The 60,948-nt window shown below is 36.6% G+C and overlaps 2 protein-coding genes across 4 annotated transcripts; one reads left to right on the top strand and one right to left on the bottom strand.

Annotated features, from left to right (window-relative positions):
• Positions 1-1,066: 1,066 nt before the first annotated feature.
• csf3a (colony stimulating factor 3 (granulocyte) a) lies at positions 1,067-14,272 on the top strand. 3 transcript variants are annotated; one of them, XM_055176570.2, is made up of 5 exons: positions 1,067-1,301; positions 10,779-10,936; positions 11,357-11,458; positions 11,571-11,717; positions 13,615-14,272. In XM_055176570.2, exons 2-5 carry the CDS (start codon positions 10,844-10,846, stop codon positions 13,798-13,800), a joined length of 528 nt encoding a protein of 175 aa, XP_055032545.1. In that variant the 5' UTR covers positions 1,067-1,301; positions 10,779-10,843; the 3' UTR covers positions 13,801-14,272. The 3 variants fall into 3 exon arrangements, with proteins under 3 accessions (XP_055032545.1, XP_055032544.1, XP_073722755.1); XM_055176569.2 differs by lacking the exon at positions 1,067-1,301 and adding an exon at positions 8,999-10,422; XM_073866654.1 differs by lacking the exon at positions 1,067-1,301 and having other exon boundaries at positions 9,004-10,936.
• An 8,197-nt stretch (positions 14,273-22,469) lies between these two features.
• Positions 22,470-56,871, bottom strand: med24 (mediator complex subunit 24). Its single transcript, XM_055176311.2, has 26 exons — positions 56,723-56,871; positions 56,421-56,567; positions 55,347-55,429; positions 54,655-54,693; positions 54,489-54,562; positions 54,170-54,393; positions 53,441-53,552; positions 51,745-51,895; positions 51,554-51,667; positions 50,468-50,521; positions 50,077-50,159; positions 49,822-49,908; positions 49,589-49,700; positions 49,076-49,218; positions 46,673-46,710; positions 46,394-46,476; positions 44,968-45,146; positions 41,128-41,227; positions 34,588-34,763; positions 34,049-34,313; positions 33,769-33,950; positions 31,047-31,140; positions 28,768-28,867; positions 27,785-27,865; positions 27,376-27,524; positions 22,470-23,023 (listed from the first exon to the last, which is right to left on the bottom strand). The coding sequence occupies exons 2-26, from the start codon at positions 56,548-56,550 to the stop codon at positions 22,907-22,909; spliced, it is 2,970 nt and encodes a 989-aa protein (XP_055032286.2). The 5' UTR covers positions 56,551-56,567; positions 56,723-56,871; the 3' UTR covers positions 22,470-22,906.
• Positions 56,872-60,948: the final 4,077 nt, after the last annotated feature.

Genomic DNA, 60,948 nt, shown 5'->3' with positions numbered 1-60,948 from the left:
GATTTCTGATAACTGAAAAAAGACAGTAGACTTACCATGGGCTTCTCTTCATAGATCTCCAGGAAATTGAAAGAAGGAAGTCAAGTGATGTCCACAGTGTGATTTTTTATTTAAAAATAAGAGCTTTTTTGTTAAACGGTAACACCAGTGACACAACTCCAGGGGACCACTACTTTCATTATATATTTTATCATATTTATTTAGCATTTTGTTTTTTTAATGTAATTTACATCATATATTTGATAGTTATTGCCACATTATTGTATTTTAAATAGAAGAAACCACTGTTTTTGATCTCAAAATAAAGCATTATCCCTCGGTACATGACTGTGGGGACGAGCACTTCTGTGGTGCTTGGAATTCTAATGAATTAATAAAAATCAAATATTGCTACATTGATGTTTCAAGAAGGTGTAATTGTTCAAATAACATATTGTTTTATTTTAAAATATAAAAAATTGTAACCCTAAAGTGTTTTTCAAGTGTAATGTTTCTGTAAAGGCTAGGGACAAAAAATTGACATTTACGTAGAATGGCCCAGTTACATCAGTTCTCGTTGCATAAGACACAACTGTGCAATATCTTATATTGGGCAAATGTGAAAACATTTTTCATTGATTATTGAGTGATCATCTCACAAAAGCAGGGTATAAAAAATAACACTGGGGCAATTGTAATATATACAGTATTAAAATGGAAATGTAAAACTAAACATGTGCCCTTACTAAATTAGGACATAAACCGATGAGCTATTTTTAATCCAATTATGATGGCAATTACAGCACCATTGTGAAAACAACAGTCCGTTAGATGCATGAGACTGAAGAATTAATATGGCAACAATTTATCAAAAATAAAAAAAACTTGCAGATACGCTACTGATGTTCGGTCTGTGATATTGATTTTTGTCCATGTTACCAAGAGGACTAGACCAGTTTTAACCCATATATATAAAAAGCTGCCTGCCTATCCCAGTGTGTGTATAAGGCTGGAATTTAGCACTAATTGGTGGGTCCACAAGGTGGCAACATTACCGCTGTTTCAGGCAGAGACGGTCGATAGAAGGCAGTGCCAGGCACAGGGGGGTGGCCCGGTGCCTAGAGCCTCTGCGCCTCTGCCCTAATCGGCTGAGTTGCCCCTCTCACCAACCGCGGACCCCGGTCTGTTATTGCTTGCTAAACATCCACTGTTTCCGGTAATACACGTCGTGATTTCCCGCCCGCTCCGCAGCATCTCTCACAATCTGTGTCACCTCTTTGAAGGACGGAGACGACAGTTTCCGAAGTTTGTTGCATTAACAGGTAGATTCATTGCATAACCTCAGTTGTTGAGCTGCTCAATTAGTAATTTGGTAGTTTGTTTTTGTATTTCTGTCGGTAATGATTTGCTCTCAGTCCTTTAAAAGTGCTAATAGTAACAACAAAATATCCACATTCTAGAATTACAGTGATTGTCTAATCAAAGTAATGTACCCGATGAGATCTAAAATAAATAACACCAAATTTGCTGTTGTTGGCACACTTTGTAGACAAAAATAAAAAAAACAATGTTTTCACAAAATAGAAAACAGAGTGGAAAGAGAAGCTGCAAAGGCAGTTCAACATTGCAAATAATGAATTTAAAGCTCCAGCATGAAAATCATTTCGGGGTGGTTTCCCGGACAGGGATTAGCCTACCTTAAACCAGGACTTGGCCGTAGTTTAATTAGGAAATATATCTAGTTTTAACAAACATTCCTTACTAAAAACATTACTTCAGGCAAAACAAAGGGCACTTATGTATTTTAAGATATGCAAGATGTTTTCAGTTTTGACACCTCTTACATTTATTTTAGTCTAATCCCTGTCTAGGAAACCGCCCCATAGAATATTAAGCAGTTTTGTCACACTTTAATTCACACTTTAGTATATTTTCCATTAAATTACTCAAATTCATCTCTTAGTTGATACTAATAACACATCATATAACACACGTACATTAATAAGTGCTTGTGTGTGGTTAGGAGATACCCACAAAATGTAGTTTGAAAGAATACAAAGATTCTCATTGTACTGCTGATGCATCAGCCACTTGTGTTTGTGCACACTGGCAAACAAAGCACGCTTTTTAAAAGCTTTGTGTACAGCCAAGTCCCTCTTAGTCTACTCGGTGGTCATATTGGAAAGGCCTACCCGCAGCTAGTATTTTGTCCAATTGAAAGAGAAAATACCATCTCCAAATTGCAAACACACCAAACTCACACACATTTTACTGTAAATAATTGCAAATTAAATTCAGTGAAGTGAAACATGTTCAGGTGTGCAATTAAAATCTTTAAAGGTCTTCAGAGGTTAATCTCAACACTTATCATCATAAGACAAGTCTTGACCACCACAAATTGATTTTTTGCACATCATGTTTTTCACTACCTGTCTCTCAGTCCGTCTACAATGCTCATTTAAGCACTTATAGTCACATTTTTGTAACTTTGCCAGAGGCTCCGCATCTAGTAAGTGTCATGGTTTAAATGAGCGTTGTGGATGCAGCACGGTGACTGACGTCATGGGTGTTTTTACTAAACCTTTAATGATGTCACGGCAGTAAAGGCGGCACAACTGTAACGATAAGTCTATAATCCCACCCACTCTGAAGCGATGCTAAACTGTAGTGAAAAAGCAAACGAAGCGACCCAAGCCAAGTTGTACCCCGCAATGGAAAAGCATGCCGTATATCATTGAAAAGATTCTAGATTACATATTTTAACAGTATAAAAAATATATTGTGGATGCAGCACGGTGACTGACGTCATGGGTGTTTTTACAGAACCTGTAATGATGTCACGGCAGTAAAGGCGGCACAACTGTAACGATAAGTCTATAATCCCACCCACTCTAAAGCAATGCTAAACTGTAGTGAAAAAGCAAACGAAGCGACCCAAGCCAAGTTGTACCCCGCAATGGAAAAGCATGCCGTATATCATTGAAAAGATTCTAGATTACATATTTTAACAGTATAAAAAATATATTGTGGATGCAGCACGGTGACTGACGTCATGGGTGTTTTTACAGAACCTGTAATGATGTCACGGCAGTAAAGGCGGCACAACTGTAACGATAAGTCTATAATCCCACCCACTCTAAAGCAATGCTAAACTGTAGTGAAAAAGCAAACGAAGCGACCCAAGCCAAGTTGTACCCCGCAATGGAAAAGCATGCCGTATATCATTGAAAAGATTCTAGATTACATATTTTAACAGTATAAAAAATATATTGTGGATGCAGCACGGTGACTGACGTCATGGGTGTTTTTACAGAACCTGTAATGATGTCACGGCAGTAAAGGCGGCACAACTGTAACGATAAGTCTATAATCCCACCCACTCTGAAGCGATGCTAAACTGTAGTGAAAAAGCAAATGAAGCGACCCATGCCAAGTTGTACCCCGCAATGGAAAAGCATGCCGTGTATCATTGAAAAGATTCTAGATTACATATTTCAACAGTATAAAAAATATATGTAGGGAGAGTAATTCATTTATTTATAAAAAAAATGAACCTCAAAAAATGTACATCCTGCTACAAAACTATCCCGCCAGCGGGTCGCCTACATTTTCTGTACTTCAATATTATTCATGTCAGTTGTTATATAATTGTGACATACTATATATTGTTTGAAAGCTCTCAGAATGTAGTTTACATATTTAATCACTATTTTGGGAATATAATGACTTTTTTTTAAATGTCACGGGCCCAATTTGTTTTACATATTTATGACACTAATAGCCTATTCTAAACCTAAAAAATCTTGACGAACTATATGTTGTTTAAAGCTCTAAGAATGTAGTTTTCATATTTCAAGGCCGTCTGATGGTCGAAATGATGTAGTGGCAGTCATTCTGTTACATTTTACTATTCATTATTATATTATCATAACACTAATATCCTGTTATAAACCTACAAAATCTTGACAAACTAGCAGTATTAATAATGCGGTGACCAATGACATCAATATGCATCATTAAACCAATGACACCTATAGTGGTATTTGTTGGTAAAACCCCTAAAAGTGTGACACAAACCTAATTAAAAAAGAATAATAATAATATTAATATTAATGAAGTGTGTAATAATTAAAAAAGACTTAAGTGTTTTGTGGAAACTCACTGAATTTAACAGCATCAGTTTCCTCTTTCTCTGTACCACTTTCACTTGTAGTAAAATTAGAGTCTTTATGCTGTGTGTGTACATGTGATGGTGAAGTCATTTTTATTTCACTTTATTTCATGATACTGATTGTTTCCATATAAATTATTCTTCCCCTTTTCCCCACTCTTTTTTGACTCTCTGCCCCTCCACTTCCTTTGAAGGAAACTCTGTCTCTGTTATTTCACAACAATCTATAACCCACATTTTTTTTACATGAATGTGGTGTCATGATGCCAGAGGAAATAGGAAATGAGTAAAACATCACAGAATTTTCCCTGACTCATCATTACAAATCAAATTTTGTCTGTCTATCTATCTATCTATCTATCTATCTATCTATCTATCTATCTATCTATATATCTATCTATATATCTATCTATCTATCTATCTATCTATCTATCTATCTATCTATCTATCTATCTATCTATCCTCACCGGCCACTTTATAAGGTACACCTGTCCAACTGCTCGTTAACGCAAAGTTCAGCCAATCACATGGCAGCAACTCAATGTATTTAGGCATGTAGACATAATCAAGACGATCTGCTGCAGTACAAACCGTGCGTCAGAATGGGAAAGAAAGGTGATTTAAGTGACTTTGAATGTGGCATGGTTGTTGGTGCCAGTCGGGCTGGTCTGAGTATTTCAGAAACTGCTGATCTACTGCGATTTTCACACACAACCATCTCAAGGGTTTACAGAGAATGGTCCGAAAAAGAGAAAATATCCAGTAAGCGGCAGTTCTGTGGGTGCAAATGCCTTGTTGATGCCAGAGGTCACAGGAGAATGGCCAGACTGGTTCAAGCTGATAGAAAGGCAACAGTAACTCAAATAACCACTAGTTACAACCGAGGTATGCAGAAGAGCATCTCTGAACACACAACACGTCGAACCTTGAGGCGGATGGGCTACAGTAGCAGAAGACCACACCGGGTGCCACTCCTGACAGCAAAGAATAGGAAACTGAGGCTCCAATTCGCACAGGCTCACCAAAATTGGACAATAGAAGATTGGAAACACGTCACTGGTCTGATGAGTCACGATTTCTGCTGCGCCATTCGGATGGTAGGGTCAGAATTTGGCGTCAACAATATGAAAGCATGGATCCATCCTGCCTTGTATTAACGGTTCTGGCTGGTGGTGTAATGGTGTGGGGGATATTTTCTTGGAGGTCTGAAGGTCATCTGAAAGTCAAGTAAGGAATAATTGACTCAGTTTTTTTGAATTATAGAAAATAATGCACACCCAACGTGGTTATGCCCTTACACAGCGGGTGTACATTATTTTCTAATAATAATTCAAAGGACCAGAGCCAATTATTTTGCTTATACCACGGTTACCAAAAACATTGCTCTGGTGTCTATTTTTAAGACATTTTAAAGGTTAGGTGTGCGGTTATTGAAAAATAATCAACACCCATGGAACATTTCTCATCCAATCAGAATAAAGCATGCAACAGCCCCATGGTATAAAATGAAAATTAATCAACACGCTCTTGGGTGCCGGGGAGGATTAGGGCCAAGCTAAAATAAAAAATAAAACCATCTTGAGATTAAAGTCATTAAAATGCGAAAATAAAGTCATTATTTAACGAGAAAAAAGTCAGAATAAATATAATTTCGAGAATAGAGTTGTTATTTAACGAGAATAAAGTCATTATTTAACGAGAATAAAGTCGTTATTTAATGAGAATAAAGATATTATTTAACGAGAATAAAGTCCTAAAATTTTGAGAATGTGTTACGGTGAAAAATTAAGAATCCAAGAGGCCGAGATCACAGGGATAACAGTCTTTAATGAGAATAAATACCAAAGGCAGTCTGTCATTAAAGCACACAGTACTGGGAAAAAACCAAAGAGACTTGACTCCCGTTCTGGAAAAACCAAACAGAAACTCCCTGGAAGCTGGCTTGAAGCGCAGAAGTTGCAGGCACTAAGGTGAACCCTCAGCATCACATGCAGCGGGACACAATTAATACAGTGAGACAAGACAAGACAAGATCTGGTGAGTACTTCTAAGACTAGACACTAGTGATGCAATAATACACTTAGTTCACGGGGTTCAATACAATTTTCGGTTCTTGTCCACGGTTTTCGGTTCATTTTCGGTTCTGATGCCTTGGCCTATTAAAGTGTTTTTTAATTGTTCTATGCTTAGGTAACAGAAACAGTGAGATTTTAAGAAGCAAAAATACTGGTTTTAATTGCAGTTCTCTTTATTTTATGTAAATGCAAAAATCATCTTACACATTTCTAGTGTATTGATACAATAATATAAGATATAATTAAATAAAGACATATAAAAATGATATCCTATTTAAACTGGTGAACATGTGAATTCATTACATTACATAAATTGGCCATTTTATACACCTGCACTTTGTAAATTAAACTTTACATTGTAACTGAAGGCTATACCTTACTGCACAACTGTTAAGTCCAACATCATGCTGTCTGTGTAGAAACCAAAAATGCGTTCCTCAATCAAGATTACTAGTGGGATTTATTTTAGCATCATGCGCATTCTCTTCTTGAGTTGAACTTTTTCAACTTGCACGGAAGACGTGTTTGAGGGAAATAACGCGCGTTACATCAATAACAAGCCCAATTTGCGTCATTCGCATTGCCCCACGCGAATTTGCATCTTTACATTGATGTTGTATGTAATATACACGCGCAAATAATTAATCCACACCTCAGATTTAAAAGACAGTGGTGCTGCCTCTTTTTGTTGTCGTATTTCTGTTGTGTTGTGTGTGCGCGCGCGAATGAAATCTGACACCAGCATTGCAAGCAGAGTTCAAGCAGCTAGTGCACAGTGACTGGATATCAACTCGTTGTGGCATTTAAGCGTGCAGATCACACGGGCGCGCACATTAACAAATGTGCAGGGAATATAAAACTGACAGATTTGGATGGATAAACCGAAAAAACGCAATTCACATGCGCGTATTGGACTGTGGGGGTATTATATTGAGAATTGTGTCATCCCTACTAGACACGTTGTTCCTCCAGAGTACACAGGAGACATATTCAATGTAATAATCCGACAAAGAGACAGCCAGAACAGCCACCAGATAAACGCTAAGAACAGAGTGGAAACAGGTGTCAAAGCAAATCAGCACGAGCGCAGATTGCAATGACAAACAGGTGAGAGGGGAGAGAGAGGGAGAGAGAATAATAATAATCTAACAAGCAATGAAGGATGTGTGTGTGTGTGTGTGAGTGAGTGCGTGTGTGTGAGAGAGAGATAGAGAAAACCAGACTCATGACAGTACCCCTCCCCTAACAAGCGCCTCTAGGCACTTGCGGGAGGGGGCTGACAGGACCGGTAGAAGTCATTAATAAGCGAAGAGTCCAGGACGTCCCGGGCCGGGATCCACCGCCTCTCCTCTGGACCGTACCCCTCCCAGTCAACCAAAAACTGGTGGCCACGGCCCCGAGGACAGACGTCGAGGAGTCTGTGGACTCTGTAAATAGAGCCCCCCTCATCAAGGGGAGGAGGGGGGAAGGAAGGGACAAGTGGGCACATGAACAACCGGCTTAATACAAGACACATGAAAGACTGGGTGAACACGGCCTAACCGACCGAATAGCTTGAGCTTAACAGCGACAGGACTAATGACCTTGACAATGGAAAAAGGCCCGACAAAACGTAATAGTTTGCGAGACGTCTCCTGAATAGGGAGATTACGGGTGGACAACCACATCCTCTGACCGGAGATATATCTAGGGGATAGAATTCTGCGGTGGTTGGCGGCTCAGCGCGTGCGTTCTCTAGTCTGACACAAATTGGATCTCACTCTCCAGGTACGCTTACATCTCTTAATGAAAGCCTCGACAGACGGGACTGATGCCAGAGACTCTTGTGCAGAAAAGACAGGCGGCTGGTAGTCTCAGCCTGTCTAAAGTCGTCTTTTTATTGGTTGAAATAAACCGGATTTCCAGGAGACGCGAGTGTCGCGATTAGTTTCGGTCCCTGGAAAACAAAGCTCTGGCGTTCCATTGATGCAGAGAATCAGTCATGTCCACGTGGATAATAATGACCAGTTATCATGATCAGCTAAACATTGGACTCTCAAAAATATGCAAAGTTCGCAGCATAGACTCTCTAAAAGACGTCCAAGAGTTTTGCTTGAGGCAGTTAGTGGAGTCAAAAAGTTTGGTTCTCCTGAATTGCTTGTATGTGCTAAAAAGTGGAGAGATATGCTTCAAACAGACATTTAACGGGAGCGTCTCATTGGTGTGGCTGTTGATGAAGTGCACAACGTTGTTCTTTGGTGAGTAATGTTGTTTATTTAGATGCTATTCGATTGCGGCTGGTTATTTCAATAACTGACTTGTTGCCAGCCGGCTCGTTATTGTGAGGAGTCCGAAACGTGACGCTAGACGAAACAAACTGTGATTGGTTGTTTGACATGTCGGTCAAACAGCTTGTGGGTGGGCTTTGTCCAGAAAAAGCAGCGAAAAACACCAGACCTTCAGTAATGGCGGGGACCGAGTTAAGGTGTGCACCGAATTTTGTTCATTCACATTATCTCCCCCCATATTGCCTTTTATATGAGGGAGATTCCTTAAATTGCTTTTCTGAGCGCATCTCCCTCATATTGTTTTATTAATAAGACAGGTATGTAATTTGGTATCTGCTTTGCAGATCTGCTTGTTCACATCACTCCAAACACGTTAATATAAGAATATGACATTATTATTAAAATATTACAACTTTATTCTCGTTATATTACGACTTTATTGTCAAAATATAACGACTTTATTCTCGTTAAAAAATGACTTTATTTTTGCATTTTAATGACTTTAATCTCTAGATGGTTTATTTTTTTTATTTAGCTCGGCCCTAATCCTCCTTGGTACTTAAGTTTGAACAGAAATGATTCATTTATTAATAAATAATTGAATCAACAGGCTTACAATGATTTACTAATGGAACTTTCTTTAACATTCCAGAAATATGTTCTGGTTCAGTGTTGCATTATGTAATGATGTAATCCAGTGATTGGTGAAAATCCAGTTGTTTTCAAACCGTGATTGCAAAACCGAGATCTGAACAGGATGGCAGAGGAAGTTGAGGTGACATCAATGGAATCATGAGCACATTTCATTTAAATACAGATACACTAAATACAGATGAGTTATGGAAGCAATGCCTCATCATTAATCATTATTTTAACTTGACTCCCTGGGAGTGCAAGCTAAAAATGTACAAGTGAAAAGAAATTTAGTTTTTTAATCCATGGGAAACACAAAGAGAACAATACTGACATCAGAACAATACTGTCTCTTGACTTCAAACATGAAATATTGAACGAAGTAAATACGTATTGAACATTTTGAATACATATAGACAGCCAGACAATATCGAAGCTGAAGAAGATGCTTGTACTATATGAAATATTATATGATTTAATGAGATATATGTGATATGTGCTATATGATATGATATATGTGATATGTGCTATATGATATGATATATGTGATATATGATATGATGATATATGGTTAAAAAATTCAATTGTTAATTCCTAAAAAACAATTTAAACTTAAATGTTCTCACTTTAAGTTAAAAAGTAGGTTTTACCAATTGCAGTAAGTTGTTTAATTAGGTCCAACTTTCACTTTTATAGTGTGTAATATAATATAATATTAATTTAATATTATATAATTGATTATTATATGTTTTATATATTATATTATATAATTATTATTTATATTTTTATAACTATGCTTGTTTAAATGAAAACATCTGCCAAATAGAGTAAATATGTAAATATTATCATAACATAATAGTTTTATCCTGTGGTATAGTAGTGAATTTTTTACGGACAAATTTGAGGTGAATTTTAGTTCACTTGCTGCAGTACATTGAAATGATCAGTGAATTTTGTTATTTCTTTAATTTACTGGCACTTGATAACCTAAACGTTAATCGTTGAAGGTTTAAATTGTTTAAAGTTTATTCATATGTTAAAAATGTAATTAAACTTTGATTGACGTATTTAGATGAAAGTAACTTCTATTAGTGATTTATTAATAATGTTCTGTAAAGTCCTGTATAAGTATTGGTGCGTCTGCAATTTTCAATCAAGATGACGTCACTTGTAAAGAGGAATTTCCCTGGAGGATGTATAAATTCTCAACATGATGGGGCTTCGTTACTGCTGTAGTTTGTTGAATTTGTGCATTTAGATTTTTTGGTTGCTGTTGTTAGTATGAAGTTCTACCTGGGTAAGTTTTTTTTTTATAAATTTGTTATATTGATAAATTGAACAATTATATGATTTGAATGATACAAAGTAGCCTAATGATTTTAAATGTTTTTTTTTGTGTGTATAACATACTATTTTAAGTTATGTATTTATTATAGTTGTATATAGTTCGAGATCACAATAAAGCAAACTTGAGCACCATTATGCAACTTTTATAGCACTGACAAAAAACGGACAAAATATTTTTATTGCATTTATTTGCATTTATGTGAATCGAGATTAAGAATTTGACTTAAGCGCATGTGTGTAAGCAGTGCGTCATAGTCTTACGCACCTCTTATCATCTCTCTCTCTCTCCCTCCCTCTTCCCTCTAGTTGCTCTATTGGCCATATTACTGGGAACAGTGGGATCAGCTCCTCTCCCTGACACGCAGAATATCATGGACAAGGAAACTCTTGAACAAGCTCACAGTGTGATCAGCAAAATTCTAGAAGACATTCCTAAAGCTCATGCATCCTGGATAAACAATTCAGTGAGTAGATGTGTGTGCTTTAGGGCCACAACTGCATGTTTATTGTAGAGCTTAAACATTCACTTTTGTTCCACCTAAAATATTACATCCTCTGATATTTTATTTTATAAAGATGCATGCATATTTTCTTATGGTTTGTGTAGTCCGGTGATTAAAGATCAACCAGTTGAAAACAATATAAACAATTGTTGCTAACAATACTGAATTTGTGGGTTTAATTCCCAAAAAAAAAGAGAAAATGTATATGAAATTTTATATCTATACATTTTTGTAAGTAAGCTTGGAATAGGCAAGATTTAACTATGAAAAAAATCTGGTGTATTGAAATCTACTAGTATAGGCAAATTTCCATAGCTCTGGTATGTCAGTGCAGGAATGTTATGTCATGTTAAAACACGTTGAACGCTTTATCTCTTCCAGAATCTAAATCTGGGCAGTTCGGATAAGGAGCTCCAGCACCTGAAGGAAGAGTTTGTTCCTCCTGCCCCAGTTCTTGAGAGCATCTCTGAAAGCTTCACCCTGGTAAGTTCATTCAGTTCATTAGATTACATGATGAGAATTAATGCTTTGTTGAATTTATAATACCACAATTTAAAGACATTATTAAATAACATACATTTTCTTTCTTTCACAGGAAACTTGTCTTGATCACATATTCGAAGGACTGAAGCTACATCTGAATCTCCTGACAGAGATCCTTAAAGCCAACAAACTTAAAAAAATACAGCAGGTTGCCGAACTTCAAGCTGGAATTGAAGACCTTCTGATCGTAATTAACAAGGTAAAGCATAGTGACTGTCTACTAAACTTATAAAGAGGTCAATCTAACAATGCTGTGTTTCTCAAGCCAGCGCTGGGTCAAAAACGGACAAACCCGAACCGTTGTTTTGTAATTTAACATATGCTGGGATCTTTTAACCCAAAATGCTGTTGTTTTAACCCATTGTTAGGTCAAATATAAACTAAATTGATATTTTCTGGGTTAATTTAACTCAATTGTTTTAAACTCGGATGCAGTAACTCAGACAGAGACGTGCAATAACATTACATTGAAGTGAAATTCAAATATATACATTTTGAGGTCATAAAATGAATACAAATGAACTAAATTGGCATGCATTATAAAGTATTAAGCTTAAAATGAATATGGGTAGCATTACATTTCACACTTGACTGCAGAGTAAATGCAAAGAAAGCAAGTGAGGTATTAAAAGAGATCTCATTGATTTTTCTTTCTTGTGGTGTTTGAGCGTTAGCCTGTTATGCAATGAGTTAATTTTAAAGTTTGCCTTCATTGCTAAATTTAAATTGTGGTTGGTGTCGTATTGCATAGCCAGTCTGTGACTCTGAACGCTCATTCAGACTGCACAGTATGAATAGGGAAGGTGCAGCTTATTGTTTTCTCTCACTAATTGAACTTTTAGATGTTATTTGCCGTATTTATTTTATTTTTAGTTGACAAATATGGCATCTTATGGGATCCATCACAGTATCAGTGTATTTGGATAGCATGGCATGACTGGATCAGGGTTTTATCTCTTGTCTACTTATTTGTGTGAAAACAAAACATTGATTAATAACGCTTTTGACAGGATGCACAATTGCAGTTTAATTTTTAAAGGAATATTCCATTTTCTTAAAAGAGAAAAATCCAGATAATTTACTCACCACAATGTCATCCAAAATGTTGATGTCTTTCTTTGTTCAGTCGAGAAGAAATTATGTTTTTTAAGGAAAACATTGCAGGATTTTTCTAATTTCAATGGACTTTAATAGACACCAACAATTAACACTTAACTCAACACTTAACAGTTTTTTTCAGCTGAGTTTCAAAGGACTCTAAACGATCCCAAACGAAGCATAAGGGTCTTATCTAGCGAAACGATTGTCACTCTTGACAACAAAATCAACAAATATACACCTTTAAAGCACAACTTCTCGTCTAGATCTGGTCGTGATGCGCCAGCGTGACCCCACGCAATACGTCATGACGTCAAGAGGTCACAGAGGACGAACGTGAAACTCCGCCCCAGTGTTTACATGTGTTGAGAAAGAGGACCGTTCCTACGTTGTTGTATGTCAACTGATACTAATTAATGTCTTTGTGTCAGTTTATTGTTTAAAATGGTTCGCAAATGTGCGTTTTATATATGTTACACTTGACCTCCCTACGTCACTACGCATTTACGTTAGTTCGCGCTGACCTAGACGAAAAGTTGTGGTTTAAAAGAGCTTATTTTTTAGATAAGACCCTTATGCCTCATTTGGGATCGTGTATAGTCCTTTGAAATTCCGTTGAAAAAACTGTTATGTGTTGAGTTAAGTGTTAAGTGTTGGTGTCCATTAAAGTCCATTAAAATGAGAAAAATCCTGCAATGTTTTCCTCAAAAAACATAATTTCTTCTCGACTGAACAAAGAAAGACATCAACATTTTGGATGACATGGTGGTGAGTAAATTATCTGGATTTTTCGTTTAAGAAAATTGAATATTCCTTTAATTTTACGAAGGTTGAAATAATATGCAATAAAATACCAAAATTCATACACTCTTAGAAAAGGCCATGGTTAGGTCAAATATGGACATTCTCAAGGCTATTGTTTAGCAATGGCTGGGTTTGTCTATGTTTTACCCATATAACTATATCTAAAACATGGTACTTATGTCTGTTTCCCACAGTTGCAGAACGAAGCTGGATTTGAGCGCTCATTGAATTTACTAAATGATCAGATACAGACGTCCGTCCAGGACCTGGCAAAAAAACTGACATCTGAATTCAAGGCCGAGGTAGCTGCACACCTGACCCTGCAGCAGCTGCAGAAGTTCAGCGGCGATGTCCTGCAAAGCATCCTGGCTTTATTCTGAGACAATCTCCACCTCGGAGAACTCAAACACCGTACAGTCGTGTGTAAATGCAGAGGCTAAATTATGTACCCAGTGATAGGTTTACTGCTGGCAGTATTTATTTTATATATTTATTTAAGTAATGTATTTATTTACATAAGACAGATATTTTTGCTACTTTTGAAAGGAAACCATACTGGATACAGTATGTGAAAGTGTCATGTTTTTTACTTGAGCATATGACCATGTTTCATAAGTTAAACATTAGATCATCTGATCTCTGTGAGAACTACCTAATGTTTATGTATCTCATGATAATGTTTTTCTTACACATGAACAAAATTTTAGATGGTCTGTTTTATCTGGAAGTTATTTATCTATTTATTTATTTATTTATTTCATTGACTGTGTATTTATTTAGTCACTGTTTAAAAATCTGAATGTTTTGAGATGTGCATCACATTTTGTTGATTAAATAAATAAAAAATTTAAATATTAAGAGTTTTTTTTTTAAATGAACTTAACTCTGAGAAAGAATTCTGAGGGTAAATAAAAGTTAATTTTTTCTTAAAAATATATATTTTTAATTCTCCGCACTTAAAATAAGAAATTAATAGCATTATGTATGTATGGAGAGTGATTTTTTTTACATTTCTTGTAAACAGATAAAGGTAACAAGAATATTATTTTTGGGAATTCCTCAACGTCCTTTAGGATGTTCATGACACACAGGATATGATGTAACAGCTGTCCTATTTTTATCCCTGTTGGTTGTTTTTGCGTGGGTTTGTTTCTGTTTGGTCATCATATATTGGTATTTTCCAGTCATACTGCAAGTACCACTTGGTTTATAACCAAAAAAAAAAAAAAATGCGTACCGAATAGAACAGTAAGTTGAGAATGCCTAAAGTTCGGAACAAGGAAGTAGTTATACTAGTACTAACACCGCATCTCGTCTCATGATGGGCTCAAGTTTCACCACATACACCAGAAGTTTTGAAAACTTATCTCTAAGAATCTAAAACACAAGAACAACCACAAAGAATCTGTTGCCGCACTGTAAAAGAAAGTAAGAAACTTAAAAAAAAAATTTAATCTACGCTTAATTAAATCTAAAATAAAATAAAACAAAACATAAACTTACATATACTCTAACTTGTGTTTTCACATTATTTTAAAGAGTACCTTTCACCCGATTCACGTTTTTACATTTCCTTTGGTGTGTAAGTGTGTTTAAGTACATGTTAACGATATGCAAAGGTACAAATCTGAAAGTAATCAATGACGCAAGTTATCGTTTCCAACGTAAATCTCTTTTCTTGGACCACAACAAACATGGATTGTAGGCAACAGTTTACTTCCTAAGCCTGTTGACAAGGACACAACATTCATTATCATAATTCCCCTTGCTTCTGACTCACAGCCTGTAAGTCAGGGCTCTTCTTCGGGGGCCAGATTTTAAAATTGTAAATATGACGCGGGCCAAACTTTTACCCCTATTTTTACTTTTGATATATTTTTTACTTTTACCATATATGTGTGTGTGTTGTTGTCATTTTTTTTTATATAAAATATATATAAATATATATAAAAATATATTTTATATATAAAATATATTTAAAAACATGCTTTTCAAAAAAATTGAAATTTAAAAGCCTTTTAATTACTGAAAACTCATATTGTCTTTATTAATATTTAAAAACAATTGCAGTTTAACATGTAAGAGCCACATGTTAAAGGTGCTCTAAGCGAATTCACGCGTTTTAGACCATAACATTTTTTTGTTACATACAGTAAACATCTCCTCACTATCTGCTTGCTACCTGTCCGCTGATCAAACTGTAAAAAAACGCGATCTCTGTAGACAGCCCAGGCTCCACAAACTGCAATAAAAACACAGTGGCCAAACCTAGCACCACAAAACAAAGAGTTCCAGCCAATAAACGACAAGAAGGATTTGAGGTTGGGGGTTGCGCGCGTTCATGAAACCACGGAAAGGAGGGGGTGGGGGAGGAGTAAGCTACGTTTTGTTTGTTTGAAAACAGTTCAAACATCAACAAAAAGTGACGTCACACAGATTCGCTTAGAGCGCCTTTAATTGTAAAAGATCAACACTCTTAAACATATTGTGTTTATAACTGTTTAACTTTCATTAATTGTTACATTTTAAGTATTCACAACATATAGCCAGTCTTCTCCTAATGACTAAAATTGCACTAAATGTTTTCTTTTTTTAATATTTTATAGATATATAGGCTAAACAGCCTTTCCATTGTACATTACATACAGATATAACTGTCGGGAGCTGTCGTAATAAAATTTTAGTTTAATCGTAACTGTCATGGGAGAGAACCTTTAATCTATGAATGTATGTATAGTTAATAATTTACTTACCAGTAATTAATCATTTTTAAAGTATTCAAATGTCACTGATAAAGTGAAACAAAAAAGAATAAATAATTTTTACTTTGCACACAGTTTTGATTGGAACACACTGAAATGCATCACTTCTGGTCGCCGCGTCATATGTGGTGTAGTCGCATAAGTTTATTTTCTTTAATGCATCCAAAGCTTGAATTGGATCAGATAATTATGCACCCGCAGATGGTTGGCATCCCACACAGCCCCTTTCTGTGTTGTCTTGTACAGTGAAAAGGTAAAAGTAACCACGCTGAATCTAAATCAGACTATGGTCGTTTCTCAATCCGAATGCTGCATTTCCACACTGAAAAAACGAACTTTTTGGTGTAGTAATATTTATTAGATTAACTCTCATAATTTCTACATAATAATATTAACATTTATTGAGAACTAGATTTTCCTAAGTAAAATGATGATAAATACACAATTAATTAATGTAAAAAATGAACTGTGTGGGAATAGTAAGTCTTATTAGATATTTTCCTGTATGATTTAACTGTTTTATAGTCACTGCACATAGTCCTAAAATAATTAAGTACATTTTAATCAAAAACCTCAGCAGATTCAAGTAAAAAATCTTAGTTCATTTCACTTAAAAATATTAAATCCATTAAACTAAAAAATCTAAGTAAAATTTACTTACATTTATTTGCACATGTTGTAAGGAATACCCACAATTCTTTGCACCTGAATATTTTTTATTTTTTAAACTTTATCACAGAATAAGAACTGATAAGAACTTTAACTACTTAAATATTTGTTAGCAAAATGTCATAAAGGTTTAAGCTCTTATATTATTGATGTTGTTTTGTTGTAAATAATAATTTTGTGAAGTCACCGTTCAGGTGATCAGTGTTTCTTTACATGAACCCTGTTCAGAACATTGTATTGTATTTCTCTCCACAGTGCTGATAATGCATGTCAGAAACACAGTTTGTATGCGTTTCTGTTCCGAATCAAGTTTATTCAATGACTGACTTGTTGTCAGTCATGAATTTTGTGTTATAATGTCATTTATAACACTAAAAATAACTAGGTCCATAGGAATATGTTAAAGAAAAAACAAACAGAAAATTTGATTTATTTAATATTTTTAGGACAGCAATGCTTCAATTTTCCAAAAAAACCTAATAGACTTTACCTAAACGATTAAAATAAATCTAACTTTTAAATAAAATAATTAAGTAACATTTAATTAATTATTTAACATATGTTTTATCATGCAATTTTAAGTCAATTTTATTTGATTTTAGTAGGTAAGTTTTACTTATAAAAAAGCAGTAAATTTTACTTTAAAAAAGTTCGTGCAAATTGTTACGAGGATTTTTTTAAGTAAATTTTACAAGTTGTTTTTTTCAGTGCAGGCTGCATACTTCATTAAGTCGTATTTCAGAATTTTAACAATTATAAAGTTGCCTATTATTCTTAGTTAATCGTAAATTGTTGTAATATGCTTATGATTTGTGAATGTAATGCACAGTTAACTTAAACTTGATGACGTAAGCAGTCTGCATATGTGACCTCCGGAGGCTGCAGCCTTCAGATTGAGAAATGGCCAAAGTGGCTGGCGGCCGGATAAAGATGATTGGCGGGCCGCATTTGGCCCGGGGGCCGCCAGTTGACTAGCCCTGCTGTAAGTAGTCGATGTTTTCATATTTAAAGAATTTACTACTGACTAAACCATGATTCAAATAAGAGTTATTTGAGAATTTCCGCTCCTCGCTCATATGGGTGTAAAATTTCCCTGCAAGCCTAACACCTGCAATTTTCAACCGAAGCCTTACTCCTGGGACACACTGCCTGTGGGGTGGACGTGGAGCAGGTTTGTTGCGTGACTGCTGCTACAAAAGTCCACTTCACTTTGTGGGGCCCCATTTCAATGGCAGGGTGTCTGTTAACATAGGCGTGAAAAGGAAAATTAACACGCAGCAAACATGCTTTGCGACGCGTCCGCCACGCAAACTTATATCTTTGGATAAAAACCTGCTCCGCTCCTCGCTCGCTCCCGCTATACTCTGCTTACATGCTCCGATACCAAATACACAAAATAACGTTTTTAGCAATAAAATAGGTGCTCTTTAAATTTGATTTAATCATGGACACTGGTTACACAAAACTTTTAAACAATACTAAATACTGTCAGGTTGTAGAGAAAGACTACCAGTCTCCTAATATTTCCAAAATGCTTTCTGATTAAACCAACATGTAGGATAATGTTCAGTGAGCTTGTAAACTAATCCTAGTAAGTAACTTAAGGATGTCCCGTACCACTTCTTCATTTCCGATCCAATTCTGATACCAGAATCCGAATATCAGCCAATACCTGTCCGATACTACTGTAATTAAATGTGTATCTGCTACATCTAGTATAATTTTAAATGTAAAAATCAATAATTTTAAATGATTTACAGGTTATAGGAAACATTAGTAATTATTAATCATGGCAGTGTTTAGGAGAACATATAATAGGTACGTTTGATCAGTTAAGTATGTTAAATATATTTTCCTTTATTGCGCAAAACTGTCTCGGTAAAAAAGCTTTAGTGTGCGCTTGACCGGACTTTTTTGCACATCCCGGGTGCAGAATTGATGCGCCTAAATCATGTACACTCTACGTTTATGGGCTTCCTGTGCGCAGAATTGATGCACTTGAATAATCCTCCCAAGGGAATCCTCACTCTGCAAAGAAAAGTTCATAACTGTTAAAACACAAACCAAATAGATGCATCGTGTGCTCAGCATATACTGAATTGAATCCATCCAATAGCTTACTGAGACTTTATAAAATCAGATCTTTAAAATAGCCTACAGTTATCTTGTGTGTGCGTGTGTGAATGACGCGTTTCATCCGTCCGCTTCACCAGTGGATTAACTCAGTTTGCGAGTAAATTATAGAGTTTAAGTTTGTGAACTTAAATATCTTTAAATGTGCGTTTGTTCCTTCACATGAAGCTATTGAGTGTATTTAAAGACTTTAAATATAGTGCATAAAACGTTTATCGTGCTTTTATAATACTTTGTCCTTTTAATAGCTTGTCGCTAACGCCCAGATTAACGGAATTGGATCGGTCATGTTGTTGATCCGATTCAGCCAAAAAGCCCGGATCGGCCGATACCAATCCGCAATTTCGGCGCAGGACATTCCTACAAGTAAGCACGATTAGCCTATTACATATTATTAGAGTTACTACAACTTAAATCATGTTTTAAACAAACTAATGCAGATACTTAAGTTAAATACACAATATTGTAAGTATATCAACATTATTATTTATTGACAATTTGGTCAAATAATGTTTAAAACTTTTTGGGGTGGTTTCCCGAACAGGGTCATCCAAGTTCCAGAATAAAATGCATGTGCTGCTTTATTTTAAAAACATCTTGTACTGACTAATTTTAACATAACGTTATATTTGTGACATTGTTTTGTCTCAAGGTTTGTTTGTAAAAACTTAAATGTCCTAATATAACTAAGACCTAGTCCTGGATTAACCTAAATCCTGTCCGGTAAATAGCCCCAAAATGTTTAAGTCTATAAATTAGATTTTTTTTATTTTATGCACTGACGCATTAAATTAAGTAGTGGTAAAAGATCATCTGTATTATGTTTTGGAGTGTATCAAAAGTACTTTTTGAGTCAAACAGGAACTGACGTACACCCAACTCAAAAGATGACTTATGGTCACAACATACAGTGAGGAAAATAAGTTTTTAAACACCCTGCTATTTTGCAAGTTCTCCCACTTAGAAATCACGGAGGGGTCTGAAATTGTCATTGCAGGTGCATGTACACTGTGAAAGACATAATCTAAAAAAATCCAGAAATCACAATATATGATTTTTAACTATTTATTTGTATGATACAGCTGCAAATAACTATTTGAACACCTGTCTATCAGCTAGAATTTTGACCATCAAAGACCAGTTAGTCTGCCTTTAAAATGTCCAACTCCACTCCATTTATTATCCTAAATTAGATGCACCTGTTTGAGGTTGTTAGCTGCATAAAGACACCTGTCCACCCCATAAAATCAGTAAGAATCCCACTACTAACATGGCCAAGACCAAAGTGCTGTCCAAAGACACTAGAGACAAAATTATTCACCTCCACAAGGCTGGAAAGGGCTACGGGGAAATTGCCAAGCAGCTTGGTGATAAAAGGTCCACTGTTGGAGCAATCATTAGAAGATGGAAGAAGCTAAACATGATTGTCAATCTCCCTCGGACTGGGGCTCCATGCAAGATCTCACCTCATGGGGTGTCAATGATCCTAAGAAAGGTGAGAAATCAGCCCAGAACTACACGGGAGGAGCTGGTCAATGACCTGAAAAGAGCTGGAACCACCGTTTCCAAGGTTACTGTTGGTAATACACGTCATGGTTTAAAATCATGCATGGCACGAAAGGTTCCCCTGCTTAAACCAGCACATGTCCAGGCCCGTTTTAAGTTTGCCAATGACCATTTGGATGATCCAGAGGAGTCATGGGAGAAAGTCATGTGGTCAGATGAGACCAAAATAAAACTTTTTGGTCATAATTCCACTAAATGTGTTTGAAGGAAGAAGAATGATGAGTACCATCCCAAGAACACCATCACTACTGTGAAGCATGGGGGTGGTAGCATCATGCTTTGAGGGTGTTTTTCTGCACATGGGACAGGGTGAGTGCACTGTATTAAGGAGAGGATGACCGAGGCCATGTATTGTGAGATTTTGGGGAACAACCTCCTTCCCTCAGTACGAGCATTGAAGATGGGTCGAGGCTGCGTCTTCCAACATGACAATGACCCGAAGCACACATCCAGGATAACCAAGGAGTGGCTCTGTAAGAAGCATATTAAGGTTCTGGCGTGGCCTAGCCAGTCTCCAGATCTAAACCCAATAGAGAATCTTTGGAGGGAGCTCAAACTCCGTGTTTCTCAGCAACAGGCCAGAAACCTGACTGATCTAGAGAAGATCTGTGTGGAGGAACGGGCCAAAATCCCTCCTGTAGTGTGTGCAAACCTGGTGAAAAACTACAGGAAACGTTTGACCTCTGTAATTGCAAACAAAGGCTACTGTACCAAATATTAACATTTTCAATGACACTCATTACGGACGGAAATGCATGTATCTGCTTCATATCAGTTTTATTTCCACATATGAATGAGGCCCAAACAACTCAGGGAGTATTGGATTTTATGCGCTTAACACGTCTGTAGATCTGTGCCAGATCGGATAAGGGTAAAAATTTGAGTCACTTCAAACAAGCAATGTAATGGGGCTTTAGAGGCTGTTTACACTTGGTATAAAGATGCATTTTGATCGATCGGATCACAAGTGGACGACGCTAAAGACAGGTGAAAACGGGGTGTGAAGCGTTCTGAGCTTGTCTACTTTCGACCACATTCAGAGGTAGTCGAAAACGCATTCGACCAGATTTCTTTTGTGGTGTAAAAGTTCATGTGGTCGAATGCGTTCGAGGAACCACCAAAAACCATGTACTCTTCTGTTGTGTAGGTCAAGTCTCCAAAATGTGTGGTCCTTTTATTTTTTCCTAAATGCAAACATTTTGCAGATGTATGTAAGCTTATAAGCTCAACTGTGCATCATATACTGTCTATACTGTCTTCATAAGACTGAGGTGATGACATAGACATTTTCACCTGTTGTGCAGCTTGGATTTATTCATCATATATGAAGTTGCACATCTTTGAAGTGACTCATACAATGATCGTCGGAAACTCCCGTTGCTATTTAGTTGGCACAAGCCATGGGCTGGAGGAACACACATAGCAGTGTTAACTGGAAGCGAATGTCTCCTTTAGTCATCAATCATTATTTCTTTAATGTGAGAGTGCTGGGGGTGGTCTGCTTTAAATTTCCTGCATCAGCCAGAAATGAACTTCACTTTGAGCCAGGCTTTGACATTCCCATGCTTGTCAATGAGTGCGTTTGCATGCACAAAATAATCAGAGAGTTATCAAAAATTGGCTTATTATTCATGTGTTTACATGCAAATCAATAAACCGGCAATGCAGCAAACTGGAAATTTGGAGATATGTCAATTGTCTGCAAGAATCTTAGTCTGCATAACACTAACCTGCCCACACATTAACCGTTTCTAAAATTATAAATGATATCTAATGACACATTCTCTATTATTTTCACACTTATAAACCAGAAGTTTCTGAATCTTCGGTGGAAATTTGCTAGTTTTCTGCTGAACAAACAATTTTGTTGCGAAGCAGTAAGTTCTCAAGAAGAGACTAGAAAGCAACGCACATAAAAATGCTTTTACTGTTTTATTGCAATTGTAGTAAAAATATACAGTCTGGGCTTTTCATATTTCGCAGCAAATCCAAATAATTTTTACTAATTTTAACTTAAAAATGTTTTGGCAAGGCAAATACAATTCACAAACACTACGTATAATCACACAAACAAAACACGTTACTTTCTGTTATCAACTTTTGAATGATGGAAATACAGAGCAGTCAGCAGGTGCTTCAGTTGACGACTGTGGCCACATATGTCAAATCATAACTAACACTGAGCTGTTTTACACTTCACAGACGTCAAAGCAAACAAAAATTGTTTCACTTCCTATGAAACTGAGGTTACCAGAACTTTGTCTATATGATGCTATATAGTAAAGCATACATTTACATGTGGTCCACGGGTTAACAGTTTCAACAGATTGAGTTGCAGATGTTAAAGCGAAGTCCTCTATAGAGAAGAGATGGCTTTAGCTGCCACTCTGCGCCCCAGTGGAAGACTCAGATCTGTGATGGACAGCACAGTTCTGGGTTTTGCCAGCGTTTTAAGCTTCACCAGTTCAGAAATCTATGAAGACAAATTTATAAAGTATTCAAAAACAGGCATTCTACTACGCAAACAATAAAAGCCTATGAAGAAAGTGTGTTTATTGTGACTGAATGAGCCATTTTTAAAGCCAACAGGTATAAATGTCCTGCCTGTGACTACAGATTATGTGGCGAACTAATACAGTGGCAAGAAAAGTCTGTGAACCTTTTGGAATTTCATGATTTCTGAATACATTTGTCATAAAATGTGATCTGATCTTTATCTAAGTCAAGGGTATTGACAAACATAATGTCTCTAAAAATAATAAATCAAAAAATTCTGCTCTTTCATGTCTTTATTGAACACACTCATTCAACATTGCAAAAAAGTAAGTGAACCCTTAGAATCAATAACTGGTTCACCCCAATGGCAGCAATAACCTCAACCAAGCGCTTTCTGTAGCTGTGGATCAGCTGCACATCAGTGAGGAGGAATTTTAGCCCATTCTTCCTGGCAGAACTGCTTAAGCTCTGTCAAATTATTTGGACGTCTCATGTGTATGGCCCTCTTCAAGTCAATCCATAACATCTCTATTGTGTTGGGGTCTTGGCCACTCCAAAAGGCGGATTTTGTTTTTCTGAAGCCATTCTGTTGTGGACTTACTACTGTGTTTTGGGTGGTTGTCCTGTTGCATTCCCAACTTCTAGACAGTTTCAGCTGACGTACAGAGATTCTCACATTATCCTAAAGTATTGTCTGATATACTTGGTAATTCATCTTCTTCTCAATGATTGCAAGATGGCCACTTAGTTTCATCAGTCCACAAAACATTTTGCCAATAAAGCTGTGGAGTGTCAATGTGCTCTTTTGCAAACTGCAGGCGTGCAGCAATGTTTGTTTTAGTAAGCAGTGGCTTCCTTCGTGGTGTCCTGCTGTGGATACCCTGCTTGTTCAGTGTTTTACGTATTGTAGACTTATGAACAGAGATGTTAGCAAGTTCCAACGATGCCTTGAAATCTTTGGCTGTCATTCTGGGTTGTTTCTTTACCTCATTGATGAGTTTTCGTTGTGCTCCTTGTGTTATTTTGAGTGGGCGCCCACTTCTTGGTAGAGTAGCAACAGTCCCAAAGGGTCTCTATTTGTAGATTGTTAGTTATTGCAGATAACTGTAGACTGGTGAATTTTTAATGCAGGGCACAACACAAATAATTTTTTATACTGGCTCTGGTTGGGCCAGTAGTTCAGGTTTTTTCTTGCCTGACAAAATTTTCACTGAAACATTTAAAAGATTTCAGTGTCACATATTTAAAGCTGGTGTGTGTAGATTTTACCGGCATCTAGTAGTGAGATTGTGATATTGCAACCAAACAGCTCACCACTAAAATTTCTAAACGCATATGGTAGCCGCCACAGGACAAACAAGTCGTCGTCTGAGACAATGTAGGGACGAAACACGCTCTATAGAACAGTTTGTCAGTTAAGGGCTACTGCAAAAACATAACAGTGACTTCTATGTAAGGATATCTGCGGTGTATTTGAGCCATGTAAAGTCTTTGAAACAACTTTGTAAAACTTTCCAGCTTCATGTAAAGCAACAATTCTTGATCGTAGCTCCTCTGAAAGCTCTTTTTGGTGAGGCATGGCTCACATAAGCGTGTTCTTCTTGTGCAGAGCAAACTCCAAAAGTTTTAGGGGTTTTTATCAGTCAAAGTAGCTGTAGTCCACACCTCCAAACATATTATCTTCAGACTCCAGGTGTGCTAAAAGGGTTTACTCAAGGGTTCACATACTTTTTCCACAAGCACTATGAGGTTTTTTGGTTGATCTCAATAAATACATGAAAGATCAGATTTTTGTTTAATTTTTTTTAGACACATTATGTTTGTCAATAGCCTTGAGCATCAAGCATGAAGATCAGATGACAAATTTATTCTGAAAACCATGAAATTCCAAAAGGTTCACATTCTTTTTCTTGTCACTGTATGTTGCTGGTAGTGAGGAAGATTTAGCTGTAACCAGGGCTTGACATGAACTTAACCAAAGTGGTTAGTGGTTACTAACTAAAGTTACTAGCCAACTGTTGGGACTCTTTCCTGGCCAGCGTTTTTTGAATGGAGAGAGAGAGAGAGAGAGAGAGACTAGAATAGTGCATGTGGCTCTGCTTGAAGCAGTGCATGCCGGTTAGAAATTTTGTCCAACTTGAGCTGCCACTGATGTTTGGCGTGTGACTGTAACATAAGGTAACAGGGTTCCCACACCTTAGTTAACTTCAAATTCAAGGACCTTTGAAGGACTTCCAGGTCCAATACCCTCAAATTCAAGGACTAAATGTGGGGACACATTTCAAGTGAGAGCAAGGTTACATCATGTTACCTTTCAAAGGAACTTTGGGTACGCCTCCAGGTGTAAGTGCGTCTGAATGTGTATATCAAATTCAACCAATGGTGAGGCTTAACGACAAAGATAGGGTGATGCGGGAGCCAGGAAGTATATCGCTATCTGAAATATTGCCTAAGACGGCGTTACAGGAAGTATGGTGCAGCATCTCGTTCCCTTCTCAGGGAACAACAGTATGTGTCAAACACAACTATGCAAAAAATATTTTGGTATGAATCAACATTCGCATACAGAAGATATAAACATTTAAAGCAAACAGTTTAGCTTTAAAAAGTCTAGAATTTTAATGATATTATCCTAGACTACACAGGGAATAATATGGATTTTTTCCCCAGAAAACTTCTTGCATAAAATAGATTCAAGCACTTTCAATGACCTGTATCTATGTATGTAAATTTTCAAAAACTTCCCAGGGCCTTGAACCCAAATTCACAAACTTTCAAGAATATCGAGGACCTTTGGGAACCCTAATTAAGTACAGCAAGAGTGATTCGAGTAGGGATGCTCCAATTGATCGGCCGCCGATCGTAATCGGCCAATAACGGCATTAAATGACGCGATCGGCACTCGGTAAATTTTCCGATCTCATGAGCCGATCTTTCCGCTTACTTTTGTCATCATAGCGTTCCTGATGCGGCTGCAATTAGAGACCACTTTACACAGTGCAAGAATTTTGTAACCCGTTGCTCATGTGCAACGTGCAAATTTTGATTTCTCTCTCTGCCTTTACAGAGATATATGTATTTTCTATGAGGACACGCTACGGTCCTAACAGCGCAACGTGTCTTTACATCCCCCCTATCAAACAGCGTATACAACACATATCTATCACGGACAATTGCATCCTCGTGCCGAAAGTTTATTACTTGCATTCGTTTCAAAGTTTTGAAGGTTTAAACTTCCATTTTCCTCACAGCTGCTCTTGTTTGCGGACACCCGCCGCACACATACACAGCAGCCTTTCATCAGTGCACGTGAAGAGAACGATCTCTTCCGTGTCTTAAAGCTACAGTATCCTAATTCATCTCTCAATAAAATTACTCTCTGCTCATGAGTGAAGAACTGTTGCACTTCATATGAATGCGTGTATATTTAATTCATACAGTAAAGACTGTGAAGTGTTTTATTTTAAGTACTTTTAATCGACATAAACCTTTTTAAAGGCATATTACATTTCTCTTTGCAAGAAGAAATATTTGTTGTGCTTATTTATTTGATTCTCTATTAAAACAATAATATACCTAATTTAAAGTTAGTTTCATTTCTACAAATGATGCAAACTCTGCTAGATTATAGATAAAAGATTCCCATTCCACTGCCATTCTGTGATCGGCATTGATCGGCAATCGGCAGATCACGATCTTGGTGATCGGTAATCGGCCCCAAAAATGCTGATCGGAGCATCTCTAGTATAAATGAAAACCTACGCGGAACCTACCCCGTAGGACCTACGCACAACTATAATGAGCCCTTAAGTCAGCAGAAACAGCTAGACGATCAGGCACATGGGTTTAATGTTCGCTATGTCAGAATTATTCCATCTCCCATTATTCGCATTTACTCTTTTTCGCATAAGTCAAAAATCACCTCAAGCAATTGTAAAACTTTTTTAGGAATTAAGGAAATAAAATTAAGGAATTTTATTTGAAATTTGGCATTTCCATCATTAGTTTCTTACGTCATACTTCAAAATGCACATAAAATCAGTTTCAGGTTAGTTGCTCATGGGAGTTGAAGTTTCCCAGTGTCGCATTGTTTATCATTTCACATGACTTTTAAGAAAACTACATTAAAAATGATATTCATCCCACCAAAGTGGCTATAGTGGGATTGGCTGTTTTACTCGCCATAGCTAAAATCTACCCTCAATTGGCAGGTGTTCATGTCAAGCCCTGGCTGTAACACACAGTCTCGTGTCATATTTTTATTTATAGTTATTACAGTGCTGAACAAGATGAACGTAGACGTGTGTGTGTGTGTGTGTGCTCCCTTACCATGGTAAAGGGCATAAACTGCAGTATGCTCCCCCGGCTGCCCTGCTCTGAGCACTCTACACACTCCTCAATGAAGCTCTGAACAAACTGTGTGTGTGGGCCTGCTGTCTTAGAGCCCAGCAATGAAGAAACCAACAGAAACAGGTTTGCTAAAATAAGAAAATAAAGACTCTTAGCAAGTGTAACTTTTAGTATAACTTGTTGCTAGAGATAGTGACACCTCAAATGTTGCAGTGAGCTATAGAGAATAGACTTAAAATGGCAAAACATTCAGTAATATCCCACTTTAATCACATTTTGTGGAATGATTACCATACTACAAATGTCAAAAATCCATAGCAGTATTATTGTAGTATTTTGGGATTGGTTTTAACACCACAGCATGCAAATTTCCACTAGAAGCACAAACCTAGTACTCTGTTAAGAGGATCTCTCATGTTGACCGTATGAAGCTGAGAGGCAGATAGTGAACTGCTCATTGAACGGTCACCTAAAACAGAAAAAGATGCTTTATTAAGAGTCTGAAAGTACTTAAAATAAAAAACACAAACATGAAACGTCAATAAATCAAATCCTGTTAAGTTCCTTTTCTCATTTCACAGTACAGATTAAATCTACACTTTCATTTCTATTTCCTGCTTTTCATTCTTTTGCAGTGAAAGTGATATAATACAGTAAAACTTTGAGTAAAATTAATACTTTTCTCATTGTATCCATCCATTTAAGTACACACTAACTAAATAAAGTGGATCTTTTTATTTATTATATTAGTATATAATAATATATTAGTCTTACACATCAGTCTCTTCAGTATATTGTAACAATTTACTAGCTAGCACAAAAAGAGTACAGCCTTGCCCAACTAAGATTTCATTTAATCCATAATACTTGTAGCACACTTTGTCTTAGTCATCTTTATTGCTAAATGATGACAGTTGCATATTTTTCAGTCTTCCTGTCAGTCTGTTATAAAAAAAGTGTTTTTTTCTATATCAGTATCTGATATATCAGTTTTCTATATCCTGTTTTAATTTTCACCTATATTCTGTTTTTTAAATCCTGCTAAAATGTTCTGTAAAACTGCTTTGCAACAATGCACACTGTTAAAATATTTGTTTAAATGCACACATTTTCTCATTTGATGTGGGTAAATGTGGTTATATGCATCTTTAACAGCCTGTGTAATGGGAATATTGAATGATACTGTACATGCTCTTACAGGAAGCCTAAAATCGTTGTTGCAGGTTTTTTTGTGGGTGTTTATCTACGATATTGTCAGTTTATACAGATTTGGTTGAGATAACGTTAAAGGTCTTTTGACGGAACTAGATAGACAAAAAGTGCAGTAGGTGGTAGTTATTGTGCAGAATTGTGAAACGGGTAGAAAGTGACCTGGACTGGACAACGCAACCGGCTCATCCTCATTGGAGCTCAGTAGACGCATCAGTTTGGATGGCTGTGTATCATCCAATGGAAACAAGCTGGTGTAGTCCTACAAGTAATGAGAAAACAATATATTAGCAATATAAAACTTTTAGTGATCATTAGTGGAGTGCTAAAAACAGTTGCATGCACTTTATCGTAGTGCTATAATTGGGTCCCCAGTAATTCTTTCAACCTAGAAAATGTGATAAAGATCACCCCAGTTACTTAGTTCTGGTAAACCATTCTCTGGAAGCACGTGAAAAAATAGTCAATGTGAAATTGCAATAGTCATTGAAATTTGGCTCCCCTTGTGATGTCAGAAGGGGATAATACTGCACCTAAACCTGCACTATCCAACCACAACACTACAGATATCATCTAATTTGCATTTTAAAGGGACACACACAAAAACGGCACATTTTTGCTCACAATGTTGCAATTTTAACATATAAATAAATTATCTATATGATATTTTAATATTGACTGAGTAAGATAATTTCAAAGACTGAAATCAATGATTGAAATAAAACTTTGATACTCCTAAATTCATCATTAGATTATGAGACTTGGATCCTGGATTTCAAAGACAGGGTCACATTTACAGTGAGGAAAATAAGTATTTGAACACCCTGCTATTTTCCAAGTTCTCCCACTTAGAAATCATGGAGGAGTCTGAAATTGTCATTGTAGGTGCATGTCCACTGTGAGAGACATAATAAAAAAAAATCCAGAAATCACAATGTATGATTTTTTAAAAATATTTATTTGTATGATACAGCTGCAAATAAGTATTTGAACAACTGTCTATCAGCTAGAATTCTGACCCTCAAAGACCTGTTAGTCTTTAAAATGTCCACCTCCACTCCATTTATTATCCTAAATTAGATGCACCTGTTTGAGGTCATTAGCTGCATAAAGACACCTGTCTACCCCATACAATCAGTAAGATCCAACTACTAACATGGCCAAAACCAAAGAGCTGTCCAAAGACACTAGAGATGAAATTGTACACCTCCACAAGGCTGGAAAGGGCTATGGGGAAATTGCCCAGCAGCTTGGTGAAAAAGGTCCACTGTTGGAGCAATCATTAGAAAATGGAAGAAGCTAAACATGATTGTCAGTCTCCCTCGGACTGGGGCTCTCTGCATGATCTGACCTCGTGGGGTCTCAATGATCCTAAGAAAGGTGAGAAATCAGCCTAGAACTACATGGGAGTAGCTGATAAATGACTTGAAAAGATCTGGTACAAACATTACAAAGGTTACTGTTGGTAATAAATTAAGATGTCATGGATTGAAATCATGCATGGCACGTAAGATTCCACTGCTTAAACCAGCACATGCCCAGGCCCGTCTTAAGTTTGCCAATGACCATTTGAATGATTCAGAGAAGCCATGGAAGAAAGTCATGAGGTCAGATGAGACCAAAATAGAACTATTTGGTCATAATTCCACTTAATGATGAGTACCATCCCAAGAACACCATTCCTACTGTGAAGCATGGGGGTGGTAGCATCATGCTTTGGGAGTGTTTTTCTGCACATGGGACAGGGCGACTGCATTAAGGAGAGGATGACAGGGGCCATGTATTGCGAGATTTTGAGGAACAACCTCCTTCCCTCAGTACGAGCATTGAAGATGGGTCGAGGCTGCGTCTTCCAACATGACAATGACCCGAAGCACACAGCCAGGATAACCAAGGAATGGCTCTGTAGGAAGCATATCAAGGTTCTGGCGTGGCCTAGCCAGTCTCCAGACCTAAACCCAATAAAGAATCTTTGGAAGGAGCTCAAACTCTGTGTTTCTCAGCGACAGGCCAGAAACCTGACTGATCTAGAGAAGATCTGTGTGGAGGAGCGGGCGAAAATCCCTCCTGTAGTGTGTGCAAACCTGGTGAAAAGCTACAGGAAATGTTTGACCTCTGTAATTGCAAACAAAGTGTACCAAATATTAACATTGACTTTCTCAGGTGTTCAAATACTTATTTGCAGCTGTATCATACAAATAAGTAGCTAAAAAATCATATATTGTCATTTCTGGATATTTTATTAGATTATGTCTCTCACAGTGGACACGCACCCACGATGACAATCTCAAACCCCTCCATGATCTCCAAGTGGGAGAACCTGCAAAACAGCAGGGCGTTCAAATACTTATTTTCCTCACTGTATATTATCTCTTGAAGTGACTGAATGTGAGCATGTTGTGAACAAGAGTTAAACTAGCTAAAGGGTGTGTTTGTGTGACCTCTATGTCCTCGCGTTGTCTCTTCCGCTGTCTTGCTGAAGCTTGACCCTTATGATGAGATGAGAAAGAACTGAGAGCACACCACACTGACAACCTACAACACACATACACATTGACTTAAACAACTTAAAACGAGTATAAATACGGGTCTACGATATATAGAGCACTTTATAAATTGTCTTAAAATAAAGCCTAATTGTATTTCAAATAAAAATGACTATAGACAAACACAAACCCTTAATGGAAACATTTAGCATTTTTAGCATTATTTATGAATAATTTCAGGATGTCCCCTAAAGCAGATTATGAAATTTCTCAAACTAATTCTGTGCGATAAACACAAACATGTAAGTTAGCATGTTATCTTAGAAATGGTGGTAAATTAAATCCAAGGCTATAGCGGACATTTTCATCTTAGTTTAATGGAGAACAGAAACAGAAAAGGAAAAGTCTGACAACTCCACATCCATCCGCACGGATGTCCGGTTTGTAATAAAGAAGAAGTAAATGAAAGCAAGCAAGCTAAAAAAAAGGAAGCATAGTAAGATCAGAGGACAGTTTACACATAACCACATTTAGGAAAACGCTGATGTGCACATAAATTCAAATAGAGAAATTGCAAGGAGATGTATAATCTTGAGGATTCGCTTTACTATACGATCACCAACGCAAGATCATATGGGCTTTCCCCACTGGTCTAACAATGGGTTAATGCTATGGAAAGAGTCAGTGCTTAAAAGGATATTGTGAAACCAAGGGCAGTTGACTTTTGACCAAACTGGTACAAAATATGATGTTAGCAATGCTTGCCTATAAGGGCTCTCCAATATTGAAGAAAAATGCAAAATAAATGCTAAATTATGCGATATGCGATTTTTAAATAAAATGTATTTAAGTTGCATTAAAATATATATAAAAAATTCATAATAAGTTTCATAATTCCATGACTTTTCATGACTTACAATGTACATTTTTTAATAAATAAAAGTTTCCAGGCATATTTAACAGGTGACTGTATTTGACAGTGATTACCAATTGCATGTCATGCATGAAGATCTCAAAAACAGCACAACATTTCCCAACAAACATTCATCCACAGAGTATTTCCTTATCAGGAAACATGTTTTTAAATGTTTAAAGAGCTGCTAGAAGCTCTGTGGGGTTGACTTTAATGTCGAGACAGCTGGTGTAGTTTGTTTCTTTACTTTGGTTAAGCACAGTTTATTTTTTATGATAATCCAAAAGTCTATTGGAAAAATAAATGGGCTTTTTTGCTACAGAACAAGCACTCTTAAAAATGAATGTCCCCTTATAAGGGCCAAACTTTATCATGCAGACATTAACCATGCAAACTAAAAAAGACCACTAGGCCACAGACTGCTCATATGTAAAGAACCGAATTTATAGACTAAAATAAAAATTAACTTGAACACAATAATAAAAAAAAAACCAATAACTTTTCTTTGCAAATAAACATGTTTAACACTAATGAGTAAAGTCAATCACCTAAGGAAAGAAAATGAATGTAATAATTAATAGCGTTTCCCGCAGAAAATTTGTTAGTTAAGGTGATAGGGTTGGGCGGGGCCCGGGGCGTGGCAATAAAAGGCACGTACGCGTATGCGTTATGATGAAAATTAAATTTTTAATTTAAAACACTCAAATAAAACTTAATTTTGAAGAGACTATGACAGAAAGTGAACACATACTAGATTATAAATGAATTAAATGTTTTTACCACTAACAAAAATAGTGCGTGATGAAGTGAAACTAAAGGGTTAATAAACACAAACTAAAGCAGATGTTGTAGAACGTCTGGCGAACGATGATAGATAGCGCAAAAGTTGTAAAAACTGATTAATTACATTATCTTAAAGGAGTGTAACTACTGTAGCATGTAAATAATGCACATAAATAACGTGAGCAAGAGCGCTCAACAATTACATCTATTCAAAATGCACGTGAAACCTAGCTAACAGGTTGCTCAAACAACAAAATCACCAGCTAACTTGCTTTAAATTTGCAAGAACTATGGACTAATACAATAAGAGGCTTAAAGGCGGAGTCCACGATGTTTGAAAAACGCGTTGGAAAAGGAGACGGGCCGACTACCAAAACACACTTATAGCCAATCAAATCAAATCAAATGCCGGTTTGCGTATGTGTGGGGCGGGTCTATCAACAGAAGGTCCAGATTCTATTGGGGTAGGGGCGTGTTTGTTTAGGTGATTTCAAATATCAACATTGGCTTTAAAACATCATTGACTCCGCCTTTAAATAAACCCAAAACATAAGTCCACTTAAAGTTCTCACGGACACGTGTTTTATCAACTGGCTATCCTCCAGACATGATGGACATGTCTTTATCTCATTTCACCCCTGGGCACGTGTGCCCGCTCGCGGTGTTAAGAGCGTCTGTGCTATTCTCCGAGATGCACTTGACGGCCTTTTTTTTGAACGACCTAGTTAAGGCAGTAGGGTTTCACAGCTTAGGCGGGCCACCCAAACTGAAAAGTTTAAAAATTACACTTTGATAAATGGAAACTAAAATTCCAGGATATTTCAAAAAATGTCCCTGACTTTCCATTTCTTGACTAGACCTTTTAAAATTCCATGAAATTCCAGAAATCCCATTACCGGTGGGAATCCTGTAAATACAAGTATATGTACATGTGTGCTTAAACTCAGCTTTGGATGCAAAACGCAATAAGGAAAAGTTTACTTGGCCAGAGCTCTTCCGGGAGGGTCTGCTAGGCTGTGCCAGTGGGCAGGATCAGTGAGGAGGCGGGGCAGGATATGACCAAGCAGGGTCAGGGTGATCTGCTGGGTATCCAGGCAGAAGATACTGTACAGTAACTCCACCACACGAGATGCCCATTCCTTACGGGTCTCCTTCAGCAGCTCCTACAATACAAACACACCATATAAAGAATTTAGTTCAACCAAAATAAATATAAGTATAATAATGATCTTTAGCACCGCCAACCCAAAGTGACATTTACCTTAACCAGGTTATTGGTAAACCAGAAAACTCCTCCCATATATAGCAGATTCTCAAAAAGGTGAAATGCCCGTGAGTCCACCCAACCCTTCTCCAGAACCTCTCTGAACTGACTCTGGAGGGCCTGACGAATGGGCTGGCGGGCTGGCAGAAGGTTCCGGTAGGGAATGGGCTCCTGACCCTCGATTGCTGGCCGCAGAGACAGTCCCGTCTGCTGAAATACATCTGCGCACATGTGCTCCAGGATAGAGCTCATGATAACCACACTGGGAGGAGAGAGACATTTTGTAATGAATAAAAAGTTTATATATTTTTATTTAACAGGATTTATTTATTTACACTAATAATGAAATTAATAATTAATTTAAGGTGAAGCGTCTGCACTCAACGGCCAAATCCTATCAACTTGAATGGGGAAGACCAACATTTTAAAACATTTCTCAACCAATCAGAATACAGCAGCCCCGTGGTACAAATAAACAAAGTAATAAATTAGGGTAGATTATAAAATATTGATTGTAAACTGATGTGTGTCCCTACCGCTCATGGTAGAACTGTAAGTTGTTTTCTCCTGACATAGGAGTCATCAGCTGGCGAATCATAGTTTGAGGTTTCTCTCTCTCATCCAATCCCAGCATCCGAACATGAGCCACCAGCCAAGCCACTGAACAGATGGCCATACTGCACACTTTCCCTTTGATGTTATCAGTGATCCTCTGCACATGGAAAGAGATGTAAATGTATAATTGTATTGTACCTTCAGTTACATTCAAGTTGAATAATTAAATGTAAGCAATTTTTTATTTTCTTCTAATCAGTTGCGTCACCAGATAACCAGCTGATTCATCAGTCATATGGTTATAGTTTTGTCCTTGTGATGATTGGCCTTGTCCACACATTTAAAACAACACTAAAGAGTTTTTTCTCTTTGCTCCCCCTACAGGTTGGAAGCGGAATTGTCCATTACTACTGTCGTAAATACTGCAGCATAGCTGGTCCTGATTGGATTGTAGGTCTGCCGTAAGCAAGTTTTTGTAGTTTTGACTCGAACTGCACTCGATCATCCAGCACCATAAAGGGCTTTCAACATTTTGAACAGAAATGATGAAGGTCTAGTTTAATTTGAGTCGGCACATTTAACTTCTCTCTGAAGTCAAAAATGAATCACGTGTAACGTTTAACCATTTAAACTTTTTTTTATATTAAAGGTCACATTCTTCCTGATGCCATTTTTTAAACTCTAGTTAGCGTGTTGTGTTGCTAGAATAGCATAAATAATACCTGCAAATTTCAAAGTTCACTGCCAGGCGATATATTTTCTTTAACAGAATTCCCCTTTCAAAGCCTACAGCGAACACCAAGCTAAGCTGCTATCGAAGATAAAAGATTCAATTGCTAACAGGAGTTAACTTAAAGGCTGCACGTCAAAGTGGGATCAATTATGATTATGTCGGTCTACATCACCAATCCCAGGAAGTAAACTGTTGCCTACAATCCGTGTGTTTGTTGTAGTCCAAGAAAAGAGATTTACATTAGAGCAGTGGTGTCAAAAGTATTCATATTCATTACTCAAGTAGAAGTATAGATACTAGGGTTTAAAAAGACTTTTGTAGAAGTTGAAGTATCAACTCAAGCTTTTTACTCAAGTAAAAGTGAAAAAGTACTGGTTTCAAAACTACTTGAAGTATAAAAGTAAAAGTAATGTAAGGAAAAAAATGTCATTAAAGAAAAAAGCCTAAGCCGCACCACAGGGGCCTTTTGGGCACTACCCTATCTTCTCTAAAAAATGTTTCTAAAGGCCATAATAACTAAAGTGTTATATTAAAATGTTAATGTTAAAAAATGTGGGATGCACTAGGGCCAGGGGTAGGCAACGTCAGTCCAGGAGTGCCGATGTCCTGCAGATTTTAGCTCCAACCCTTGTAAAACCTTGGTTACCTGTTATGTAGTTTCAGGTGACTTTAACCTTTATTAGTTTGTTCAGGTCTGCTTGATTAGACCTGGAGCTAAACACTGCAGGACATCGGCACTCCATGTTGCCTACCCCTGCACTAGGCTATCTGTTTCAACCACATACGGTATATGCCCATTAAAAAAGAACGCTTTTTAAAACAAGGCAAACAAATACATTAAAGCAGTGGTTCTCAAACTGGGGGTCGTGAGATGGTGCCAGGGGCTCCAGTTTTATAATATTTTATGAAATACATTACTTTATTATAAATTCTGTGTAATTAAACCTCAGAAAAATAAGGCTACTAAACAAAAGCAATAAATTGTATAATTTAAAATGTTTTGTTTAATTCAAATTTTAAGTTTTAGAATGTTTATGTCAATCCACTGTACACAAGGCAGGCCGCAAAAAATGTTTGATAACAACTGCATTAAAGAACCATATATGTGTACTACTGAGCATTAACATGTGTTCAATAGAGAGGAAGATATAATGACTAGTTGCCTATAAATATTGTAATGGTGCAAAAAGTCAATCTTCAGAGCAGTGCCGCTGGTGGCCAAACTTTTACAGTGGTGCCCTCTTTAGTTAAAAAACAACAAAATCACACACAACTATAGTATGTGTGAGAATAGAAATATGCTATTGTTATCATTTATAATTGTATTTTGACAGCAACACAAACTACAAATATGCAATTATATATTATAGCCTATATTTCTGCATCTGTACTTGTGTAGCTAACGGACTTTTGTATACTTTACTTTAGTCAGTATAAATCCAAGCAATTTTGGAGAATTACTAAATGTCTTTATTGTAAGTAAATTAAAAGTCAGGTTTAAGGAAACAGCTGATGTCTATTAACAAAAGCAAAAGTTTGTATGTATGATTATTTGTTTGATTGATTTAACACTCAAGCATTCAGCTAAGTAGGTTTTGTTAATGCAAATAAAATTTAGGGTAGTTATTAGCATATACAAAACAACAATGCCTTTAGCATAGATATCTTTGCCATGCTTCAAAACGCAACCCAGCACAATGTCATTTAAGTTGAACAACTGAAGTTACATGATATAAATTTGTATTGTTACACTATTTAAATCACACAGATGAGTTGGTGTCAGCAGCCAGCTATACATTTACACAGGCTTGTGAATGTGAACTGACCTGAAAGTGATGCGCGAGTTTTATTTCGTACTTTTCCATTTGAAGACAGAATGCCGCGTTCTGTTACTGTACAAACAGATGGCGGATGATATCAAAGCATCGCGAGAGCAAACTGCTCCAACTGCTCCGCATGCTTTCTAATCGCTCTCGCGGTTCTTTTATGTTTCTCTGTGCAGCGCTATCGAACAAACTTTTGATCATCTGCAGTCAGCTGGGGGGCGGGGATTGCGTACAAACCAATAGGGAGTCGGAATGGTGTATGTTTATACTTCTCATCCAACCACAATCGGATTCATCTGGATGATGCAATTTATCAAGATAGGTTTTTTTAACGATGACAAGCCGAAATGTAAAAAAGAAAACAAGTTGAAATTAATAGAAGTAACGAGGCGATTTTTAAAATGTAAGGAGTAGAAAGTACAGATAATTGCGTGAAAATGTAAGGAGTAGAAGTAAAAAGTCGTCTGAAAAATAATTACTCAAGTAAAGTATAGATACCCAAAATATCTACTTAAGTAATGTAACGAAGTATTTGTACTTCGTTACTTGACACCTCTGCATTAGAGATGATAACTTGCGTCAGGGCTCCAGACTGCGACCAAAACGGATGATGCGTTAAACTCTACACACACACGCCCAACAATGCTTACAAGCCTGGCTTCTTATTTAAAACAAACTGAAATACCATTTAACGTGGTTGCTAATGTCACTTGAATGAAATGACATGACATTTAACGCATTTGGATTTTATATTCATTTTAAAAATCCCAAATGTAGCTATTTAATATTTTGATAGTTATGAAGTTGAGTATTACAGTTCTTTGTTTACAAAAAAACAAACATGCATTCAAATCTTTCCAGTTAAACTCAGTCACCCATTTAAATATTTTAACTTGTTGTTAAAGTTGCAGCTATAATGAACCTACTTATTTAAATACTGTTACAGTGTTCATTTCATTAATATGTGTAAAAATAATATGCAAAGTGTTTTCTATTAAAATAAATTATTCTGATACACGTGTACACAAAAACTCAAACTGAATTTGAGAGGTATGATACATTATCTCACAGATTTAGGTATTACATGACACAAGTAGCTCTCGACCACTTTTATTTTTTAGAAAGTATAGCTCTTCAATGAAAAAAGGTTGGAGACCCCTGGTCTACAGTGTCACCGTCAGATGAGGATGCAGAGTTACATACATTTAAGTATTGTTTGTAGCTGAAATGACCAAAAGGTTACTAAGCACTTTGTTACTAAGCACTTTTTTATTCTGAATGTATGGTATTTTGTTTACTATTTGTACTGTCATGACAGCGATGGTGCTGTCAGTTTACCTTGTTGTTGCATCTTCAAAAGTGCAGAATAAAATGTGACACTGAATTTGAAACATCACATTTGTAATTTCTGCATCTATTATTAAAGAATTTATTAGTAATACAGTGGAAATTAGTAGATTTGGTTAGCATGTTGATTTATGTTGTGCGCTCCTAAATTTTCTGGTTGTGCCCTTAAAATTTTCAGTTGGGGGCCACTGTGCTCCTAGTGAAAAAAGTTAGTCTGGAGCCCTGCGCGTCATTGTTTACTTTGGGGTTTGTACCTTTTGCATATTATTAACATGTACATGTATACACACTTACAAACTAAGGAAATGAAAAATTGTGAATCGGGCCATAGGTGCTCTTTAAGGACCGCAAGTAAATAACTAGAGATGTGACGAGATCCCGTGCAACAAGATCTCGCGAGATTAAATGTGTCTTGCGAAATTAAATGTGTCTCGCGAGATTTCTTATGGAGGTGAAATGCTGGCGGTTTCTCAAATAAAAGACTGCATCCTTCGAAGGTCGCATTTTTAAACTGCATTTACTTCATAAAGACGTCTTCTTAGAGAAAATTAACAATTATAAAGTTTACTAATTATTTAGTTAATCGCAACTTGTTGTAATATGCTCACGACTTGCGAATGTAATGCTCAGGTAATTATCTGAAATAACCCTTGATGACGTATGCAGCCTGCATATGTGACCTCCAGAGGATGCAGCTTTCTGTTTGACCCTTTTGCAGTGCATGCATTATATTTTCTTTTATTAGTCTTTTATATTAGTCTTTTACAGCATTTGTTTTTTTGTTTGGGTTTCCAATAATGTTCGTTTGTGAACTCGTGTGAAGTCTGAGACGCTTTGTGTTTGTCTGTTGATCAGTGTCAGATGTGAAGTCTCAGCAGATTAAACCCTCACTCAGAGTTTACATAATTTAATGTCTGCATGTTCTTGCTCAAAAATGACAGTGACTGTATCATTTCTATTTTAAAGAAATGGACATATATTAAATATTCAAATAGGTTTAAACATTGTTTGGCTAAAAATAAGCGTTTCTCTCCATCTAAAGTGAAAGTGAGAGTGAAGATAGCGTCCGCGAGACGAGTCCACTATCGCCCCCTGCAGGCATTTGTTATAATACATACATAAAGCTTTTTATTTATAGGACACAAATGTAATGCGTTTGTTAATGTAATGTTGTTTAATGTAACTTGGTTTTAATACTTTATTTGAACCAATTATTATTGCATCTTTGTTATTATGTAATTTTAAAGGCTACTGCTCATTTGGGTCTATTTTTATTACCCAAAAATAACAAATTACTTCATTATCAGTAAGCAAAATAATTGTTAGGGACAGTCCTTGATTAGTTAAAACTTTTTTTAAAAAGACGTGATTTCAGTTTCTTTTTCATTTATTTGATCATTGAGGATTTCTTAAAAAGTGTAAAAAATATCGTCTGTTCTCGTGAACCCAATCTCGTGTCTCGTCTCGTGGATTAAGTGTCTCGTCACACCCTTATAAATAACTGTAATTGACCATATGAAAAAAATAATACAGTGCTATTTTTTCTGTCTTTTTGTAAAACAGTACATTTGAAAACTCTTGGATGACATCAATTATTTAGCATTACAAAAAATACTACTGTGACTAAGGAGCTTGCACATACTACTGGCTTAACCATTACACAAATATAAACAAATGATTTTCCACCAATCTTTACCAATACTGTTAGTTTGGGACAGTTGTGACAGAAACCTTGCATTACACAGGTTTTATTTTTTGAATTTAAATTTTTAAGTATAATCAACTTGGTTTTAAAAGTAATTTCACCTTTGATTTTTTATTCTGACTAGTGATGAGTTGCTATAACTTCTAAAATAAAGTTGAATTAGCTCAAGTTATTTTAACTTTTAAGTTAAAACATCTTGTAAAACCAAGCTGAGTATTCTTAAAAATGTATGTGCAAAAAAGGTTTTTAAAGTGTATGTACTACTCTAACAAATTGGTTTAGGACTGTATAAATCTGCATGTGAACAAGTTCTGATTGACTGTGATTGCGTAATTTCACACAGTATTTCTGCTTTCAGTGTGAACAGACTATACCTACACATCTTTAACTTAACTCAGGGCTTTTTTTATCAATTTCATTAATATTACTTTCATTATGATGGTCCAATTACATTCTTAAAGGTTTCACTACTTCACATCAGTATTACCTATGACATTATTCTGTCCTATGACTCTGAATTCCTGTAAGAGAGGATGTGTTGGTTCAGCATAGGGAGGTGGGTTGCCCAGTTGGTTTAAGAGGTTGAGTTGTTGTTTTGATTTAAAAATGCTAGTTGGCACAAAAAGCCAAGTGTTTCTCTTTGTGCTTGCAGGTGTTTTGGGTCGGGTTGACTTTGAGGTTTCGGGACGGCTGGGTAGCTTACTTTATTAGGCTCAGCCAGCAGATCTATTTTATAGTGCATGTACTCAGTTCTAAACTATATTGACATGCTTTCATTGTTTAGTGATTTTTCTGTACTTTTTCATGTAAAGCTGCTTTGTAACATTGAACAATTGTAAAAAGCACGATACAGATAAATTTGAATTCGAATCTCACCTAGTCATGACGCAGCATTAAAGAAACAACTCACCTGAACGGCTTCCACCGATAACACTCCATTCTCCCAGGCATTCAACACCTCTAGGATGGCCGCTGGTGTACTGAGACAGATTTCATGCCATTTCATCTGACTGAGAAAAAAAGGAAAAATAGATCAAGAGAAAGTATTAATCATACACTTTAATCATAAAGACATAAAGGTACAAAAGCAGTAACTGGGGTGGTAACCGTTTAAAAAGTAAACGGGTGCATAGAGCATTTGTATCTGTTATCTGTTTCATTGATATTTGGAGTGAACTGCACTCAGAACAGTACAACCACCATGAAAGACCATGAGTCAATAATCAGATGTACCACAATGTAATATTGGCATTATTTTTATAATCTTGATTCCAGACTCTGATCTGTTCTTCAGAACTTACAGCAGTGTTTTGAACTTTTCCCTGGACATCAAGTGATCTAGTTTAGCAATCCTTACTTAGCTTGTGACCTCTGCTTATGAGAGCATTAACACAGATACATAACATAACACTTCCATAGTAACCATGTTTTTCCTAGAATAGGTTTAAATTGAGTTCATGATTTAATTCTATTGCTTAATTTGCTAAACATGCTAACACTACTTTTTAAAAGGAATAGTTTACCAAACCTCACCCTCCAATCATCCACTTTGCATCTTTAGCTGTACACAAATGAGAGACTTTTGACAAATTCTGACTCATATCGAAAGATTGTAATCATAGTGAAATATATGATTGAAATCAATCTTTAAAATCTGTGTGGTTTTCACAGGCAGGGCTACATATAGATGACAGTATATTTTTATATGTTTAGCCACAAAAAGGAAATCATAAACATTTGGGATGATATGTAAATGGATGATGAGTAAAGTATAAGAGAATTGAGAAAATAATGAAAGAATCACATTTGAGTGATTTATTCTTTCCTTCGAAAAAATTATATTTTTAACATTAAACATTTTCACGAGAAAGCAATGGCTTTTAGGTCAAAATCCATTTTACAGTAAATACAAAAATAGAGCAATTTATTAACACCAAAAAACTTTACATGGGGGAAATTAGGAGGAATTCGAAAAATGCACGTCATATCTAGAAACAGTGTAAAACAACATGTTTACCAACACTAATAATGTCTGCTGATTCTGTGACCTGGTTGCTTAACCACAATGAATCACTTAGAATTATATCAGCTTAATTTAAAGTCTCGTTTTAATTATTCATGTCAACAAAATTGTTATTTTTGCAATAAAGAAAATAATGTTTATGAGACAAATTTTAGTGATACACCAAAAAAAAATGATATTGCTTTTTGGTTTTATTTTGATACATACACAGTACTGTGCAAAAGTCTTAGGCCACCATGAAACCATCAGATTTGTTGTTTTTGTAATTGTATAGTGATCATATATAATTATTTCTCAGTCTCCTTATTAGAATACAACCAGAAAATACAGAAAAATGTGTATGTAGTATTAAATATGAATATCTCTATATCTCTATATCTATCTATCTATCTATCTATCTATCTATCTATCTATCTATCTATCTATCTATCTATCTATCTATCTATCTATCTATCTATCTATCTATATATATATGAAGAGTTTGGTTCCAAAACGCGATAAACGCCATTTTTGAAAAAAATGAGTTACTGCCAAAATCAGTATTATATCAGGTCAGTATTTAAAAGTAAATAATTAATTTTACGCAAAATCCAATATCCGCCGTGTTATTCTGTCATCTTTTCTCCCTTTTTTCCCAAAATGCGATAAACGCCACTCCTCCTTTTTTACAGAACGCAATAAATCCATTCCAGAAATTACAGCGGACCATTCACGCAATGTAAACAAACAATGGCGTCGCGCTGAGTACACGGAGTCCTAGTTTTCTTCATCTACTTTGTACTTCGTGATCAACAAACAAAACAAAATAATACTTTAATGGCATTGATAAACCTGTGATGGTTTTCTGTGACGGGAAAGATTGTCATCAACATCTAATAATTTACGCGAAGCACTCAGGAGACTGGTGCTTATCTCCCGACAGCATGAAGCTTCTCATGCTTACACATTGACCCCAGGGGATCTTATGAATAACTTTAAATTATTTTACTCAGTCAACGAAAATCGAGCAGGACCAAAACATTTTACAGCTGATCGCTGTGAAAAATGCTAAGCAACCGCGTCAAGTATAACCGCAGCAATATGACAGTGATCTTAATATGACAAAGTAAGTGTTTTGATTAATGACATTAATGTTTATTTTTTTATCAGTGTATATCACTGTTCAACTAAATGAACATATATGGAAAAGATGAATGGACATTTATACATTGATTGAATAGATTTATAGCATTTTGAGAAAAAAAACGTCATGGATTTATTGCATTTTGTGGAAAAAATAATTAGTTTTTATAATAAATCTTTGAAAATCAAGTTATGGATTGGAATTTCTTATGTTTTTATAACCTAAAGATGCTATGGGAAAGTTTGTAACAGAAAATAGTGGTTTTCATCTTTCTTGGTATAGAAAAACATGTTTTTACCGAAATTTGTCAAAATGGATTTATTGCGTTTTGGAACCAAACTCTTCATATATATATATGAATACATATAAGCTAGTATTTAGGGTAAACTCCTCTTCCACTTGAGCAATAGCAGGCAGCTGCAGGATCTCTTAAACCTAAATGAAATTAAATCCTAATTTCTAATTCTAATCGAATGACTTCAGGACTTCAAGCTCCTCAAAAAAGCTCAAGATGTGTTTAGTGCCAAGAGAGGTCACACTAAATACTGACTGATGCCTGAAGAAGATATTTAGTTCTGAAAATTGTTTGGTTTTTAATTTTGTGTACATATTTCCTGTATTTTCTGTTTGTATCTTAATAAAAAGAGTGAAAAATAAATATAGATGGACATTAAAACTTTGGATAAACAACAAATCAAATGGTGGTGGCCTAAGACTTATGCTGTTGCTCTGAAGAGGAACAATTATTTTAACCAAATAGTCATTTTAGCAGATTAAAATATTTAAAATATTAAAAATAAAAAAATTCTTATAGTTTTTACTTAAAAACCCCACAAAAAATGTATTTTAATTAGGTACAATGTATGCACTGATATACACTACTCACAAAAAGTTAGGAATATTCTACTTTTGGGTGAAATTTTAAAAACAACCTTTACAGGTAAACTTAATTAGAAAAATTACCTTCTATCATGATATAATATCATTGTAGCATGAACTTTTAGAATTTTCTATAAATTTCAACTTAAAGGGATACTTCACCGATTTAGCATTCAGCTTTGTATCTGTAGAAACCCGGCAGTATTACTGAATGACCATGTTTCCCTCCATCATTTCCCCCTGAGAGGAGAGATATCTGCATTTTGGTTCTGCAAAAAAGTCCTCCGATGATGCAAAAATCGTCATATTACATCATCGGAGGACTTTTTTGCAGAACCAAAATGCAGATATCTCTCCTCTCAGGGGGAAATGAGGGAGGGAAACATGGTCATTCAGTAATACTGCCGGGTTTCTACAGATACAAAGCTGAATGCTAAATCGGTGAAGTATCCCTTTAAGGTTGAATATCCCTAACTTTTTGTGTGTAGTGTAATTTAAATTTTAATAAAAAAATATTTGATAGCAAAGCAGAAACTTCCATTTTGACTAATTTTTCTGCAGTGCACTCTGATATGATACTACTTTCTATGACCAATAAAATATTCAGCAAGCAAGAGAATTAGTTTTTTAAAACAATTAGTTTTTTTGTTACTAGTCACTCAATTTTATTTTGACAAAGAGCACTCCGTACATTCAGACTGGCCTGGGTGTAAAATGTCACTCACACAAGCTTCATCTCAGATGAGGAATTAAGGAGTGCCACCAGACTCTCCACCTTCCCAGACTCTGGTCTAAAGCAGGGGTGGTCTGGATTTAGGGTCTTCCCTTCCTCTGGCATGCACATTTGCAACCACGTTTCAAAGAACGGCGTTTCACCGGATGGGCTGGGGTCTGAGAGAATCACCTGAACAGATGGAGGAAAAAAGAGGGGAAAGGCTTAAGTAACAGTTCAACCATGAATACTGAACTTCTGTAGTTTACAAACTCTCATGTTGTTCAAGACATGTATAAACGTCTTTCTTGAGATTTTATATTTTTATTAAAAAATATATATTTGTTTTATCTAATGAGAGTGAATGGAAACGCAGTTGTTAATCACTACCGATAACATCAGTGAAAACAAATAAAATTGTATTTTACTTGCTACACAGTAAAAGAGATGTTCAATTTTGGTCTGTTTCTCACACAAAGCTGAAGCTTTGAAGCATGGCTGTGTGTTTTTACATTCAATTTTTTTATTCAACAGACCCATTTCCCGCACGTTTACATGCAACAAAATAATCCGTTTGTAATCATATTTACTGCTCAATCGTATTAAAAAGCCTTCATGTAAACACCATCAATGGGACTGAGGTCGATCGAAAATTTTAATTGTTTTGAAAGGGGTGGTGTAGTCCGATCTGTGATTCAATCAGCAGGAGAAAATTATGCATGTAAACACGTGAATCGTAGTATTTTGCAAAAATACCTTATGCACATGCACAGAACATTTGTGCTCAAGTTCACGTATTATATTTAACTCATTTTTACGTATCACACAATATGTATCACACTTGTCCTTGCCAAGTGCTCTGCTTTTTTTCGAGTTCAGATTTGGGCTACTGTTTAATCTGTCTGTTTAATTATTAATATTTGGGTTATATATAGTCATTGGGATGCTTTTGGGCTAGTTTTGAATGTCCATTGGGATGGTTTTGATACGCGAAGCTGGTAACCCTGGATGTGCGCTTGCGCAGCATTCAGTTCGGATTATATAGATTGTAATGTTTAGGGTGCATCTAACCTATACTGGTGTAACCTTTAATCTGATTTAATTCATTTGGATTGACAAAAATGTGTGCATGTAAACATAGCCATTGTCTTCGAATAAATTGAAGAGATCAGAAAAGACTTGAGGGTGTATACGTGACAGATTTTCATTTCGGGGAAAAAAACGTTCAGTTTCTTAAAAAAAAAGGGATCATTTACAAAGTATCAACAATATATGGTATTGGGCAATGCGTGATACAAGAGGAGATACGCTTCTGGAGGAAGGATATGACTATAGGAGAAAGAATATGACTATAAAAGGAAGGATGTTACATAACAGTTTGTAACATCCATCAGTTTTAAGGGTCCAACATATTTTATGCAAAGTATGTGTGAAGTTACCTCTGAGCCATACGTCTGTACCACATGACACAGCATGAGAAAGGAAATGTCAAACAGCAGTGCTCTCACTGACGCAGACTTCGCTAAAAAAAAAAGATTCCAAAAAGATGTCATTATCTGAAATGAATACTGTTTGATTCTCAGAAATTACACATTCTTACACACTAGGTTTCCATGCCCAAACTGGGTCAACATTTCCATCAGATTAAGCAAATGTTTGGGTTAGTAATGAACTATTAGGACACATGCTAGCAAAGCTAATGAAAGCACATGACTTACATCCTTCTCCACTGATGTGTTTGGGAAACTCATTTAGCCTGAAAAAGAACAACAGATATATCAAAATAAACTCCATTGCACTATTTAGTTCGTAAAATAATCATAAGCGGCTGTTTCTATGGGCCCCTATATGCAAGTCGATTGCCATATTGAAACGGTTCAAGGTGGTTTGTTAACCAAGTCTGCAGTGATCACTTTAAAACTGGTAATGCAGATTGCTTATATGTTAGGATTTTTAATATTAAGGTGAGGTTATTTTATTTATGAAAATAAAGTGTTGGTATTTGAAATAAGGTCATTGGGCTAAATTTAATTGGTCATTGGGTTGATTTTGTTGTGCAAATCTGGCAACCCTGCCACAACGGTCTGTGAACACTAGAAAGCAAGCTGACATTACAATTGTTAAACTAATATGATAAACCAAGACAAAAGTGTTTGTTAACACAACACTAAAAGTTACCCCTTAATCGCCGACATCACCGCTCTAGCTGGAGGCAAAACATAATGAAGAACTCATAGGAGGCCTGCTAAAAGTTTAAAGTTTTGACTTTAAAATGTCGTGGTCTTGTTTTTTTGGCTGCTACAATAAAAAGGAATAGCAAGTTTGGTTCAAAACTAAAGTTTTACCAGATCCTGACAGACATTTATACACAGAAATCAAAAAGACATCTGTGGTTTAATGCAATACGGCGTATAGACTGGATGGAGACGATCATAAATAATACTTGTGTTTGCAGTACACACTTCATATCAGTTCAAATAATCTATGCGTATGTACTGGTGTGTTGGTTTTATCTAGTACAAATCAGCAAGTTTCTGTTTTATAGGTGAAAAGTCGCCAACCTTCAGCGCACTAGCCAGCTTAAATTTTAAACAAACATACAGCGATAGATGTGTGTGTCATCCTTTGAATGGTCTCTTAAAATAATCCACATTACTAATCATAGTTAGACCAGCGATAGGTTACATTAGACAAAAACCTTGACAAAATTCCCCAAACCACCCAAAAGTAATTCATCTGTTGTTGTCTAGGAAATATCCAAAACCTGGTAAAAATCGCGAGAGTTAATTTACAAAAATAGCTGTCACGGTCCAGCAGAGTCAGTGACTGTACATATTTTGACAGTTCCGAACCTTTTTCTGCATCCATGTTTAATAAATTCCTCCTAAAACATGCTAGCTTACGCTTGTCAACATTGCATCCGTGCCTTTTTTTGCCTCCAGCTAAGCCCCGCCCACCCGGAGATGTTTAGAAACTTTTAAGGGGTCTATAAAATGAATGCATAGAGACAGAGCGCAGTTATGCAAATTTGAAAACCACGCCCACCGGGGGGGAACGCAATCCAACCGTCTCCATTGACTTTGTATTGCGAGAAGCCGCCTCCTTGTCATTTCTGGCTTATAACAAAAAACTTAATAATGCCTAAAAGCTGCTGTGTGACAATATGTACAGCTAACAAGCCAAAGAACCCAAAAATAAGTTTTTATAAGCTGTCGAGCCGTAAAACCCCGTCTTTAAGGAGAACAAAGTGGACCGCCGACTACGTTTCCCCCTAGTGGACGCAGTTCTACTAATAGAAGTACTTTGAAAAGCTGCCTGTATCCATTTATATGTCTTTAAACGCTCGTTTTTTGGGGTCGACAGCTTACAAAAACCTATTTACAGATTAAACTTAAAAACAAAATAATACCTAAAAGCTGCTGTGTGACAAGGTGTACATCTAACACGCCAAAAAAAAAAAAAAAACCTTTTTATAAGCTGTGGACTTCAAAAAACGAGCGTTTAAAGACACAGAAATGGATACAGGCAACTTTTCATAGTACTCCTATTAGTAAAACTGCGTCCAATATGGGGAAACGTAGTCGTCGATCCACTTTATTCTCCTTAAAGACTTGGTTTTACGGCTCGACAGCTTATAAAAACTTATTTCTGGGTTTTTTTGCTTGTTGGCTGTACACCTTGTCACACGGCAGCTTTTGGGCATTATTCTGCTTTTGTTGTGGGCCAGAAATGGCGGGGAGGCGTCCTCTCGCAGTGCAGGGTGGATGGAGACGGTTGGATTGCTTTCCCCCCCGGTGGGCGTGGTTTTCAGGTTATGACGCGCTGCGCTTTGTCTCTATATATAAAAAAAAAACATTCTCACCATTTTTTCGGGAATATACATTTATTTGGGAATCAATGTGCAATATGCAGATTTTGTGGTATCCCGGAAAACTGTGAGTGACATCTGCAACTGGAGCATTCCAAAATGCCAGACACGTCTACATATGTGGAGTGGTCAAATTATGTATTTATTTATATATACATATCTATGGTTTTGTCTGCTATAGGAATTAGAAACTCTATGAAATTCTGCAGACTTTGATGGTAAGGGCATACTGTCACAATGTCATGTTTCTTACTTGATGAATTTGCGAGCAAAAGATTTGAGTTTTCCTGTCGCTGCAGCAGCCGCCAATAGCAAATCAAGGCTCTTTCCTGAGAGCATGTGACCCAAAACTCCCAGCAGCCCCTCGGGAGACTTAGAGTGGTCTGCATCCACCGTCTAGACAAATACAGTTGAGATGTCAGCAATTTATTAAAAACTAAACAAACAAAAAAAAACTGAAAACTGCTTAACTGAGTTTGATCAAACTGATGATCTCAGAAGACATGCCAGTGTCATTTCACCCAAATAAGATCATGACAATATTTATGCATAAAGAAAATAAAGACGATTAACTGAAGACCTTCTTACATTGAGGCAACAGTGCTACCCAACGAATCATGTCAAAAACTGTAATTAATTTAATATTTTTATATGATTGACCGGGAAAATCAACTTTAGGGATGAAAAAGGAAAAGCTAACACCGTCTTCACAGGTTTCATAACAATCAACCTTAGACAAGCATATGATATAACAGCGGATGAAGACCTTAAGGATGTTGGTGACTGTTGGTTCAGCTCTTAGTATGAGGCCTGGGTTGGGCTGAATATTGGCATTCTCTGCTGTCTTCAGTCTGGGTGCATGTTCCCTATCCTCACTCCTGTCAATAAAGGCATAAAACTTTTTAAAAAAACACAACAATGAACTAAAAGAGGTAATGTCAGGCTTCTTCGTGTTTTAATGATGTTTAAATGATGTAGCAGGAAATGGAAATGCCGTACCGTTTTGCAGTGAGATTGGCAGTGTTTGCTTCAGACAGCAAGCCCAGTTTACTACATTCCTGCAGTAGCAGACCCAAGCAGTCACAGCTACACACACACACAGACATATCACATTAAAAATGACGTTCACATTGTACATCAAAGCCAAATACACTTTCATTGTTCTTAGAAATTTACCATGCAAATACCACAAGTTTTACACCTATTTGGCTTATTATCAAAATTACAACATCATGTGGTTTAGCAGGGACATACTTGCATCTCTGGTCGGCTTTATCCAGAAGTGGAGTGAGCTTCAGAAGATATTCAAACGCCACGTTCACGTCCTCCATGAAATCCTGACAAACACACACACACACACACACACACACACAATCAGATGTGTGCTTATGTTGATGGAGAAACATATGGCAGGTGTCTGTGTGCCTGAGAAACAGGTGATGTTTAAAGTCCTCATGAATTAACTGACTATACTTATTTTTTATAGTACTGCAGTGTTCATTATACACAATATATCTGTGTGTGTGTGTCAATATTTTTATTAAAAAAGGCCTCTGCCCTTTAATCAAAATCTGAAAATGTTCTTCCGCCCTCTTGTGGCGAAACCCTTCTCCATCCAAAACACAAAAGTAAAGTCAACTGCTACCTGTGTCTTCTCTCCCTGTGGGTATTTCTTCAGCCTTAGCAAGACCTGAGGAATCTGAGAGACAAAATGAAACACAAAATGAACAAAGATTAATTGTCTCTACTCCGTAAGCCCCACCTAAATAAATTAGTTTGCAATTGTCACAATATTACCACCACCTAACCGAATAACAAAGGTTACTTAGGTTTCCCACCAAACAAAGCACTGGTTAAAAGGATAGTTCACCAAAAAAATGAAGATTCTGTCATTATTAATTCACCTTCATGTTGTTATAAACCTGTTGGAGTTTCTTTATTCTGTTGAACATAAGAGAGGATATTTAAAGGGCCATGGCATGAAAATCTGACTTTTTCCATGTTTAAATGCTATGATTGGGTCCCCAGTGCTTCTATCAACCTAGAAAATGTGAAAATGATCAACTCAGGAACTTAGTTTTGGTAAACCATTCTTTACAAGCACATGAAAAAATAGGTCGTTGAAATTTGGCTCTCCTTATGATGTCATAAGTAGCTCTTATTATAATAATATCACCCCTTAATCTGCACTATCCAACCACAGCACTGCCATTTAGGGCAGAGAAAAGCACAATTGAGTTTTAATTGCAACAAACCACCATCATTCTGATCAGTGTTTGAATTTCATCAGCTCATTTTCATTTTAAAGGACACACCCAAAACGGCACATTTTTGCACACACCTACAAAGTGGCAATTTTAACATGCTATAATAAATTATTTATATGGTGTTTAGAGCTAAAACTTCACATATGTGCTCTGGGACCACCAAAGATTTATTTGACATCTTAAAAAAGTCTTGTGCCATGGCCCCTTTAAAAAAAAATTGCAGCCAAGCAGATCTGGGGCACCATTGACTTCTATAGTACGAAAAAATAAGCGAATAGTGCCCCAGATCTGCTTAGTTATTAACATTTTTCAAAATTGTATTTGTGTTCAGCAAAACAAAGAAATGTATACAGGTATGGAACAACTCGAGTAAATGATGATAAAGTGAAATATCCCTTTAACACGGCCAATAAGAATACAAATCAAGTTCAAGTGATTGCTTGGTGGTCCTGATAGCAGCAGACCTTTAGAAAGGTGAAGGCCGTCCATTTAAGTTCCTCATTTCCCTCCGGAGACTCGATGATTCCTGTGAAACAGGCCTTCCAGATCTCCAGCACAAACAGCGGACATGGGATACGCTACATAGAGACCACAGACATAGATCAGCACATGCGTACACAACACACAGCCAGTTCTCGCTCCTGTCTGAGGTCACCTGCATTCTCTTGATCATCATGAGCTGCTCCACCAATGGCTGTGTCTCCCCGGTGAGGTTCATGGTTCCCTCCAGCATGATGAAGGCATGGACAGAAGGAAATGAGGTGTGCACTGGTGGATCGCACTGAAGAGACAGCATCTGAGGAATGCTAGAAGAAAACACAAAGAGATGATGGATTTGACTATGGTAATAAAAATTCAATTAGTGAAAGGACTTTGCTGTAGCAGGTGCACTGAAATTACGCAGCAGCCGTAAATAGTCCTCTTGATAACTTTCAATGGCAGGGAACTATGTTCGAGCACTGCGTAATATCATTGCCATGTTAGGGCAGCAAAGTCCTTGATTATTACGCCAGTTTGAGAGTAGATCTCAACTTTTAATTTTCGGTCTGTCTTTGTACACGATGTAACTACAGAAGAGTCAAGTTTTAAATAGGAAAAATATCAAAATTCTTTGGTTATTTTTTAGCATGATGCTAATGGTCTAATCAGATTCAATGGATTATGCTAAGCTATGCTAAAAGTGGAAGCGCCAGACCCAGAGATCAGCTGAATGGATTCCAAAACGGTAAAAATCAAATGTTTAACTCTTAAGGAGCTGGAAAATGAGAATATTTTCAAAAAAAGTGGAGTGTCCCTTTAATTTTTTTTTACGCAACAGGTTTCCTCAATTTTTTAAGTGGAGTCAAATAATAATTTTCACAGTGAGGTGATATAACACACTGTGTACTGTACACTGCTTTCTCTGACTAAATTAGTTGTTGAAATGTTTATAGATAAAAACCTTTATAAATGACACATGCAGTTTAATAGTGCTAACATCTGAAGCCAACTAATTTGCAGGTACACTACAAGTCAAAAGTCTTGAAACACTTGACTGAAATATTAAAGGAACAGTATGTAAGAAATTTATCTCAATTAATCATAAAATGGCCCTGATATGTCATTAGACATTAAGAAATCATTTTCATTTCAAATACTTATATCACTGACAACAGTGGTCTGGTCAGGATATTGTCATTTAAAAAGTGGAGTTGCAGCCCTCAACTGATGTTTATGTTGTCATGTGTGTATTGGCCACCAGTTGTGTGATTGCAGTACCAGTTTTAGCCACAAGTTTGTGATTGCAATGCAGATTTTGGCCACAATCCTACATACTGTTCCTTTAACTATGACTCATCTGAAGGTGTATGGTTAAATGCTTGAAATTACTTTCTTATACAAAAAATATAGCTGTGCCAAACAGATTAATTTTGGTTATTAGAAAACAAAACTTTTATTTTAAAATATTATTTCAGAAATAGATGACTTAGACTGAAAATTGAAGAAAAAACACAGCCAATATGAGCCCAGATTAAATGTAAATTCTTCATAAATCTTTCAAATTCATCCCATGGTGAAACTTCAAGAATCTTTTTGACACGAGTACAGTTTTGCAATTTCTAGGCAAAGGGTGACTGCACTTCAGATGATAAAATATAACAGAGCTTTGATTTATTTTGGATGCTTTTCGTCACCAACATAATTCCCACAGTTACATTTTTTTATTATTATTCTGCAATGTGGAAAAACAATATAAATAAAAAACGAGTGATTGTTTAAAAACTTTTGACTTGTAGTGTATGTGCAATGGGACCTTTACTTCTTATAATGCTTTGTCATGGTTTTGTTCTTTGTTGTTCACAGATTCTCACCTTTTGACCAATGAAACGCACTCCTCAAGCTTTTCCTTTAGCGCCTGATTGGTTACAGCACCAAGATTCTCTGACAGCTTCAGCAAAGCTTGCTCTACATTGATCCAGGACCCTTGTAGAACAAGATAAAATGTTGATTTTTTTAAGATGATTCACCCATATTTGCATTCAGTACTTCAATAAATATATTGTTTCAATGCACCTTTACATAAAATGGAAAAATAAGTGAAAATTATTGCAAACATTTAAATAAAAAACACCTTGTTTATACAGTAATGTTTAAATTACTGCATTACAGTGTGTGTGTGTGTATTATAAAGCAGTGATCAAAAGTAAAAGTAACTTTAAAAAATGGACATCTTCACTCTTCATTCAATTCTTTATGTTTATAAAAACAGTCCAGGACAATGATTACAAAATATTACCACAAAGTGGATCAACAAATAATGAAATTGTAGTCAATGTACAGTATGCTTTATTATATGTGACCTCTTTGTTTTTCTATGCATTTTTTATATTTATTTTGTTCAATGAATACACCTCATATTTTGATGGTTCAAGCTAACCTAAGGGGGCACTGATGGTTAATGTCCCTGCCGGACATTACTTCTGTACTGTAAGTTATCAATGTATTTCCCAGTCCTAGATCACAGTAGTGCATACATTAATTCTAGATTCAACCACCTAGCTTTTCCACTTGCTCCTTAAAAAACGCATTAATACACACACCTTGTTCTTCCAGGCGGGCGATGTGCACAAGGGCTCTGTTCTTGGAGCTGTTCAGTAGATTGGTCATGCGTTCCTGGCAGGCTCTCAGACTGTTCTCCACTGCAGGTTGTGGGCCGGGTTCCCGCAGTCTCTCGCAGTACCACGCGCAGCCCTGCAGCAGCCAAACCACAGTACACAGCATTGCTCGACACAGGCCGATACACTCCTCCGCCTTGCCGTGACAGCTGCACGACCACAAAAGAGAAAAGTATTTACAAAAAATGTACTGTGGCAATGGACGGATGGGCCGAAATGATCACTGGAATACCGAAGAAAGTACCTGAGCCGATGGGAGAACATGTCCATAATCTCGAGCAATGCTTTGATACAGAGCTCACGTGAAAAATCATCAAACTGCAGACGACCAAACAGAACAAATCTGAGTATTTCATCGCAGTAAATACAGCATGCATGTTTCAGTATGTATAAATAAAATAAACACAGACCTTGCTGATGGCAGTCAACACACTGGAATAAGAAACCATCTACAGATGGAAGAGAGAATTTTCATCATATCATCTGAACAGCAAATTACATCCCATTCAAATAACATTGTAGATTCTTCTATATACGTCTCTGCTCAATGCACATTAAGTAACTTTAAATTAGCTTTATCATTTAAAGCACTCATGTAAACGTAAGGCCTGCTTAAAGGGGACATATCAGGAAAATCCGACTTTTTCCATGGTTAAGTGCTATAATTGGGTTGTCAGTGCTTTTATCAACCTAGAAAAAGTTACATTTGGCTCCCCTTGTGATGTCAGAAGGGGATCTTATTATTATAATACCACTATCCAACCACGACACTGCCATTTAATGCAGAGAGAGAGAGAGAAATTGAAACAGCACAATTGAATTTCAATTTACCAAACCACCATTATGGCGATCAGTGTTTGCATTTCATCAGCTCATCTGCACTTAAAAGGACACACCCAAAAATGGCTACACACCTACAAAGTGGCAATTACACCATGTTATAATAAACTAATAATAATTATATAATAATATAAGTGGCTAATAATAATAATAATATAATCTATATGGTACTTTGAGCTAAAACTTCACATATGTTCTCAAGGGACAACAAAGATTTATTATCTTAAAAAGTCTTGTAAAATGTCCCCTTTAAAGTTCTCACCTGTGAACTGATGGCATATTTCAGGTAAGACAGGATCAGAGGGTTGGGTGATGGACCAATCATGGCCTGCTCCAGAAGAGCTTCTATATTAGGGCAAACATGACACATTCATTGTGTTAGATTCAAAGCTTACTATGGACCATTATTGAACATAGTGATTGTCAATTGGCTGGTTCTTCATATCATGTCATATTAATAATTTTTAATATTGTTGGGCAAGGATGGGCAACGATTAATAGTGATTAATCGCATACAAAATAAAAGTGAGTTTTGTATAATATTTGAGTGTATTTTGTGTGTGATTATTATGTATATTTATTATGTAAACACACACATGTCTACATTTCAGAAATGTTTTATTTATATATCCAGATTTTTTATTTATATATAATATAGAGTATATAAAAATCTAAATAAATATATTTGCATATGTAATTGTTTCTTAAATACATACATGACTGTGTGTGTATTTATATTTACATAATAATTACGCACAGCACACACTCATATATTATGCAAAAACTCACTTTAATTTTGTATGCAATTAATCACGATTAATCTCTGCCCATTACAGTGTAGATCTATTACTATAACCTGTATAGTCTATAACTTTAGTAGGGTTGTGTACGATTAGTCATGATTCATCTATTGCAGAATAAAGGTTTTTGTTTACATCATATATGTGGGTGAACTGTAAATAATAATTATGTATTTATAAATATGCACACATGCATGTATAATTTTAAGACAAAATATATATTAATATATTAAGTATTAATATTTTTTATAATATTAATTATACAAAGTTATTATACACAATACACACACGTATGATGTAAACAAAAACTTTTGTTCTACAATAGATTAATTTCGATTAATCGTTATGCAACCCAAATTAATATATTATTTATTTGGTATGACAGAAAGCATGATCTAAATAATGAAGGGCATTAAACAGTAGCAGGTATGCAGTTGGGAAAATAAATTCTGGGACTCTCAGAAAGTTAAAACATGTTTGTGCAGTTCTGTTAAATAATAACAGTCAGGATCTGAGGTGACAGATTTAGGTATGACCTGCTAGATTGAGATAATCCCATGTGGCTCCTTTGGGACAGTTCTTCTTGATATTAATTGCCCATTGATAATCACTCCATCTCTCTTTCCAGGCCTGCAGGATCGCCTGCTTCAGATTAACCACCTTCATCCTGTCTCTTTATAAACCTACACATTAAACACAGATGTAATGCACACACATACGAGTTCATCATCTAAACATATCTCTGCTCACGGGAATTCACAAATATCCAGTGAAACGCATGCCATATCGAGAACACTGCGTGAATAGATCAACACGTAAAGTTTTAAGAATAGCTTACCACAAAAAAATGTTAGTTTATGTAGTCAATGCATCAGGGTTTTGTTCATTTACAATTTGCAACTCAATGTAGTCGCCATTTTGGAACGTAAGATCCCACCGTCTGATTGGTCGAGAGTTTCTCGATGGTGTAGTATAAAGCAATCTGATTGGGTGAGTTGAGTTTGAGACCTCTGATTGGTCGAGAGATTGTTGAAACAAAGCTGTAGGCTCCCTACGCAGTGTTCACTGCTCCCTACTTAATGAACTGTTAACAGATACAAGGCATGTTCGACTTTATGCGGCGCCGCAAGAACCGACAGCCGGATGACGTCAAAGTACCGCGAGAACGATTAGAGAAATCATACGAAGTCTAATTTCGTCTCGCTCCCGCGGTGCTTTGACGTCGTCCGGCTGTCGGTTCTTGCGGCGCCGCATGAAGTCGAACAAGCCTAAAACTGTAAATAAATGTAAACAAACAAATCAAACCAAACAAACGTTTTAAATTACTATTATACATTTCAAATCATATGTGACCCAGTCTGTAAAAACCTAAAACCTAAAACTTTTTATTTTAGTTTTCAAAACAAAATCATTCTACATAATGTAAAGAACATTTTGTGGAAAATATAATATTGATATCTTTAATATTGACTGAGTAAGACAGTGAAATCAGTGATTGACATTAAACTTTTTCAAAATTATAATCTCACAATTAAATGAATATAGGATTGTTAAAAATAATAAATCATATATAAAACATGCATTTAAATATAAATATGCACATACATGTCTTCTGTTCCGTTTTCCTATTTATATTATCAATATTTTGCAATGTATAATTACAGTTTTTCTCCATTGGTTTGGCTCATTTCTTGAAACAGAAATTACATTCTCAAAACTCTAAGATAATTTGGCACAACAGTCTTACAGTTCAGCTCAACACTATAGCTTACTTGCAAAAGCTCATATATTTCCCAAAACTGTTCATTCATGCTTCAAAACTAAATTCCTTTCCCATATAAAGCGTTAGTGCCACAAAAATGGCAAATATCCTTCTCAACTGTTTGGCTCATTTCTTGAAACAGACCGGACGTTCTCAACACTCTTGGTGCTTTTGTCAAAATAAAGTGGATGGTTCGGCACAACACCATGGTTCACCTGCAAAAGCTCATACCTCTCCCAAAACAGTTCACTCATGTGTCAAAACTAAATATCCTTCTCATTTAAACAGTCAGTGCCCCCAAAATGCTTCCTCCCTTTGGCATTGTGTAAGCACTGCAAGTCAAAATGTTTAGATGTTTTGTCACTATGGCAGAGGACCATTAAAAATATCCCTTATGTCCAACTTTCAGTCTTAGCCCAGTTCTTTATTGAGAATGAATACTGTACTGTTTTTTTTTCTAGCTAACAGAATACAATTGTGTATAAAACAAAAACAAAAAAATAGGTTTTTAGGGTAAGAGTAGCCTCAGAGGTTTGATATCACACACTGCACTCACTGCCAAGGAAATTGTAACCACTTTTATTCACACACACAAAGTAACTTCCATACAGCAGAGTAAAAAGAAAATATATACAGCATAATATACTCTAATATAAACACAAAAAACAAGGAAAATTATATGCAGCCTACAGTGCTGTAAATAATGCTGGGGTTTCAGTGAACATTTCTTCACTGGTCGCTGTCCTCACCCTCCCTCTCATGGTCACCGTCCTCACCCTCCTGACCATCCACACGCTGCTGTCTGTCTGGCCACAGATTCTCATCTACATCACAGCGTATATTCTCCCTTGCGATGCAACGAGGGAAGAAACGGCGTGCATGTCGCAACCATCCCCTACACTGATCTCCTGTTATATCCTCACATGCAGCATCCATTGCATGGAGCAGGGACCGTTGATCTTGAGCCCGATGCTCATACACTCTCCACCTCCAAGCGGAGAAAAACTCCTCAATAGGATTAAGGAAGGGAGAGTAAGGTGGTAGGAACACCATGACCATCCTTGGATGTGTAGTGAACCAGTCCCTGATGAGCGCGCCACGGTGGAAATTCACATTGTCCCATATAATTACATATTGTGATAGGTGAGGCCCTACGAGACCTCTCTCATTTTCAGGGATCAAATCCAAATAAAGGCGGTCCAAGAAGATGAGGAGCTTCTGTGTGTTGTATGGGCCAAGACTAGGGATGTGAGTGGCAACACCATTCTCAGATATGGCAGCACACATGGTAATATTGCCCCCTCGCTGGCCTGGGACATCCACCGTGGCCCGATGGCCAATAATATTACGGCCACGTCTTCGGCCCTTGGCCAGGTTGAAGCCAGCTTCATCCACAAATACGAGAATGTGAGGGGTCTCGTTTCCTTCCAATGCCATTATTCTCTACAATAGCATAAAAAAGAACACATCAAATCAGTCATACAGAAGAGTCACTAAAGTTACAGACAATTACATAGGAATGTTCTATGTTCTCTACAAGCTCAATATACTACTGGCCACTACTCCAGTTGTTCCAAACCTTGGGAACATGTACCCTTATGCAGAGCTACTACAGGGGGTATTTGACAGAAAGAGAAGGGGGGAAATCATGACTAGGCTTACTGAAATATTACAATAAAACCCACAGTATCAGATAGATTAATGATTATAATGATAATTGCATAATACAGTAAGCTGCAGTTTTTAGGCAAAATGTGGAAGTCGGATAAAATCAAATACTTTGAAACCTATAAACACAAATCAGGTTAAGTGGGTAGTACAGCCAAAAAAGTTTGGGAACCACTGCTTAACTGTAAAAAGGTTATAATGATGTAAAACCAGTAACTGACTTACTTGTACATACTGGTACCGCAGCTCTTTGACTCTATCAGAGTTCCTCTCAAATGGTACCCTGTAAATTTGCTTCATTGTTAAATGATGCTTCTTCAATATCCGGTCTATTGTGGAGATGCTTATAGTGTTAACATTTTGGAATATGGCATTCTCTTGAATGATTGCAGCACGGATCTGTCTCAATGTAATGGCATTATTTGCCATCACCATGTTACAGATCTCTTGTTCTTGTTGGTCATTTAGAAGTTTTCTTCTGCCACCCATGCAAGGTTGTCGTCCAATCCTAGACATAGAATTCAAAGGACAAAACTTCATTCTAAATGTACACCGTAAGTATTCCTTACAGAATGAGTTACCTATGTAATTGTATTGTTGTAGTAACTTTACCACAATTCTAATGCATCAATGCACAGTGACTGGAATACTACTGTAAACTGTATCATCAATACTGTAGAAAATAAACATCCCATAGGATCATAACATCCCTTTGAAGTAAGAACCCAGACAGCAGACGACTATAGGCCGGATCCGCTCCGGATCTGCGCCGAAGTCAACAGCTCTGGCGCTGATCCGGTGCGGATGCGGCCCAGAGTCATCCGCTGTCTGGGAAATTACTGTAGGCCTATCACACACACACACATTCTGGTTTCCATGTTTTGTGGGGAAATTACATAGACGTAATGGTTTTTTACTGTACAAACTGTATATTCTATTCCCTTCACCAAACCCCAACCATCACAAAAACCTTACTGCTACTTCACATCTTCAATAAACATCATTCTGTTTGATTTATAAGCTTGTTTCCTCATGGGGACCTCAAAATGACCCCACAAGGTCACAACTGGTATTCCTATCTTTGTGGACACACACACACACACACACACACACACACACACACACACACACACACGCACACATTTCTTGCTCTATGTCCTGTCCTACACAACAAATAATTCCATCATTGACTGACTACATACCTATTTTCCCTGCGGAAGGTTTGGATGATGGAGGAGACTGTAGAGCGAGGCACATTAGGCTGCACTCGGCGACCTGCCTCTGCCATTGTGAGGCCATGGTTGATGACATGGTCAACAATTGTGGCCCGAATTTCATCCGGGACAGCATGGTGTCTTCGTGCTCCTCTTCCTCTTCCCCCTATTCCACCACCACGCACTCTTACTCCTCCTCTTCTTCCTCTTCCATTTCCTCCTACTCCTCTTCCTCGAGCAGGAACTTGGCCAGGTGCCTCCATGTTCAGAAATTGTATTGGACCTGCATGGTCAAGCTCTTTACATACATGTTGGGTAGCATTCAGTCATTGACAGCACCTGTCAGGTAACTAAATCTACTGTTTGATTGGTCATCTAAGATGTGTGAAACTCCTCCTTTGTTAGTCAAGTTCTAGTTTC

The sequence above is a fragment of the Misgurnus anguillicaudatus genome, chromosome 4 (assembly GCF_027580225.2).
Source record: "Misgurnus anguillicaudatus chromosome 4, ASM2758022v2, whole genome shotgun sequence".
NCBI classification, from domain to species: Eukaryota; Metazoa; Chordata; class Actinopteri; order Cypriniformes; family Cobitidae; genus Misgurnus; species Misgurnus anguillicaudatus.
This window is presented reverse-complemented; position numbering and strand designations above follow the sequence as displayed.

What these genes read in the sequence shown, in the direction of transcription:
- csf3a (XM_055176569.2), top strand. An exon ending in CATCCTGGATAAACAATTCA is followed by an intron (nt 10,937 to 11,356) that starts GTGAGTAGATGT and finishes TATCTCTTCCAG; the next exon opens with AATCTAAATCTGGGCAGTTC. An exon ending in TTCTGATCGTAATTAACAAG is followed by an intron (nt 11,718 to 13,614) that starts GTAAAGCATAGT and finishes TGTTTCCCACAG; the next exon opens with TTGCAGAACGAAGCTGGATT.
- med24 (XM_055176311.2), bottom strand. Translation starts at nt 56,550, where the DNA reads ATGAAGGTGGTTAATCTGAAGCAGGCGATCCTGCAGGCCTGGAAAGAG. An exon ending in AATATGCCATCAGTTCACAG is followed by an intron (nt 54,694 to 55,346) that starts GTGAGAACTTTA and finishes TTCCATCTGTAG; the next exon opens with ATGGTTTCTTATTCCAGTGT. An exon ending in TTTGCTCGCAAATTCATCAA is followed by an intron (nt 46,711 to 49,075) that starts GTAAGAAACATG and finishes GTTCTTTTTCAG; the next exon opens with GCTAAATGAGTTTCCCAAAC.